The 60,000-nt window shown below is 42.7% G+C and overlaps 2 protein-coding genes across 6 annotated transcripts; one reads left to right on the top strand and one right to left on the bottom strand.

The window, feature by feature from the left end:
• Positions 1-13,984: 13,984 nt before the first annotated feature.
• On the bottom strand, positions 13,985-20,177 carry tacr3l (tachykinin receptor 3-like). The gene is made up of 5 exons (XM_058384398.1): positions 19,661-20,177; positions 18,609-18,797; positions 17,639-17,789; positions 15,506-15,702; positions 13,985-14,864 (listed from the first exon to the last, which is right to left on the bottom strand). Exons 1-5 carry the CDS (start codon positions 20,011-20,013, stop codon positions 14,576-14,578), a joined length of 1,179 nt encoding a protein of 392 aa, XP_058240381.1. The 5' UTR covers positions 20,014-20,177; the 3' UTR covers positions 13,985-14,575.
• A 4,286-nt stretch (positions 20,178-24,463) lies between these two features.
• Positions 24,464-37,367, top strand: LOC131349063 (N-acyl-aromatic-L-amino acid amidohydrolase (carboxylate-forming) A-like). Of its 5 annotated transcripts, none has more exons than XM_058384406.1 (7): positions 24,464-24,672; positions 25,774-26,009; positions 26,100-26,295; positions 26,387-26,480; positions 26,566-26,673; positions 36,268-36,380; positions 36,848-37,367. In XM_058384406.1, exons 2-7 carry the CDS (start codon positions 25,774-25,776, stop codon positions 37,043-37,045), a joined length of 945 nt encoding a protein of 314 aa, XP_058240389.1. In that variant the 5' UTR covers positions 24,464-24,672; the 3' UTR covers positions 37,046-37,367. The 5 variants fall into 5 exon arrangements, with proteins under 5 accessions (XP_058240389.1, XP_058240388.1, XP_058240386.1 ...); XM_058384405.1 differs by having other exon boundaries at positions 24,464-24,657; positions 36,848-37,366; XM_058384403.1 differs by having other exon boundaries at positions 24,465-24,666; positions 36,848-37,366.
• The last annotated feature ends 22,633 nt before the right edge of the window (positions 37,368-60,000 follow it).

Here is a 60,000-nt window from a genome sequence, read left to right as displayed (position 1 = left end):
TGATGTAGATGGTAGATGGTGTACAGTAGTAGATGATGTACAGTAGTAGATGATGTACAGTAGTAGATGATGTAGATGGTAAATGATGTACAGTAGTAGATGGTGTACAGTAGTAGATGATGTAGATGGTAGATGATGTACAGTAGTAGATGATGTAGATGGTAGATGATGTACAGTAGTAGATGATGTAGATGGTAGATGATGTAGATGGTAGATGATGTACAGTAGTAGATGATGTAGATGGTAGATGATGTAGATGGTAGATGATGTACAGTAGTAGATGATGTAGATGGTAGATGATGTACAGTAGTAGATGATGTACAGTAGTAGATGGTGTACAGTAGTAGATGATGTACAGTAGTAGATGATGTAGATGGTAAATGATGTACAGTAGTAGATGATGTACAGTAGTAGATGATGTACAGTAGTAGATGGTGTACAGTAGTAGATGATGTACAGTAGTAGATGATGTAGATGGTAAATGATGTACAGTAGTAGATGATGTACAGTAGTAGATGATGTACAGTAGTAGATGATGTAGATGGTAGATGATGTACAGTAGTAGATGATGTACAGTAGTAGATGTTGTAGATGGTAAATGATGTACAGTAGTAGATGATGTACAGTAGTAGATGATGTACAGTAGTAGATGGTGTACAGTAGTAGATGATGTACAGTAGTAGATGATGTAGATGGTAAATGATGTACAGTAGTAGATGATGTACAGTAGTAGATGATGTACAGTAGTAGATGGTGTACAGTAGTAGATGATGTACAGTAGTAGATGATGTAGATGGTAAATGATGTACAGTAGTAGATGATGTACAGTAGTAGATGATGTACAGTAGTAGATGATGTAGATGGTAAATGATGTACAGTAGTAGATGATGTACAGTAGTAGATGATGTACAGTAGTAGATGATGTACAGTAGTAGATGATGTAGATGGTAAATGATGTACAGTAGTAGATGATGTACAGTAGTAGATGGTGTACAGTAGTAGATGATGTACAGTAGTAGATGATGTAGATGGTAAATGATGTACAGTAGTAGATGATGTACAGTAGTAGATGTTGTAGATGGTAAATGATGTACAGTAGTAGATGATGTACAGTAGTAGATGGTGTACAGTAGTAGATGTTGTAGATGGTAAATGATGTACAGTAGTAGATGATGTACAGTAGTAGATGATGTAGATGGTAGATGATGTACAGTTGTAGATGATGTACAGTAGTAGATGATGTACAGTAGTAGATGGTGTACAGTAGTAGATGTTGTAGATGGTAAATGATGTACAGTAGTAGATGATGTACAGTAGTAGATGGTGTACAGTAGTAGATGATGTACAGTAGTAGATGATGTAGATGGTAGATGATGTACAGTAGTAGATGATGTAGATGGTAGATGATGTACAGTAGTAGATGATGTAGATGGTAGATGATGTACAGTAGTAGATGATGTAGATGGTAGATGATGTACAGTAGTAGATGGTGTACAGTAGTAGATGATGTACAGTAGTAGATGGTGTACAGTAGTAGATGATGTACAGTAGTAGATGATGTACAGTAGTAGATGTTGTAGATGGTAGATGATGTACAGTAGTAGATGGTGTACAGTAGTAGATGTTGTAGATGGTAAATGATGTACAGTAGTAGATGGTGTACAGTAGTAGATGATGTACAGTAGTAGATGATGTACAGTAGTAGATGATGTAGATGGTAGATGATGTACAGTAGTAGATGATGTACAGTAGTAGATGGTGTACAGTAGTAGATGTTGTAGATGGTAAATGATGTACAGTAGTAGATGGTGTACAGTAGTAGATGATGTACAGTAGTAGATGATGTACAGTAGTAGATGGTGTACAGTAGTAGATGATGTAGATGGTAGATGATGTACAGTAGTAGATGATGTACAGTAGTAGATGATGTAGATGGTAGATGATGTACAGTAGTAGATGATGTACAGTAGTAGATGATGTAGATGGTAGATGATGTACAGTAGTAGATGATGTACAGTAGTAGATGGTGTACAGTAGTAGATGGTGTAGATGGTAAATGATGTACAGTAGTAGATGGTGTACAGTAGTAGATGGTGTACAGTAGTAGATGTTGTAGATGGTAAATGATGTACAGTAGTAGATGGTGTACAGTAGTAGATGGTGTACAGTAGTAGATGATGTAGATGGTAGATGATGTACAGTAGTAGATGGTGTACAGTAGTAGATGTTGTAGATGGTAAATGATGTACAGTAGTAGATGGTGTACAGTAGTAGATGGTGTACAGTAGTAGATGATGTAGATGGTAGATGATGTACAGTAGTAGATGATGTACAGTAGTAGATGATGTACAGTAGTAGATGTTGTAGATGGTAAATGATGTACAGTAGTAGATGGTGTACAGTAGTAGATGGTGTACAGTAGTAGATGATGTACAGTAGTAGATGGTGTACAGTAGTAGATGATGTAGATGGTAGATGATGTACAGTAGTAGATGATGTACAGTAGTAGATGATGTAGATGGTAGATGATGTACAGTAGTAGATGATGTACAGTAGTAGATGATGTAGATGGTAGTTGATGTACAGTAGTAGATGATGTACAGTAGTAGATGGTGTACAGTAGTAGATGATGTAGATGGTAGATGGTGTACAGTAGTAGATGGTGTACAGTAGTAGATGATGTACAGTAGTAGATGTTGTAGATGGTAAATGATGTACAGTAGTAGATGGTGTACAGTAGTAGATGGTGTACAGTAGTAGATGATGTACAGTAGTAGATGGTGTACAGTAGTAGATGATGTAGATGGTAGATGATGTACAGTAGTAGATGATGTACAGTAGTAGATGATGTAGATGGTAAATGATGTACAGTAGTAGATGGTGTACAGTAGTAGATGGTGTACAGTAGTAGATGTTGTAGATGGTAAATGATGTACAGTAGTAGATGGTGTACAGTAGTAGATGGTGTACAGTAGTAGATGATGTAGATGGTAGATGATGTACAGTAGTAGATGATGTACAGTAGTAGATGGTGTACAGTAGTAGATGTTGTAGATGGTAAATGATGTACAGTAGTAGATGGTGTACAGTAGTAGATGGTGTACAGTAGTAGATGATGTACAGTAGTAGATGGTGTACAGTAGTAGATGATGTAGATGGTAGATGATGTACAGTAGTAGATGATGTACAGTAGTAGATGATGTAGATGGTAGATGATGTACAGTAGTAGATGATGTACAGTAGTAGATGATGTAGATGGTAGATGATGTAGATGGTAGATGATGTACAGTAGTAGATGATGTACAGTAGTAGATGATGTAGATGGTAGTTGATGTACAGTAGTAGATGATGTACAGTAGTAGATGGTGTACAGTAGTAGATGATGTAGATGGTAGATGGTGTACAGTAGTAGATGGTGTACAGTAGTAGATGATGTACAGTAGTAGATGTAGATGGTAGATGATGTACAGTAGTAGATGGTGTACAGTAGTAGATGGTGTACAGTAGTAGATGTAGATGGTAGATGATGTACAGCAGTAGATGGTGTACAGTAGTAGATGGTGTACAGTAGTAGATGATGTACAGTAGTAGATGTAGATGGTAGATGATGTACAGTAGTAGATGGTGTACAGTAGTAGATGGTGTACAGTAGTAGATGATGTAGATGGTAGATGATGTACATTAGTAGATGGTGTACAGTAGTAGATGGTGTACAGTAGTAGATGGTGTACAGTAGTCTGCTGTTTTACTCTGTATGACATGTGTAGCTCTTTCCCCGGTGTGGTCAGGAGGCAGACTCTCTGCGGGAGAGAATTATAAACACACTGTCCAGAAACCAGGAAAGAGAAGAAACACTAGTCTAAGAGTCTTGAGTCTGAATGTTCAGGGCGGTCATTACAGCAGTGTTCCTGCTGATACAAGATCAACTGGTTTAATTTGTAAAATAGAGGTTTTTTTGTAATGTTTTAAAAATAAAAAAATAAAATTAACTGATGATTGTTTTCTTTATCTTTCTACTAGAAGAAAAGAGAATCATGTAACAGGGGTGACTGGAAACTTCATTCAGACTTATTAAAGCATAGTAACTTTTGTTCACAATGATAAATAGAACAAAGTTAAAATGTAGTTGCTAGCAACGATGATCGGGTCCAAGCAACAGCGCCATCACCACTAATGATGTCAGTGCAGAACTAAGCAGGATCAATGCATGGAAAGCTGCAGGGCCTGACGGTATCCCTGGGCATGTCCTCAGAGCATGTGCTGGGGAGCTGGCAGGGGTCCTTATTCCACCTGTCTCTAGCCCAGGTTATTGTGCCCACCTGCTTTAAGACCACCTCCATTAGGCCTGTACCAAAAAACTCCACTGCATCCTGCCTTAATGACTACCGCCCAGTAGCGCTCACCCCCATCATCACTAAGTGCTTTGAGCGGCTGGTCCTGGCACACCTCAAAACCTGTCTTCCTGCCACCCTTGACCCTCATCAATTTGCTTACCATCAGAACAGGCGCACAGAGGACGCAGTTTCCACAGCACTGCACTCAGTCCTCTCTCACGTTGACAATAAAGACACCTATGTCAGAATGCTTTTCCTGGACTTTAGTTCAGCGTTTAACACGGTCACCCCTTCCAAGTTAGTCACCAAACTTGGAGACCTGGGCATCAACGCATCACTATGCAACTGGCTCATGGACTTTCTGACCAACAGGCCCCAGCATGTTCAGATAGATCGCCAATGCTCTTCCACCCTCATCTTTGGCACCGAAGTACCACAAGGTTGTGTGCTGAGTCCCTTCCTCTACTCTCTCTTCACCCATGACTGCAAGCCTGTACATAGTTCCAACACAATTATCAAGTTTGCAGATGACACCACAGTAATTGGACTCATCAAAGACAATGATGAATCAGCGTATAGAGAGGAGGTGGACCGTCTAGCTGAGTGGTGCGCTGGCAACAACCTGCTGCTCAACACTACGAAGACCAAGGAGCTCATAGTGGACTTCAGGAAGGAGAAAGGTGACACACACACCCATTCATATCAATGGAGAGGTAGTGGACCGTGTCACTAGCTTCAAATTCCTCCGAGGATCTCTCCTGGACTACCAACAGCTCCAGTTTGGTCAAGAAGGCTCACCAGTGCCTCTTCTTCCTGAGGGCTCTGAGAAAGAACCATCTCTCTTCAGACATCCTGGTGAACTTCTACCGTTGCACCATCGAGAGCAACCTGACTGGCTGTATCACTGTCTGGTATGGGAACTGCACTGTGTCAGCCCGGAAAGCACTGCAGAGGGTGGTGAGAACTGCCCAACGCAGTTAGATGCTAACTGTAGAGTTAGACGTTAGATGCTAACTGTATTTCGTTGCCTTGTACCCACATGTGCAGTGACAATAAAATTGAATCTAATCTAATCACCGCCCAGGCGCACCAGACACAGTGGGCACAGTGGGTACATGCATTAAAAGGGGAAATACCAAAAGGACAAGAGTGACAATTTGGGTCTAATGAAAGTGATCACAGCAAAGCCCACTGATGGCAAAAGGACAACTGCCTCTCCCTCTAAACTATATAAGGGCAAAAGGGACAGTTTGGGTGTAATGAAACAGATCATAGCAATTTCCAGTGATGTCCAAAGGGACAATGACTCTCCCTCTAAACTATATTACTATATCAGGTATATAGTAATATAGTAATATATTTATATAGTTATATATATATATATATATATATATATATATATATATATATATATATATATATATATAGAGAGAGAGAGAGAGAGAGAGAGAGAGAGAGAGAGAGAGTCACCCAGAAAAATGTATACACATTTCAGGAAAAGAAAAATTTGTTTATTACTAAATTTATTGCTATACGTTATATATTGATATATATGATAATATTATTAATATTATACTAATATCATATACATCATACTATTTTTCTTTTCCTGAAGTGTATATACATTTTTTGGTTGACTTTGTATATATAAATTGTGAACATGAAGCTATATTTTAAAAAATAAATAAAGGGGAGAGAGCCTCTAGTGGACATAGTCTAGTACTGCAGGAGTCAGTGTGAGTGAGTGTGTGTGTGTGTGTGTGTGTGTGTATGTGTGTGCATGAAAATGCATTATTTTGTGTATTTTTCTGTAGAAATGGTAAACGATCAAATAAACACAACAGCTGGAACATCACAGGTTTACAATATAAACAGTATTAGAGTAAAAATAATAAAATAAAAACATAAAAACTTTTCTGCAGTATAAAATAATCAGAAATACGCTGAAGAGCTGAAACACAATAAACTTCAGTCACACTGCATTTCATTTTCCTCTGGACAGGAATCATTATTCTCCATCCCTGTCCCCGTCTCTGTCTTCATCTCCACATCCTCTGGACAGGAATCATTATACTCCATCCCTGTCCCCGTCTCTGTCTTCATCTCCACATCCTCAGGACATGAATCATTATTCTCCATCCCTGTCCCCGTCTCTGTCTTCATCTCCACATCCTCTGGACAGGAATCATTATACTCCATCCCTGTCCCCGTCTCTGTCTTCATCTCCACATCCTCTGGACAGGAATCATTATACTCCATCCCTGTCCCCGTCTCTGTCTTCATCTCCACATCCTCTGGACAGGAATCATTATACTCCATCCCTGTCCCCGTCTCTGTCTTCATCTCCACATCCTCAGGACATGAATCATAGTTCTCCATCCCTGTCCCCGTCTCTGTCACTGTCTTCATCTCCACATCCTCAGGACAGGAATCATTATACTCCATCCCTGTCCCCGTCTCTGCCACTGTCTTCATCTCCACATCCTCAGGACATGAATCATTATACTCCATCCCTGTCCCCGTCTCTGTCAGTGTCTTCATCTCCACATTCTCAGGACATGAATCATTATACTCCATCCCTGTCCCCGTCTCTGTCACTGTCTTCATCTCCACATCCTCAGGACAGGAATCATTATACTCCATCCCTGTCCCCGTCTCTGTCTTCATCTCCACATCCTCAGGACATGAATCATTATACTCCATCCCTGTCCCCGTCTCTGTCACTGTCTTCATCTCCACATCCTCTGGACATGAATCATTATACTCCATCCCTGTCCCCGTCTCTGTCTTCATCTCCACATCCTCTGGACATGAATCATTATACTCCATCCCTGTCCCCGTCTCTGTCTTCATCTCCACATCCTCTGGACAGGAATCATTATACTCCATCCCTGTCCCCGTCTCTGTCTTCATCTCCACATCCTCTGGACATGAATCATTATACTCCATCCCTGTCCCCGTCTCTGTCTTCATCTCCACATCCTCTGGACATGAATCATTATACTCCATCCCTGTCCCCGTCTCTGTCTTCATCTCCACATCCTCTGGACAGGAATCATTATACTCCATCCCTGTCCCCGTCTCTGTCTTCATCTCCACATCCTCTGGACATGAATCATTATACTCCATCCCTGTCCCCGTCTCTGTCTTCATCTCCACATCCTCTGGACATGAATCATTATACTCCATCCCTGTCCCTGTCTCTGTCACTGTCTTCATCTCCACATCCTCTGGACAGGAATCATTATACTCCATCCCTGTCCCCGTCTCTGTCTTCATCTCCACATCCTCTGGACAGGAATCATTATACTCCATCCCTGTCCCCGTCTCTGTCTTCATCTCCACATCCTCTGGACATGAATCATTATACTCCATCCCTGTCCCCGTCTCTGTCTTCATCTCCACATCCTCTGGACATGAATCATTATACTCCATCCCTGTCCCCATCTCTGTCTTCATCTCCACATCCTCAGGACATGAATCATTATACTCCATCCCTGTCCCCGTCTCTGTCTTCATCTCCACATGCTCAGGACATGAATCATTATACTCCATCCCTGTCCCCGTCTCTGTCACTGTCTTCATCTCCACATCCTCAGGACATGAATCATAGTTCTCCATCCCTGTCCCCGTCTCTGTCACTGTCTTCATCTCCACATCCTCTGGACATGAATCATAGTTCTCCATCCCTGTCCCCGTCTCTGTCTTCATCTCCACATCCTCTGGACATGAATCATTATACTCCATCCCTGTCCCCGTCTCTGTCTTCATCTCAACATCCTCTGGACAGGAATCATTATACTCCATCCCTGTCCCCGTCTCTGTCTTCATCTCCACATCCTCAGGACATGAATCATTATACTCCATCCCTGTCCCCGTCTCTGTCACTGTCTTCATCTCCACATCCTCTGGACATGAATCATTATACTCCATCCCTGTCCCCGTCTCTGTCTTCATCTCCACATCCTCTGGACAGGAATCATTATACTCCATCCCTGTCCCCGTCTCTGTCTTCATCTCCACATCCTCTGGACATGAATCATTATACTCCATCCCTGTCCCCGTCTCTGTCTTCATCTCCACATCCTCTGGACATGAATCATTATACTCCATCCCTGTCCCCGTCTCTGTCTTCATCTCCACATCCTCTGGACATGAATCATTATACTCCATCCCTGTCCCCGTCTCTGTCTTCATCTCCACATCCTCAGGACATGAATCATTATACTCCATCCCTGTCCCCGTCTCTGTCTTCATCTCCACATCCTCTGGACATTAATCATTATACTCCATCCCTGTCCCCGTCTCTGTCACTGTCTTCATCTCCACATCCTCAGGACATGAATCATTATACTCCATCCCTGTCCCCGTCTCTGTCTTCATCTCCACATCCTCAGGACAGGAATCATTATACTCCATCCCTGTCCCCGTCTCTGTCTTCATCTCCACATCCTCAGGACATGAATCATTATACTCCATCCCTGTCCCCGTCTCTGTCTTCATCTCCACATCCTCTGGACATGAATCATTATACTCCATCCCTGTCCCCGTCTCTGTCTTCATCTCCACATCCTCTGGACATGAATCATTATACTCCATCCCTGTCCCCGTCTCTGTCTTCATCTCTACATCCTCTGGACAGGAATCATTATACTCCATCCCTGTCCCCGTCTCTGTCTTCATCTCCACATCCTCAGGACATGAATCATAGTTCTCCATCCCTGTCCCCGTCTCTGTCACTGTCTTCATCTCCACATCCTCAGGACAGGAATCATTATACTCCATCCCTGTCCCCGTCTCTGCCACTGTCTTCATCTCCACATCCTCAGGACATGAATCATTATACTCCATCCCTGTCCCCGTCTCTGTCACTGTCTTCATCTCCACATCCTCAGGACATGAATCATTATACTCCATCCCTGTCCCCGTCTCTGTCACTGTCTTCATCTCCACATCCTCAGGACAGGAATCATTATACTCCATCCCTGTCCCCGTCTCTGTCTTCATCTCCACATCCTCTGGACAGGAATCATTATACTCCATCCCTGTCCCCGTCTCTGTCTTCATCTCCACATCCTCTGGACATGAATCATTATACTCCATCCCTGTCCCCGTCTCTGTCTTCATCTCCACATCCTCTGGACATGAATCATTATACTCCATCCCTGTCCCCGTCTCTGTCTTCATCTCCACATCCTCTGGACATGAATCATTATACTCCATCCCTGTCCCCGTCTCTGTCTTCATCTCCACATCCTCAGGACATGAATCATTATACTCCATCCCTGTCCCCGTCTCTGTCTTCATCTCCACATCCTCAGGACATGAATCATTATACTCCATCCCTGTCCCCGTCTCTGTCTTCATCTCCACATCCTCTGGACAGGAATCATTATACTCCATCCCTGTCCCCGTCTCTGTCACTGTCTTCATCTCCACATCCTCAGGACATGAATCATTATACTCCATCCCTGTCCCCGTCTCTGTCTTCATCTCCACATCCTCAGGACAGGAATCATTATACTCCATCCCTGTCCCCGTCTCTGTCTTCATCTCCACATCCTCAGGACATGAATCATTATACTCCATCCCTGTCCCCGTCTCTGTCTTCATCTCCACATCCTCAGGACAGGAATCATTATACTCCATCCCTGTCCCCATCTCTGTCTTCATCTCCACATCCTCAGGACAGGAATCATTATACTCCATCCCTGTCCCCATCTCTGTCTTCATCACCACATCCTCTGGACAGGAATCATTATACTCCATCCCTGTCCCCGTCTCTGTCTTCATCTCCACATGCTCAGGACATGAATCATTATACTCCATCCCTGTCCCCGTCTCTGTCTTCATCTCCACATCCTCTGGACAGGAATCATTATACTCCATCCCTGTCCCCGTCTCTGTCTTCATCTCCACATCCTCTGGACAGGAATCATTATACTCCATCCCTGTCCCCGTCTCTGTCTTCATCTCCACATCCTCTGGACATGAATCATTATACTCCATCCCTGTCCCCGTCTCTGTCTTCATCTCCACATCCTCTGGACATGAATCATTATACTCCATCCCTGTCCCCGTCTCTGTCTTCATCTCCACATCCTCTGGACAGGAATCATTATACTCCATCCCTGTCCCCGTCTCTGTCTTCATCTCCACATCCTCAGGACATGAATCATAGTTCTCCATCCCTGTCCCCGTCTCTGTCACTGTCTTCATCTCCACATCCTCTGGACAGGAATCATTATACTCCATCCCTGTCCCCGTCTCTGCCACTGTCTTCATCTCCACATCCTCAGGACATGAATCATTATACTCCATCCCTGTCCCCGTCTCTGTCACTGTCTTCATCTCCACATCCTCAGGACAGGAATCATTATACTCCATCCCTGTCCCCGTCTCTGTCTTCATCTCCACATCCTCAGGACATGAATCATTATACTCCATCCCTGTCCCTGTCTCTGTCACTGTCTTCATCTCCACATCCTCTGGACATGAATCATTATACTCCATCCCTGTCCCCGTCTCTGTCTTCATCTCCACATCCTCTGGACAGGAATCATTATACTCCATCCCTGTCCCCGTCTCTGTCTTCATCTCCACATCCTCTGGACATGAATCATTATACTCCATCCCTGTCCCCGTCTCTGTCTTCATCTCCACATCCTCTGGACATGAATCATTATACTCCATCCCTGTCCCCGTCTCTGTCTTCATCTCCACATCCTCTGGACATGAATCATTATACTCCATCCCTGTCCCCGTCTCTGTCTTCATCTCCACATCCTCTGGACATGAATCATTATACTCCATCCCTGTCCCCGTCTCTGTCTTCATCTCCACATGCTCAGGACATGAATCATTATACTCCATCCCTGTCCCCGTCTCTGTCTTCATCTCCACATGCTCAGGACATGAATCATTATACTCCATCCCTGTCCCCGTCTCTGTCACTGTCTTCATCTCCACATCCTCAGGACATGAATCATAGTTCTCCATCCCTGTCCCCGTCTCTGTCACTGTCTTCATCTCCACATCCTCAGGACATGAATCATAGTTCTCCATCCCTGTCCCCGTCTCTGTCTTCATCTCCACATCCTCTGGACATGAATCATTATACTCCATCCCTGTCCCCGTCTCTGTCTTCATCTCCACATCCTCTGGACAGGAATCATTATACTCCATCCCTGTCCCCGTCTCTGTCTTCATCTCCACATCCTCTGGACAGGAATCATTATACTCCATCCCTGTCCCCGTCTCTGTCTTCATCTCCACATCCTCTGGACATGAATCATTATACTCCATCCTTGTCCCCATCTCTGTCTTCATCTCCACATCCTCTGGACATGAATCATTATACTCCATCCCTGTCCCCGTCTCTGTCTTCATCTCCACATCCTCTGGACAGGAATCATTATACTCCATCCCTGTCCCCGTCTCTGTCTTCATCTCCACATCCTCTGGACAGGAATCATTATACTCCATCCCTGTCCCCGTCTCTGTCACTGTCTTCATCTCCACATCCTCAGGACATGAATCATAGTTCTCCATCCCTGTCCCCATCTCTGTCACTGTCTTCATCTCCACATCCTCAGGACATGAATCATAGTTCTCCATCCCTGTCCCCGTCTCTGTCACTGTCTTCATCTCCACATCCTCAGGACATGAATCATTATACTCCATCCCTGTCCCCATCTCTGTCACTGTGTTCATCTCCACATCCTCAGGACAGGAATCATTATACTCCATCCCTGTCCCCGTCTCTGTCTTCATCTCCACATCCTCAGGACATGAACCATGATTCTCCATCCCTGTCCCCGTCTCTGTCTTCATCTCCACATCCTCAGGACATGAACCATGATTCTCCATCCCTGTCCCCGTCTCTGTCTTCATCTCCACATCCTCTGGGACAGGTTCATCCACACACACCTCACTGTCCTCTCTTTCTCCTGGTGGACATTTAATATCACTGTTAATGTTATGTTCAGAATTTCCTACATTTTTTCCTATTTTCTCTTTCATTTTGACCCACATTCCTTACCTTCTTCCTTATAGAGACGCTTTGTGGTCCTTGGACTTTCCGGAGTTTGCTTTCTTTTCCTCTTTGATGAACTCTCTGTAATGGTTTCTCCTCCTTCAGCTTTACCAGAAGAGTTTCCTGTTTTATTTGCTGCATCTTTTCTCCTTCTCCTTTTGGCCTGTAGTATTCTTCTGTCAGTATTGGTGGTAGGATGTGTTTTGCCTGAGCTGAAACTTCCTGCAGATGTTGTGACAGAGGCGGAGTCTGAGGTGGGGGCAGCTGGTGTGGGATCTGGGGTCATGGTAGTGGGTGTGGTATTTGAGGTGGTGGTAGTGGGTGTGGTATTTGTGGTGACGGTAGTGGGTGTGGTATTTGTGGTGACGGTAGTGGGTGTGGTATTTGAGGTGGTGGTAGTGGGTGTGGTATTTGAGGTGACGGTAGTGGGTGTGGTATTTGTGGTGACGGTAGTGGGTGTGGTATTTGAGGTGGTGGTAGTGGGTGTGGTATTTGAGGTGATGGTAGTGGGTGTGGTATTTGTGGTGGTGGTAGTGGGTGTGGCCATCGTTGTTGTGATATGCTAATTAAGACAATTAAGTATCACGTGACTTTCTGCGCTCCTCCTTTCTCATTGGCATACGAAAAAAATGTTGAGTTTTATTTTATTGTACAGTAACAGTTTGTGGAATCTGATGTTATTGAACACGACTGAATAAACAGTGTTTATTTAACATTACTTTACATTGCTTATGCTTATTTCTGCTTTGTTCAGCTCTGTCTTGAGAACTTGTATTACTTTAAATTAGACTTTAAATAAGAATTAAAGGCCAAACTCAGCAGAAGAGCTTGAGTATGAGTTTGAGGAAACACAAACCCAGGTCAGGTCCAGAGCTCTCAGTAACAAAAAGCCTTTTATGTCTGGAGTAATGTGAGCTTTTTCCACTGGCTTCATTTAAATGTACACTTTAATATCATTCCTGTAGTAAACGTAAGTGGATGTTGGAGATATTAACGCTTCAGTGATGATTTCATTTCAACAAATGAGAGAGTTTTAATGTTTCTGCACTAAACTCTTCTGTACATTTAACGTTTGACTTTTTTACACGAGAGAGCTGTACATGGGAGTGATTAGTCATGTAGTCATCATCATCACCATCATCAAATAAAAGCTAAAGATTAGAGATATTGTTCTGTTTATGTTCAGTATATTTTGTAATAAATGTAATAACTCTGTATGAAATATCAGCATGTCCTCAGCTCTGACCTGAAGCCATGGCACTGGACCAAGTAAACACCTTATGTCCAGAAAATGAGGTTAGATTTAGTGACTAATATTAATGATGCTGAGAAACTCTGAGAAACATCTAGCAGTGTTAGGCTAGTGACAGATTAGCATGTTCTCAGGCGGAGGTGAAGGGATGGTAAAGCTGCAGTCTGTAATGTGCTTTATTAATAAGATTGGATATTAATGATTATTACTCTGAGTTTAAAGTAAGAAACTGCTTCGTCTTTCACGTTTTCCTTCAATCTGAATAATTAACGATGCTTACATCACAGCACTGCTGAACTCTCATTGGTCAGAAAGTGTTTCCTGTAAATCAGATGTTAGAACATCAGAGATTAGACTTTAAAGTATGATTTTTCGGAGACACTTTTATTCATCACAAAATAAATGTCTGAATATCAGTCACTGTGTTACAGGCGTGTTTACATGATCGTGACACTAAATCACATGAAATCATCAAACTTCACACGTTTACTACAGAAGTTATGATCGTACACGACATCTAGGATACAGCAGGAAAACATCTGTACAGAGGTTCTCCTAAAATTCCTCACATCATGCAGGTGTGTGTTCTCATACAGTCATTATTTCCGACTCTAATTCTCACATGACGTCGTCTTTAATAATACAGTTAATAATATTATGATATTAAACACTGCACTCACTGCATCATGGGCTAATATTTCCTCTTAAATAATCATCAGATTTTATCTTCAGTCCACTAACAGTCTCCATCCCTTCATGTTTCACCAACACTACTGTTAACTTTAGATTAAATATGAGTAATATTTTTACAGCAACAGACTTCACAATGAATCTAACGTTTCACTTCACCATGACGACGTCTTGAATTCTGACCTGCTTTCACCTGCTTCAGTGTTTTCAGAATGATTAAAATCACACACAGAAATCTGAAGTTAGACTGGAATTGTGTTGGTGTCAGTCGAAGTGTTTGGAGGTGGAGGCTGTGTCGGTGTACAGGCCGTATTTGGTGGGAGGAGGACTCGCTTTAGAGCCATTGATCTCACTGTGGGTCAGAGACTTGGTGCTCTTGCGGTTGCCGTGGCGAGGGTCGTCTCCGAGGACACTGGTGTCGACGCGGGACAGCGTGCACATGCTGCTGCGGTTCCGTGGGTGGAGTCGAGCTGTACGCAGTTCCAACTCGTCATAACTGGATACTCGGACGAAAGGACACCAGCAGAAAGCTCTTTTGAAGCCTGCTCTGAACCTGCAGGACCACAGGAGAGCATCTCTACACTGAGTGGGGGTTAAATGTCAAAAATACAACAGAAAAGTCGGTGTATCAATAAAAATAAGGAGCTTCAGTTCTCATGGCTCAGAGATAACACACTCAGGAACTAAATCTCATCTCTTTGTTTATGGATGTTTGTTGTGTGGATTGTGGTTTTTAATTCAATTTAATAACCTGAAAGTTCAACAGATTCTTCTAATAATCCCTGAAATACTGAATGTGTCTATATATAATATAATCTACAAACAAACCCTAAAGGTTATTATAGAGTTTTATATAAAACCCATCTGAAGCTTCCCCAAGGTTCTGGGGTCAGTTTTGTGTTCCTATAAAAGCTCCTGTGTGTCATTGTTATTTTTAAACCTATCTGGAAGTCAGTGAAATTAAATGTGATCTAATGCCCTCTGCTGCTTGATGGCTGAATTACAAGTGCAGTGACATGTTGGACAAGCTCCTCCCCCTTTAACATTTTAAGTAAGGGGCGGGGATAAGAGGCCACAGGAGTCTGTTAAGGGGCTAAAACCTGACTCTATCCTCAGCATGGCTAGGTGTATCTGAGGTAGGATTATAACCAGTTTTACTACATCTGTGTGTGTGTGTGTGTGTGTGTGTGTTACCTGTTGTTGAGGCAGCAGTAGATGATAGGGTTGTACATGGTGGAGCTCATGGCCAGCCACAGCACTGAGAGGTAAACCTGCTGAATTGACTTCTTCTTGTTTAACTGTTTGTTCAGTCCAGTGACGATGAAGTAGACATGATACGGCAACCAGCAAAGGGCAAAGGTCACCACCACAACAATCATCATCTTCACCACCTGAGGACAGAGAAAGGGTTGGAGTTTCTACACAACCATCAACTTCAACAACAGCACAGTTTATAAAACGCTTTAGCATCAAATCAGAGTGTTTATTCTTTAAATATGTAAATTAAACATAAATAATAGGAATAGAACTGAATTCTTCACACGGATGTAGTGAAACACACAGTGTAGAATTTAATATGCAAATAATATTTACATTTCTCTCAGCCACATGCTGTTTCCTGCCATGAAAATCAAACCTGGTCTCAGTTTTAAATCTATTTCAAATTAATTTCCTTTAAATACTCAGAAAAAAAATAATATTTAAATATATAATTTATATTAAAATGTTTTTAGCATTTTAAACTGGATTCACTTTCATTTTTTAAAAAAAAGAAAAAGAAAAGTCTGTGGGTGGAGTTTATGTCCACAATCAATCAGTTCCTCTGTAAAGGAAGTGGAGTGAAGAGCGCTGGGGTGGGGTAATGAGGACAGAGAGACCCTGAGTCACAAAACACAAAGCAGTTAAAGGTTAGTGATGACGCAGTTATAATGGTAGGGTGCAGGGTGTGTGTGTGTGTGAGTGAGTGTGTGTGTGTGTGTGTGTGTGTGTGAGTGAGTGTGTGTGTGTGTGTGTGTGTGTGTGAGTGAGTGTGTGTGTGTGTGTGTGTTGGGGACGGTGATGAAGAGGCGGCTGTCCTTCAGTGATGATCTAAGAGAAGAGAGGAGGAGAAGCAGACACATCCTGGAGCCATACATCACACACACACACTCACTCAGCTCTGCACATTCCAGCAGCCAACACACCTGAGCCAGGTACCCAAGGGCTAATTACAGGCTCAGGTGTGTTGGCTGCTGGAATGAAATGAAATCAGACAGAACTGTGAGCTGGCTCAGTGCCTCGCCTCGACTTGGACTTATATTAAGCTTATTATTATTATTATTAATCTCACCTTGTTTTAAGTCTTAAGTGTTTTATAATAATCAGAAATTTGTGGACGACACTAACACTCACCTTAAACTCATCAGTTTTTAATAAAACATTTCTGTTACGTTGTTGAGGTGAACGCATGACAATATAGATAATAAGGATTAAAGAAAGCAGGCGTTAAACATGCAGCTCTGTCCTTGAGAGCTAAAATCACTGAACTCTACAGGAACAGAAAGGTTTGGATGAAACACGTCACTGTGTCTCAGCAGTGAAGTGAAATAAAGCCTGATGTTTATGAAAGATTGCGTATGAAGAACAGCACTGAGCCTGAAGCAGAACCCTGTGGGACTCCTGAGCTTCTCCTCACATCCTAATATCCCTGTGGGTTTACTCCAAAACAATCCTGTTAATGACTCTGACTCTGTGAACAGCTTCGGTCAGCAGACGGTGAGTAAAAGGTTAAAAGGTTCTATAACGCATCGTTAAACCTCTGTAATCTCCGCACCTCCACCACCAGCACTGGATTAGAAAAGGATATGACATCACACGCTAAATGATCTGTGTGTGTGTGTGTGTGTGTGTGTGTAAGCTCTCACAGCTGGCCTGTACTCACACATACGACCTTAATCTGTGGGTCTAGACTGTAATAATGTTTCGGTGAGATTCCCACAGCACAGAGGGAATGAGTTCTGATGAAACAGGATGATGATTGTGTTTAGAAATAGATTTTATTTATTTATTTGTTTATTTATTTTTTATCTCATTAAAAGTTTCACCTCATTTTAAACACCAGAAAGATGTTCAGGAGAAATGTCACTTGTCTCAGTGAGTGAAGTTTTAGACTGATGAATGAACTAAAAACAGGAGATGAGCAGAAGGTCAGATGATCCTTCATGCTGTGGTCATGTTTCTGTGGAGCAGAGCTCATCAAACTAACAAAAGAATTGTTTAATATTAATAAAGTTTTAATGAATAAAATTTGTTTATGTTCCGGTTAGTGAGCCGGTTCTCTCTCCGTACCTTCCTCTTGGCGCGGAGCTGGCCGTGATAGTTGTCTGATGAATCTCCTGGAATTTCGCTTCCCCACAGCGTCACTCCAATGATGGTGTACGCAATTCCCATCACCACTAGGGGCAGCATATAGACCAGCACAGACACTATGACGTGGTACCTGAACCATCACAAAGATGTGGTAAGTACCACTACACACTTCATAATAAACAGAAGAACCCTTAGAGGTTCTATAATAATGACCTCATTAACTGTCCATAAAACCCACAAGGACACATTTTTCCTAGAGGAGTGAAGTTGGGAAAGAGGCAGAAGATCTTTGGAGCATCATAAAAGTTATTAGATGAGGAATGATTTAGAATCAGATCGTGGAGTCATTCTTGCAGCATGAATGTGAATTTTCTTCAGACCTTTTTTTTCTGAGGATGGAACCCATGAAGCTCTAGGGATGAGCAGTGAAACATCTACAATCATATTAGCATCTAGTCAACCTGACTTCCTTCACTCTCAGAGGAAAATGTTCCACTACCTGAGCATTCTGAAGAGTTCTTCAACAGTTCTTCAACATGAGAATGTTCTCTTGAACCTTTCTAAAAAGTTTCCCCTTAGGAAGCCAGAACTCTTATTGGAATTGGTTATGGGTTCCAGTTCTCTAAAGGAGGAAAACTATTCATCTAAGGAACCATTAAAGGAACACTTGAGGAACATTTAAATACTTTAATGCTAGATATAACTTCTACACTTTCACAATAAAATGTTTAATATATAACCATTAAGAGTTCTTTCATTACTTTTCTAGTGAAAGGATCAAGGTTCTGTGTAGACCCTATTACAGAAGATTTAAGAATTAAGTAGGAAAACATCCCTTGAGGAATCTTTGGGGAACAGTGAATGTTTAATAAAACACACATCATTAGAACAGTAACCGAGAAACCAGGTTCTCTCTCATGAATGAATGAATGAATCATTTCTATCCTACATTAATGAATCTTCAGCTGGTCTTGGCCAAGCGACGTAGCAGATGGTTCTTCGTGGTAGACTCCTGATGGTGGAGTAGAAGCAGAGAGGGAACGCCAGAACCACGGCGAGAACCCAGATACACACGATGACCACTTTAGTGGCTGTGGCCGATAATCTGGGCTTCAGAGGATGGATGATGGCCATGTACCTGTCACAGAGACATCACCATCAATCACACAGTCAGAGAACCAGTGCTGTGACCACCGTCTGCTGTACCTGAGAGGTGAGAACAACTGATATGGAAGAAAAATTATTCTTTACAGCATATGGGAAAGAGAGAGAGAGAGAGAGAGAGACACACAGAGGAAGAGAGAGGGAGAGAGACAGTGAGGGGGGGCAGAGAGAGGGGGGGAGATAGGGAGGGAGGAAGGGAGGGGAGAGAGAGAGAGAGAGAGAGAGAGAGAGAGACAGAGCAGTAGGAAATTAAATTCCCAAACTTCATAAATTATCCCCTCTGCTCAGTCTGAAGGCTTATCTTTGGTGGAGATTGGATTAAAGAGAGAATATAATAATAATAATAATAATAATAATAATAATAATAATAATAATAATAATAATGGACATTTGTTCAATTAAAAAAAAAAGAATGCTAAATGTAACATATTTACACGTGAACACGTGACTGTAAAAGATCATTAATGGTAGAAGTGATCATTAAGCTCCGTCTATGGAAGCTGAAGAGAAGATACACACTACAGGTTCCACAGCAGTGACGAGGACAGGTTCAGTTCAGTTCCTGATCTTTAATGGGAACCCTGAGGGATGCGATGGAAACCATTAGAGATGACTCTACTGGAGCTTAAACTTCCCAGTATTGTTTCATTGTTTAATAGCCTTCTGTATAATAATACATATAATATAATAATAACATACAATAATAATAATAATAATAATAATAATAATAATAATAATAATAATAATAATAATGTGTACTGATCTGCACACGTGATGGAGTCTGAGGAGTGACCGCGTTTAGAATAATGATGTTTATTATGAAGTGAAGCTCGGTACCGGTCCATGGCGATGGCGGTCATGGAGTAGATGCTGGCGAACACGGCGGCGACCGGGAAGAAGTTGTGGAACTTGCAGTACGCCTCTCCGAAGTACCAGTCCCCGTGCGCGGCGTAAATGAAGTTAATGAGCGTGTTGAAGGCGGCCATGGCGGCGTCGCAGAACGCGGAGTTCAGCAGGAAGTAGTTGGTGACGGTGCGCATCCTGCGGTGAGCCACGATGATCCACACCACCACCAGGTTCCCGAACAGGGCCACGGTCAGAACCGAGCCGTACGCCACCGACCACAGAGCCACGCGCCACGGCGGCTGCGCGAACTGGTTGGTCCAGTTGCGCGTCACGTTCGAGGCCATGTTAAGTGCGGTGACACGGAACCGCGAGAGAAAACAGGAATAAAAGAAGTGTTAGGAGTCCAACATCCGCCTCAGTGCCATCCTGGTTCCGGCAGAGAAGACGCTCGCGAGCTTAACGGGAGACACTGATGCGCGTGCGGTGCGTTACGTGGCGCTTTCGTTAAGGAGATGCTCGTTCGTGTGTGTGTGTGTGTGCGCGTGCGGGTGTTTGTGTGGATGACAAGCACGATAGACTGGAACAGACTGTACAAAGTGAAGGTGTATAACTTTCTTCTCTTCAGTTGTGTTCTCTTGTTGCATTTTATTCTATTATTTACATTATTTTGTTATTTTATTCTACTTCTCTTCTGTTCTGCTGTGTTCTATTCCATTTTATTCAGTTTTATAACCCTACTTTTTATTTTATTATGACCTGTTCTGTTCAGTTTGTGAGTTTTGTTCTGTTCTTTTATTGTATTCAGTTGTGTTCTTTGCTGTACATGCTAATAAATAAATGAAATTAATTGAATAATTGAATAAATAATTGATTATAACCCACAGTAAAGATGTAGCAGTAAGTCAGTGCTCCGGTTCAGTGTCCAGTTTGAGTCAGTGACGTGTGGATTCGAGGTCTAACACTCTCCGAGCTCCATGAAGATTTCAGCTCCTCATACAGATCTGTAGACCTTCTGGTGATAGAAGTACAGAATGTGGATCAGTTCCATCAGGGTAAATAATTCTGCAAGTCACTGTATAGTAGAACATAGCGAGTGTGTGTTCACGTGTGTGTAGTCTGAACACAGAAATGTCACGTTACTCCCCCGGGGCTCTGTGGGGTAAAAGCCTTTCATCCTCAGTCTCTTTTAGATTCTCTTGATGCTTGCGCAGGTGTGAGAACGCCAGGAGGCTCCATGTTTCTCCTCTTAACTCTGCAATTAAACAGGATTAAACACAATTCAAGCTGCCCTTAATGACTCACGTCACTCACACACACACACACACTCTCTCTCTCTCTCTCTCTCTTCTGTTGCATTCGGGTCAGTGGGGTTCTGTTAAAATCACACAGTGATTAAAAGGTTTAATGCAATTCGTTTGTGCACCACACTGCCTCGGAGTTCTGCATTCTGATTGGTCAGAAAGTGTTGATTAAATTTCTATAACAGCAGCTCTGACTGTAGCAGATTATATCTATAATATACACTATATTGCCAAAAGTATTCTCTCACCTGCCTTGACTCGCATATGAACTTAAGTGACATCCCATTCCTAATCCATAGGGTTCAATATGACGTCGGTCCACCCTTTGCAGCTATAACAGCTTCAACTCTTCTGGGAAGGCTGTCCACAAGGTTTAGGAGTGTGTTTATGGGAATTTCTGACCATTCTTCCAGAAGCACATTTGTGAGGTCACACACTGATGTTGGACGAGAAGGTCTGGCTCTCAGTCTCCGCTCTAATTCATCCCAAAGGTGTTCTATCGGGTTGAGGTCAGGACTCTGTGCAGGCCAGTCAAGTTCCTCCACACCAGACTCTGTCATCCATGTCTTTATGGACCTTGCTTTGGTCACTGGTGCACAGTCATGTTGGAAGAGGAAGGGGCCAGCTCCAAACTGTTCCCACAAAGTTGGGAGCATGGAATTGTCCAAAATGTCTTGGTATGCTGAAGCATTCAGAGTTCCTTTCACTGGAACTAAGGGGCCAAGCCCAGCTCCTGAAAAACAACCCCACACCATAATCCCCCCTCCACCAAACTTTACACTTGGCACAATGCAGTCAGACAAGTACCGTTCTCCTGGCAACCACCAAACCCAGACTCGTCCATCAGATTGACAGATGGAGAAGCGCGATTCGTCACTCCAGAGAACGCGTCTCCACTGCTCTAGAGTCCAGTGGCGGCGTGCTTTACACCACTGCATCCGACGCTTTGCATTGCACTTGGTGATGTATGGCTTGGATGCAGCTGCTCGGCCATGGAAACCCATTCCATGAAGCTCTCTGCGCACTGTTCTTGAGCTCATCTGAAGGCCACATGAAGTTTGGAGGTCTGTAGCGATTGACTCTGCAGAAAGTTGGCGACCTCTTCGCACTATGCGCCTCAGCATCCGCTGACCCCGCTCCGTCAGTTTACGTGGCCTACCACTTCGTGGCTGAGTTGCTGTCGTTCCCAAACACTTCCACGTTCTTATAATACAGCTGACAGTTGACTGTGGAATATTTAGGAGTGAGGAAATTTCACGACTGGATTTGTTGCACAGGTGGCATCCTATCACAGTTCCACGCTGGAATTCACTGAGCTCCTGAGAGCGACCCATTCTTTCACAAATGTTTGTAAAAACAGTCTGCATGCCTAGGTGCTTGATTTTATACACCTGTGGCCATGGAAGTGATTGGAACACCTGATTCTGATTATTTGGATGGGTGAGAGAATACTTTTGGCAATATAGTGTATATTATAATATTGTATGTTGTGTCTAATATAATATTGTATGTTGTGTCTAATATAATATAATATAATATAATATAATATAATATAATATAATATAATATAATATAATATAATATAATATAATATAATATAATATAATATAATATAATAATATACCGATCAGTCATAACATTGTGAGCAGAGAGAGGTGATGGAGTGTGTGATGGAGCAGTGAGGAAATTGACTATCTCCTCATCATGGCCCCTGTTAGTGGGTGGGATATATCAGGCAGCAAGTGAACATTTTGTCCTCAAAGTTGATGTTAGAAGCAGGAAAAATGGACAAGTGTGAGGATTTGAGTGAGTTTGACCAAAAGGGACAAATTGTGATGGCTAGACCACTGGATCAGAGCATCTCCAAAACTGCAGCTCTTGTGGGGTGTTCCCGGTCTGCAGTGGTCAGTATCTATCAAAAGTGGTCCAAGGAAGGAACAGTGGTGAACCAGCGACAGGGTCATGGGCGGTCAAGGCTCATTGATGCAGGTGGGGAGAGAAGGCTGGCCCGTGTGATCCGATCCAACAGACGAGCTACTGTTGATCAAACTGCTGAAGAAGTTAATGCTGGTTCTGATAGAAAGGGGTCAGAATACACAGTGCAGGACGGGTCAGCCCAGCACAATATTAGGCAGGTGGTCATAATGTTATGTCAGATTGGTGTATAATATAATATTAAATGTTATAACATGAATCGTCTGGAAGGATTCTCCCGTGTCATAGCTGCTGTTTATAGCTGTTATAAAGTCAACAGGAACTAACCTGGTTCAGTGACGAGCCACAACAATAAAGGTAAATATAAATAGATAAAATGTGTGACGTTCTTTAATACATAAAAGAGTGTCAGATGAAGAACACACACACACACACACACACACACACTGTGTTTAACCCATCACATTAATCTCATAATAAAAACTGCTTTTGTTCCGTGTCACATTTTCGCTTGTCTCCATGCCGTCTTTCCTCTTTATTATTTATCTATTAATGAGTTAACAGAAAAGCTGTTTATTTCAGTCCCTGGTCTTTTCCCCCTCACCATGCAGGCGTCTGTGTCTGTGTTAGATCTCACTGTTTACTCGACTCAACATTCCCACCTGCATTTCCCCTTTCAGCACATCACAGGTGTCTAACTGCCAATAAATCCCAGAAGGATTTCCTCAAATAGAAATGAACTCATGTGTGATTTTCTTGGCTGCTGTAAGGCGTGTTTCTCTGACATGACCATAAAAACCACCCACAAGCTGGTTTCTGCACCTGTTAGAGGCAGAAGGAGAGAAATCTGCCACGGATCTCTCCGGGGAACGTCGCTGCCACCAGAAACGATGATTGAAAGCAGCAATTTAGCTTTTAAACCTGAGAGAATAAAAAACACTTCTGCACTGAAGGGATGAACATCAGAGAGAAAACAGAGTCTTTATGAGAGTGCAGTGACGCATTCTCCAAGTTCAGCTGTGAAAGTTTCTGTGGTTTGTGAGTGGGCTCCATGTACAGGTGAGAGTCACACTCTTAGAAAACTGAAATATTATTGCAGAAAAGTTGCAGGAGAAAGTTTTGGTAAAGAGTTTTTTCTCATCACCTGGATCACTATGGAAACCTGGAATTCCTCTGGTGGACAGGTGAGGTATTACACTGGGTTGCTGTAAAAGCTAGATACAAACACCGTTGTGACAGTTATATGATTAAAACTCTGCTAATGACGGTGCAGATAATTCTTCTGAACTGTAACTGTAAAACTGCCTCCTCGTTAAAACTGCCTCCTCGTTAAAACTGCCTCCTCGTTAAAACTGCCTCCTCATTTACATGGTTCTCTAAAAATATTCACACTTGCAGAGTTTTCAGTTGCAGGAATTCGCTCCTATAATTTCCCAAAACATAAACACAAAATCATAAACTGCTGCTCCTCCTCTTCCCTCTGTATCTCCTCATCTCTCTCTCTCTCTCTCTCTGTCTCTGTCTGCACTGCCCCTCTTCTTCTCCTTTCTCTCCTTCTTCCCTGGGGGTGTGGAGATGATTCAGCACTATGTGAATATTGTGCTGACTGGCGATTTCTTCATTCCCACACTATGAGGAAGGGCAAACTGATCACAGGTCAGCCTGCGGTTTCTGGTGAAATCTGAACTCTGTGAAGACAAAGAAGGAGGAGAAGAAGAGTAGAGAAGACTGGAGAAGGCAACGGAGGAGGAAGTGAGACTGGTTTGTGTGTGTTTTATTTGTTCGGTTTAGAGAGAGAGAATGAGAGAGAGAGAGAGAGAGAGAGAGAGAGAGAGTGTGTGTGTGTGTATGTTTACAAACTGAAGGAGTACACATACCGTACATTTTATGAAGGTAGCAGGTTACAGCTTGCATGTGTGGAGTAGAATAGACATGTATGTGTTCAGTGTGTGTGTGTGTGTGTGTGTGTGTGTGTGTGTGTGTGTGTGCAGCTAGGTTTAGCAAGCTGGTTACAGTCCTGGGTAATTGTGTATGTTGAGTTCAAAGGTCAACACTCTGCATGTTTGAGAAAGAATCAGAGGAGAATCAGGAAGCTCTTAAACGGTAAAAGTTGAGACTTTTTCATTCATTTTATTTACTTTCACTTCCACAGTTTCTTTAGAGCAGGAACTCGGACTCGGACTCGGACTCATATTCTGACTCGGACTGGTGCTGGTGCTGGCTGTAACTCAACACCGCACTCTGTGACTCGGACTCTGATCACCATGTTAGACGCTGAGTTTTGTGTATTTGTGCCTGCTTCTTATCAGAACTAATATATTCAGCAGTTTCTTGCTAACAGTAGAAGCTAGCATTCGCTTGCTACATGAGCTTCTAGACACATGAATGTTTCAGTGAATGAATTAATCACTATTTTAAAAATTATTGACCAAGTGCTCAGTCAATCTGAACCTGCAGTAACGTATAGCTTCAATGTTAATGATTAGCCGACAGGAACAAAGGCCTGTGTCCAGATTGTTCTGGTCAGTTGGATGTTTGGGACTCGGACTGAACAGGTTCTCTAGGAGTTTTAGAGCAGAAGCATCACACAACTGACGTTAGACAATCTACAGTTTTCTAACTGGACTAGCGAGAATAGCGCCGTTTTAACCATCCAGAGGTTTTGTTATCTGATTATCTGACTGGGCTTCAAGCTCACAACCTTCTGTTCAGTAGTCCAACACCTAAACCACTAAGCTACCACATCCCTTACTGGTGTGTTATTGGTGTGTCAGTAGTGTGTTATTGGTGTGTTATTGTGCCTTGTTCTTCTGTACCTCGGTGCATTATCATAGTTATCTTCAGTGTAAAATCTTTTTTTGTCGTTAGATGGAGAGGATCAGGTTGCCAGTGCTGCGCCGTGTGGCGATCTGCGGCGGTACACACGGAAATGAGATGACGGGGGTTTACCTGGTGCCGGAGTTGGAGAGACAGCAGAAAGAGAAAGGTGATGCTGCACGGATCATCCCACTCACCTTTGTGGTGTCCAACCCACGTGCTGTCAAAGAGTGCAAGAGATACATAGAGAAAGACCTTAACCGCTGCTTTACCAGTGCTACCCTCAGGTCAGTACACCGTCAGGACACTGAGGTTTTTTTAAATCAGCAGCAGACTTCTGAGTAACTGGTGGGATAATGTCTGTCTCTCTCTTTCAGCTCTCCCATCACTGATGAAACTCCATATGAGGTACAGAGAGCTCAGGAGTTAAACTCTCTGTTGGGTCCCAAAGGTTCTGAAGATGCTGTGGAAATTATCTGTGACCTCCATAACACCACGGCTAACATGGGCCTCACCATCATCTCCTACTCGCATAAGAACTGGATCTGCCTCCATATCTTCAAACACCTGAAGGTATCAGCGATGCTTTTCACAGTGAATGTGTCAGGTTTCTTTTTCCAGTTCTTGTGCATTCAGACATTGTGTTATTGTGTGTGTGAGACAGGATAAAATCACCAACGTGCCTGTGAGGTTGGTGCTGCTGAATATTCCGCTGTCTGAAGCGTATTCCCTCGAGTCCGTCTCCAAGTACGGCATCTGTAAGTGTCCAACTCTACAATTCTATAAAATATCTTTCTCTCTCGTAGTTATGAGTGACTTTTACCGAGTTTCATGGTTCCTCAGCTTTAGAAGTCGGGCCACAGCCACAAGGCGTTGTCCGAGCAGATATCTTCAACATCATGAAACAGGGTGTGGATGCCATCCTGGACTGGACCGAAACCTTTAACTCAGGTACGTCAGATCTGAGATGAGATTAAATCCTGGAATTAAATCCCATTATTGAATACCACTGATATCTGCTGATTCCCAGCCACAAGACTGTCACATGACAGCATGTGTTCCCTCTGAGAAGACCTCGGGATCTTTTTATAGAAGTGTTGCTCATGCAGTGGAACCTGTTAACTGACCAGTTTACACACAGGAGAGAGAGAGAGAGAGAGAGAGAGGGTGTTTGTGTGTATGAGAGAGAGAGGGGGGGGTGTTTGTGTGTATGAGAGAGAGAGAAAGAGAGAGAGACAGAGAGAGAGAGGGTGTTTGTGTATATGAGAGAGAGAGAGAGAGAGAGAGAGAGAGAGAGAGAGGGTGTTTGTGTGTATGAGAGAGAGAGAAAGAGAGAGAGACAGAGAGAGAGAGGGTGTGTGTGTGTATGAGAGAGAGAGAGAGAGAGAGAGAGAGAGAGAGAGAGACAGAAAGAGAGAGGGTGTGTGTGTGTATGAGAGAGAGAGAGAGAGAGAGAGAGAGAGAGACTTTTTTTTTACTTTTTACACATCTTTATTTTCACAAGTCACATATATAAGTCACAGTGACTTAATAAATAAATAGACAAATAAATAAATAAATAAATAAATAAATAAATAAATAAATAAATACATATTAAAATTAGTTTAAATATGAGTGATTAGTTTAGCTCTGCTGCACAAAACATTCTCCCAACACCACACACATTTAAACACATCCAAGTCATTCATACTTTTATAAAATTAAAATCAATTGAAATTCTAGATTTGATCAGCCTTTTCAGAATTTTTATGGCGTCACAGTCAGTGTTCTGCGCAATCTGGTTTTTCCGGCTCAGGTATATCACCATTTTGGCCTGACCAAATATAAATTTAATCAGTTGGCACCTGAACCGGTGTTTCCTGACAAACTTAAAACCAGAAATAAAACACTGAAAAGTAAAAACAACATTAAAAGACCTTAAAATGCTCCGTAAAAACACAAACAGTGACTGTAACCTGGAGCAGTGAATAAAAGCATGAAAAACTGTTTCTCTCTGTGAACAAAAAGGACAATCATGTGCAATATCAGGATTTAAAACAGAAATAAAAGAGTTCACAGAGATAATACAGTGTAAAATCCTCCACTGGAGGTCGGCAGCTTTTTTAGTTAACGGTGGTTTATACAGTGCGTCCACTCTGGTTTAAAATCATCAGTAAAACCATGTACACTTCTCCATGGGGTGTCCACCCTCCCACTCAGCTTCTTCTTATTTAAAACCTTTACACACGCTCTGTAGAGCAGCTTCCCCGACACTGACCCAAAGTCCATCTCCCCTTCACCCCGGCACTCCAGGAGGGGGCCTGCACACCCGTCGAGGTCAGGGGAGATGTTCAGCTGGGGAAAGGGTTCGTCCTCTGCAGGACCAGTCTCTGTGTGTGGATAGTCCATTAGCTGAACACGCTCCTCTGATGTCAGTGCAGATCTCCAGCGGTGTAGGAGCTGATTGACAACACGCAGGGACCGCAGTCCCATACACACTGCCCGGTCCTCTGCCCTCGACAAGTCCGACCCCGCGATGTTCACAAGCTCCCGGAGCGTTATAATCCCTGAGGAGATGAGAGTTCTGGACAGTGCAGGGACGGTCACACTGGAGATGTCCAGTCACCCGCCATACACCAGAGCTAGCCCCTCCAGCAGCCAGTGTAGTGTTCTACAGCCCTTGTTCTGCTTCTTAAAACAGTTCCAGAAAGTTCACGATAAAAGTCTGGTAAACAACGCTTTGTCCAGCCCCAGTCCTTAAACTGTGCATAATAGTCCACTGGCTGCTGCTCTCCATACTAGCTCTCTGGGTCCAGTGAGGAGTCTCTGGATGAACTGGAGGCAGAAGGCTGCAGCTCTGCTGGACAGCTGGACCAGCCCCTGTCCTCCTTCTTCTTTTGGCAGATGGAGAACAATCTGTGGAATCCAGTGTAGACCGTCCCAGAAGAAGTCCACCAGCAGGGCCTGGATGTTAGCTAACAGGTTCGGCGGCGGATCCACGCATGCCAGCTTGTGCCAGAGGGACGATGCGGCAAGGTTGTTGATGACCAGCGTTCGCCCCCTATAGGACATCTTTGGGACCAGCCGCTTCCTCCTGCTCAGTCTGCCCTTCACGTGCTCTACAGAACCTTCCCAGTTTTTGTTTAAAAACTCATTGTTCCCCAGGTAGACACCCAAGTATTTAAAACCACCTCTTTTCCACGCTAAGCCTCCTGGTAGTGATGGTTGCCTACCTCCCCACTCCCCAACTAAAATGGCTTCACTTTTAGCCCAGTTAACCTTTGCAGAGGATAAAATCTGAAAGTCCCTTAAAATATCAGTTAAAACATTGACATCTTCTTGTGTTCTTGTTATGACAGCCCAGAATGCCTTGTAGAACTCGACAGGGAGACCGTCTATACCTGACACCCGTCCATTCTCCATTCCCTGGAGAGCCTCATGAACCTCCTCCAGCGTCAGCTCCCTGTCCAGCTCTCTGGCCGCTTGCTCAGAGAGCTTTGGCAGGTCCATGAGGAAGCTGTCCTCCACCGCTTGTGCCCCTGACCACTCACTGCTGTACAGCTTCGAGTAGAAGCTTACTGTCTGCTGGTGAATTTCAGTGGGCTCAGATACGAGATCCCCTGATTCTGTTCACACAGCATGTATAAATCTTTTCTGTCCATTCTTTTGCTCTAAACTGAAAAAGAACTTTGAAGGAACATCCATCTCAGCTGCGCTTTAAAGCGTGAGCGGACCAGCGCCCCCTGTGCTGTAATGTCTAACAGGTCGTTCATTTTGGATTTTTTACGTTTGAAGGCTTCAATATGCCCTCGATTTCCAGTGGCCTCCAAACGCTGGAGTTCCACTGTTTCTATCTCCAGAGCTTTCAGAGATCTAACAATGTCTCTTGTGACATTGAGAGTGTACTGCTGACAAAATTCTTTGACTTGTGCTTTTGTCACATCCCACCACAGCTGAAGTGAACTAAAAGCTGCCTTCTCATGTTTAAAACAATTCCATAAAAAAATAAAAGACTCCCTAAAATTAGCATCTTCTAAAAGAGCAGTGTTAAAATGCCAGTAGGCACTCCTAGGTTTAACCTTCTCTTTAGTGATAGTACACTGGACCATACTGTGGTCAGAGATACCTACTGGAACAATAAAACACTTTGTAAAAAACGTCAGCTGGTGTTTATAACCATAAAAACGATCTAGTCTCGCCAGGGAGAGTGTGTTATCTATGGCATGGGCCCACGTGTACTGTCTCTTGTTCTTATGAAAAGTTCTCCATATGTCGCTCAACTCGTGGGCCTCCACCATCTCCCACAGACGCTTACGGGAAGCCATGTGAGGTTCTGTGTGGTTCCGGTCTAAAATATCTGTAGCACAGTTAAAATCACCACCCAGAATTAAAATTTCTGCAGTGTTGCAGTCAGCAATGACATTGTTCAGAGTATCTAAAAACATCATCCTCTCCACTGCACTGGTGGGAGTGTACACACAAATAAAAACTAAAACCTCATTCTCATAAAAAGTTTTCACTCTTAAAAGCCTCCCATTTAAAAATTCTTCAACTGAATAAGAACAAGGAATAAAACTGTGAGTAAAGAGCAAGGCGACTCCACCACTGAGTGTTGTGTTATGGCTTAAAATCACCAACCCATCCCACTCCTTCACCCAATCAGCAGCATTGCTGGTATCGCTGTGGGTTTCTTGCAGCATGGCAACGTCAATGTGCTTCTGCTTTAAAACTTCATACAGTTTAGCTCTCTTATTCTGCTCTCTTGCTCCATTAATATTTAAAATCGTGATATTAATACCCTTCATTAAAATAAATAAAATAATAAAATTAAACAGAGGGTAAAAACCACTCTACCATAAAAAAACACCACATTAGTCATCATCAGAGTTTTCCTTATTCACTCTTGTGATCAGTTTCTTTTTTTCTTTCGAATTTTCTTCGGAAAATTTCAACATCAATAAAAGCTCCTTCTCTTCTGAAGAACTTAACGAATAAACTGCTTACGGTCCGGGAAAAACTCTTCTAATGGTACACTTTTCTTCCATTTGGTGTTCCTTAAAAACTCTTTAATATCATCAGCACTGTACACAACATGAACCTGTTCCTCCTGAGAATCGAACATTAAAACAGAGTCTGACATGCAGTCATCACTGTCTGATTCTCGTTCCCCCATCTTTGTGTGCTTTTTTCCCCGTCCCTTACCTTGCTTTTTCCTTTTATTCGGAACTTTAAAAACGGGCTCATCCACCATGTCCACGTCTCCCCCGTCCCCCTGCACTGGTGTAGTGTCCGGTGTTTCCGGGCGTTCGCTCTGCACCTCCGTGCCTGCCTCTGCCAGTGCAGGCAGCTCCAGCACTGCTCCAGAACCCACTGAGCCCTTCTCAGTGGAGCACGGCTTCTCCCGGTCCGGTTGAGCCGAGCATGGCTCTTCCGCGGCCGGTTCGGCCGTGCATGGCTTTTCCGGGGTTGTTGCAGCTCCAGTGGGCTTCTGGGTTGCAGGCTGGGCTTGGGGCTCTGTCGGGTCTGGTGCAGCAGCAGCTCCGGGGCTCTCAGCAGCCGGCTGAACTGTAGCCACAGGGGGAACGACCCCAGCCGACTGAGCTGCGTCCTGCCCCGGTCGCTCAGAAACACCGGGGTCACTCTGCCTCTCGGGGCAGGCCCGAGCAAGATGACCAGTTTTACCGCATTTAAAACACTTAATATCAGAATCAGAGGAAACAAAAATGTTATAATCAAATCCTTCCACACTGAATTTAAAAACAGCATTAAGCTCCTCCACACCTACGGGCCATTTCTTCTAAAAGAAACCAAGTGTTTAACCAGTGGGGACTTACAGCCAAGGAGGATTCTCTTAATGGGGGAGACAATTCGCCCGTACCGAGACAGTTCTTTACCACTGGCCTCGTCAGAAATAAAAGGAGGGACATTGGACAACATGACCTTCTTAGATGGGGAACTGAGGGGAGAAACCAGTACTGACTCATTATTGACCACACCACCCTTCTGAATCAGATTTCTGACTTTATAAACATTATTCAGAAACACCACAATGGCACTGTTCATTCTGGAGGCGGAGACAATGTTCTCATGCCCCACCACGTTACCGACTGCCAAACAACATTGTTGTTGTGTTGTTGTGTTGTTGTTGTGTTGTTGTTGTGTTGTTGTGTTGTTGTTGTTGTGTTGTGTTGTTGTGTTGTGTTGTGTTGTGTTGTTGTGTTGTGTTGTTGTGTTGTTGTGTTGTGTTGTGTTGTTGTGTTGTGTTGTTGTTGTGTTGTGTTGTTGTTGTGTTGTTTTGTTGTTGTGTTGTGTTGTTGTTGTGTTGTTGTGTTGTGTTGTGTTGTGTTGTTGTGGTGTTGTTGTGGTGTTGTGTTGTGTTGTTGTGTTGTGTTGTTGTTGTGTTGTGGTGTTGTTGTGTTGTTGTGTTGTGTTGTGTTGTTGTGTTGTTTTGTGTTGTTGTTGTGTTGTTGTTGTGTTGTGTTGTGTTGTTGTTGTGTTGGGTTGTTGTGGTGTTGTTGTGTTGTGTTGTTGTGTTGTTGTGGTGGTGTTGTGTTGTTGTGTTGTTGTTGTGTTGTTGTGTTGTGTTGTTGTGGTGTTGTGTTGTTGTTGTGTTGTGTTGTTGTGGTGTTGTGTTGTGTTGTGTTGTTGTGTTGTTTTGTGTTGTGTTGTTGTGTTGTTGTTGTGTTGTTGTGTTGTGTTGGGTTGTTGTTGTGTTGGGTTGTTGTGTTGTTGTTGTGTTGGGTTGTTGTGGTGTTGTTGTGTTGTGTTGTTGTGTTGTTGTGTTGTGTTGTTGTTGTGTTGTGGTGTTGTGGTGTTGTTGTGTTGTGTTGTGGTGTTGTTGTGTTGTGGTGTTGTTGTGTTGTGTTGTTGTTGTGTTGTTGTGTTGTTGTGTTGTGTTGTTGTTGTGTTGTGGTGTTGTTGTGTTGTGTTGTGTTGTTGTTGTGTTGTTGTGTTGTGTTGTTGTGTTGTTGTGGTGTTGTGGTGTTGTTGTGTTGTGGTGTTGTTGTGTTGTGTTGTTGTTGTGTTGTTGTTGTGGTGTTGTGGTGTTGTTGTGTTGTGTTGTTGTTGTGTTGTTGTGTTGTGTTGTTGTTGTGTTGTTGTGTTGTGTTTTGTGGTGTTGTTGTGTTGTGTTGTGGTGTTGTTGTGTTGTGTTGTTGTTGTGTTGTTGTGGTGTTGTGGTGTTGTTGTTGTGTTGTTGTGTTGTTGTGGTGTTGTTGTGGTGTTGTGGTGTTGTTGTGGTGTTGTGTTGTTGTGGTGTTGTTGTGTTGTGTTGTGGTGTTGTTGTGTTGTGTTGTTGTGGTGTTGTTGTGTTGTGTTGTTGTGGTGTTGTGGTGTTGTTGTGTTGTTGTTGTGTTGTGGTGTTGTGGTGTTGTGGTGTTGTGTTGTTGTGTTGTGTTGTTGTTGTGTTGTTGTGTTGTTGTTGTGTTGTTGTGGTGTTGTTGTGGTGTTGTTGTGGTGTTGTGTTGTTGTTGTGGTGTTGTTGTGTTGTGGTGTTGTTGTGTTGTGTTGTTGTGGTGTTGTGGTGTTGTTGTATGTTGTTATGTTGTTGTGTTGTTGTTTTTTAGCTGTGTTGTTGTATGTTGTTGTGTTGTTGTTTTTTAGCTCTGTGTTGTATGTTGTTGTGTTGTTGTTTTTTAGCTGTGTTGTTGTATGTTGTTGTGTTGTTGTGTTGTTGTTTTTTAGCTCTGTGTTGTATGTTGTTGTGTTGTTGTGTTGTTGCTCTGTTGTGTTGTGGTGTTGTTGTGTTGTGTTGTTGTGGTGTTGTTGTGTTGTTGTGGTGTTGTTGTGGTGTTGTGTTGTGTTGTTGTGTTGTGGTGTTGTTGTGTTGTTGTGGTGTTGTTGTGTTGTTGTGTTGTGTTGTTGTTGTTGTGTTGTTGTTGTTGTGTTGTTGTGTTGTTGTTGTGTTGTGTTGTTGTGTTGTGTTGTTGTTGTGTTGTTGTGTTGTGTTGTGTTGTTGTTGTGTTGGGTTGTTGTGGTGTTGTTGTGTTGGGTTGTTGTGTTGTTGTGTTGTGTTGTGTTGTTGTTGTGTTGTGGTGTTGTTATGTTGTTGTGTTGTGTTGTGTTGTTGTGTTGTTTTGTGTTGTTGTTGTGTTGTTGTTGTGTTGTGTTGTGTTGTTGTTGTGTTGGGTTGTTGTGGTGTTGTTGTGTTGTGTTGTTGTGGTGGTGTTGTGTTGTTGTGTTGTGTTGTTGTTGTGTTGTTGTGTTGTGTTGTTGTGGTGTTGTGTTGTTGTGTTGTGTTGTTGTTGTGTTGTTGTGGTGTTGTTGTGTTGTGTTGTGGTGTTGTTGTGTTGTGTTGTTGTGGTGTTGTTGTGTTGTTGTGGTGTTGTTGTGGTGTTGTGTTGTGTTGTTGTGTTGTTTTGTGTTGTGTTGTTGTGTTGTTGTTGTGTTGTTGTGTTGTGTTGGGTTGTTGTTGTTTTGGGTTGTTGTGTTGTTGTTGTGTTGGGTTGTTGTGGTGTTGTGTTGTGTTGTTGTGTTGTGTTGTTGTTGTGTTGTGGTGTTGTGGTGTTGTTGTGTTGTGTTGTTGTTGTGTTGTTGTTGTGTTGTGGTGTTGTTGTGTTGTGTTGTTGTGTTGTGGTGTTGTGGTGTTGTTGTGGTGTTGTTGTGTTGTGGTGTTGTGGTGTTGTTGTGGTGTTGTTGTGTTGTTGTTGTTGTGTTGTTGTGGTGTTGTTGTGTTGTTGTTGTTGTGTTGTTGTTGTTGTGTTGTTGTGTTGTTGTTGTGTTTTTGTTGTGTTTTTGTTGTTGTGTTGTGTTTTTGTTGTTGTGTTTTTGTTGTGTTGTTATTGTGTTTTTGTTGTGTTTTTGTCGTGTTTTTGTTGTTGTGTTGTTGTTGTGTTTTTGTTGTTGTGTTGTTGTGTTTTTGTTGTGTTGTGTTTTTGTTGTTGTGTTGTGTTTTTGTTGTTGTGTTGTTGTGTTTTTGTTGTTGTGTTGTTGTGTTTTTGTTGTTGTGTTGTTGTGTTTTTGTTGTTGTGTTTTTGTTGTTGTGTTGTTGTTGTGTTTTTGTTGTGTTGTGTTTTTGTTGTTGTGTTGTATTTTTGTTGTGTTTTTGTTGTTGTGTTGTGTTTTTGTTGTGTTGTTGTTGTGTTTTTGTTGTTGTGTTTTTGTTGTGTTTTTGTTGTGTTGTGGTGTTGTTGTGTTGTTGTTGTGGTGTTGTTGTGTTGTGTTGTGGTGTTGTTGTGTTGTGTTGTTGTTGTGTTGTTGTTGTTGTGTTGTTGTGTTGTTGTGGTGTTGTTGTGTTGTGTTGTTGTTGTTGTGTTGTTGTGGTGTTGTTGTTGTGTTGTGGTGTTGTTGTGTTGTTGTTGTGGTGTTGTTGTGTTGTTGTTGTGGTGTTGTTGTGTTGTGTTGTGTTGTGGTGTTGTTGTTGTGTTGTTGTGGTGTTGTTGTTGTGTTGTGGTGTTGTGGTGTTGTGGTGTTGTTGTGTTGTTGTTGTGGTGTTGTTGTGTTGTGTTGTTGTTGTGTTGTTGTGGTGTTGTGGTGTTGTTGTGTTGTTGTGGTGTTGTTGTGTTGTGTTGTTGTGTTGTTGTTGTGTTGTTGTTGTGTTGTGTTGTGTTGTGTTGTTGTGTTGTGTTGTTGTTGTGTTGTGTTGTGTTGTTGTTGTGTTGGGTTGTTGTGGTGTTGTTGTGTTGGGTTGTTGTGTTGTTGTTGTGTTGTGTTGTTGTGTTGTGTTGTTGTGTTGTGTTGTGTTGTGGTGTTGTGTTGTGGTGTTGTGTTGTTGTGGTGTTGTTGTGTTGTTGTTGTGATGTTGTGTTGTGTTGTTGTGGTGTTGTTGTGTTGTGTTGTTGTGTTGTTGTGTTGTTGTTGTGATGTTGTGTTGTGTTGTTGTGGTGTTGTTGTGTTGTGTTGTTGTGTTGTTTTGGTGTTGTTGTGTTGTTTTGGTGTTGTTGTGTTGTTGTGGTGTTGTTGTGGTGTTGTTGTGTTGTGTTGTTGTTGTGTTGTGGTGTTGTTGTGTTGTGTTGTTGTGTTGTGTTGTGTTGTGGTGTTGTGTTGTGTTGTTGTGTTGTTGTGGTGTTGTTGTGTTGTTGTTGTGATGTTGTGTTGTGTTGTTGTGGTGTTGTTGTGTTGTGTTGTTGTGTTGTTGTGGTGTTGTTGTGTTGTGTTGTTGTGTTGTTGTGTTGTTGTGTTGTGTTGTGTTGTTGTGGTGTTGTTGTGTTGTGTTGTTGTGTTGTTGTGGTGTTGTTGTGTTGTGTTGTTGTGTTGTTGTGGTGTTGTTGTGTTGTGTTGTTGTGGTGTTGTTGTGTTGTTGTGGTGTTGTTGTGTTGTGTTGTTGTGTTGTTGTGGTGTTGTTGTGTTGTGTTGTTGTGGTGTTGTTGTGTTGTGTTGTTGTGTTGTTGTGGTGTTGTTGTGTTGTGTTGTTGTGTTGTTGTGTTGTTGTGTTGTGTTGTGTTGTTGTGTTGTTGTGTTGTTATGAGGGTTATGAGGGGTTTTGGTTATGAGGTAACAGACTGGGAGGCGGTTCCCCGTGACATCATGAGTTCAGGTGGTTTCTGGTCTAATATTATGGGGTTTCAGGTAAGATGGACCTCCTCTGTGCCTACAAAGCAGATCAGCTTCTCTTTTATCTTCATTTAGGGAAAGTAATAGAGGGAGGAGAGATCGAGGCCTACTTAATTCAGAAGAGTATGGATTACCCCAGAAACCCTAAGACCGGAAAACCCTCAGCTGCTGTTCATCCACAGCTCCAGGTAATAAACACCACATGCCTGATCACAGCGCTCACACATCTAACAGTCATAGTGTTATTACTTTACTTAGTCTGGACTGGAACATTTAAATAAATTACTCCTGTCACAATATGTTATGATAAATTATATTAAAATTTGGCATGCTTCAACATCAGAACTATAGAATCGATAGATCAGGACAGTAAGATCTCTCCAGCTTCATCTGGCAAATTCAACCTAGTGAATAGATTAAAAATCCAGGAATACACTGAGAGTGTGAGCAAGTGCTGCCACCGTGTGGATGAAGGCTGAACTGCAGCGAAAACATGCTGAAAAGCTGAAATCCTGCAACATTTGAACATTTTTGTCCCTGAGAGCTGAAATAAATTGGTGGAGTTGGACTAGGTGTGTAATCAGGGGGTTGGAGGACTAACTGGAGTTTTTAGGATGTTTCTGTGTGATTTCTAAAATGTGAATAAATTCTTCAGGATCAAGACTACTGCCTTCTCCAGCGTGGAGATCCTGTGTTCCTGACGTTCTCTGGAGAGACACTGAGCTATGAAGAAGAAGAACCTCTTCATCCTCTGTTCATTAACGAGGCCGCTTACTACGAGAAGGGAATCGCCTTCCATCTGGCCCACAAGAAGACTCTGAGCATCCCGAGTATACAAGCGGAAACAGACTGAGATCAGAAGAGAGAACAGGAAGCTGCATGCACAAAACCAAAGCCAATGATTTTAATCTTTTTTTAAATATATCTAAATAAATCACAGCCTCAGGGTTTAAAATAATCTCAACAGGATTCCTAACCAAAAAAATATTACACAATCAATTTTTACAAAATATGATGCAATCAAATGATTTACTTGAATTTTAAAACTTGAACTTTAATATTTCATTATAAATTTCATTTGAAGGTAAACTATATGTATATAACACATTTTTACCAGAAATATTTATGGATGCAGGAATGTATTCGATCACTGCTATAAATAAATAAAAAAAAAATCAGTAAATACACGTTCCTCCTGCTGCCACCTGGTGTCCGTGTCTGGTACTGCAACTACTCTGTTCCTCCTGCTGCCACCTGGTGTCCCTGTCTGGTACTGCAACTACTCTGTTCCTCCTGCTGCCACCTGGTGTCCGTGTCTGGTACTGCAACTACTCTGTTCCTCCTGCTGCCACCTGGTGTCCGTGTCTGGTACTGCAACTACTCTGTTCCTCCTGCTGCCACCTGGTGTCCGTGTCTGGTACTGCAACTACTCTGTTCCTCCTGCTGCCACCTGGTGTCCGTGTCTGGTACTGCAACTACTCTGTTCCTCCTGCTGCCACCTGGTGTCCGAGTCTGGTACTGCAACTACTCGGCTACTGCGCCTCACAAACCCCAAATCTTTACACTTTTTAAAATAACTTTCATCTCATAACAATAACCTTATTGCTGATGAGGTTTGTGTTCTTGTGTGATAGTGAACTTCTGTAAACACAAATCATCTCATCTATCATATTATATCTTTTTAATGTTCTAGTTTCCTGACTAAACACAAGACTGAACACAAACTCACTGATAAAAGACAAATGTTTATTTGGTTAGTTTACCACTGAACATATTCAGAGTAGTTCAATACAAACATGAATAAATCCAGTTTAATATAAACATTAATAAATCCATCCAGTCTGTGTTATAAACACTCATTCAGCTGTGTGGAGTTCCATTAAAACCGCCTGCATTTTACATTTTATTTTGAAGGTAAACCATGGATATGAAACATTTCACCAGAAATATTGTTTATGGATGTTGGCATGTGGAGGCCGGTCAGTAAAGTTAAAGTTAGCAACAGAAGACTGCTACTTTAACACATTAATAATAATTTGATATTTTAATAACTAAATAAAATAATTTACTCCTACTATTCCACTGTTAAATATTTTATCATTTATTTAAAATAAAAAACATTGTATTTCGCAAATTTGTGTGTGTGTGGGGGGGGTATAGGTCCGTAAACATTTGAAAAGCATGTGACTTGAGGCTGAGCTCTGATTGGCTTGCTTTAAATCGTTCTTGAACCCGCCCACTTTTGTTGTTAGCGAATCAATTTTGTTGTTCTATTTTTGGCCTCATGTGATTGGACGATTCTCAACGAGTCTCATTACCAATCAGCAGATGGTCAGTTATCGGTCAGGTACTGATTAATGTGGAAGCAAGCCAAATATCTCGAGATGAAAGAAAATTCGGTTCTATCTTTACAAAAATTCCCTTTCACAAGGAGTTCTGATGAAGAAAAGAAAAGAATCAAGGAGCTTGGAGCAGATCTGTAAATTCAGCAGCAGTCATGTGATGGAGGTGGAGCTTCCAGCACTTCTTATTGAATGCATTGGTCATGTGGTCAGTGGAAAAGAGACTGGTCACAGAGATGACTGACTTTAACAAGAAGATCGTTGAGAAACTGGTAAGTGAAAGGAGGCCTGAGATTAGGCAACTATCCTGTGTGTGTGTGTGTGTGTGTGTTTAATGATTACCTTCAATACTTCATTACTGATTATAAACCCGCACTGAACTGAAATTCTGGTGTGTTTGTTTCTTTTTCCTGCTTTTATGAGACATTTTGATGAGTTTTTTCTAAAATATTATTTTTCTAATAATTCAAGAAGCTTTTATTCTCATTTCAACCCCATATAGCTGACGAAATAGACAGTGAACTGAGACAGTGTTTCTCCAGGACCCTGGTGCTACATAAACAACATAACAACAAATAACTACAAAACAACACAACAACACAGAGCCAAGGACTAAAAGTAAGTATAGTCCTCGCTACATAAAGTGCAACGTGTTCAACCTAGTGCAAACAGTGCATGACAAAACAACTTAGACTTAGGTTTCTCCTGACAGATGCCACAAAGGTGACCCAACTTTCCGCAGTAAAAAACATGATTGGAGTTGGCGGAGTCTGGTACTGCACCTCACAAACCCTCGTGCGAGCTGAAGAAAGTGTTTATTCTGAACATTTAGGAGTCTTAAAATCTAAGAACTGATAAAATACTTTCATTCCATCTGTTTTTATGAAGCTGCATCGTCGTTTCTGCATGTGTGTTTCTGAGACCTCCATCTTCATCATAAGATAAGATAAGATAAACCTTTATTCATCCCACAGTGGGGAAATTTCCATGTTACCGCAGCAACAAAAGAAGAAAAATGTGCAAATATGAAGCAGAAAGATAAAGAAATCTATATAAATACAGATTAAAATAGAATAACAATAATAATTTTTTTTGGTCCTAGAGTTTGTTCCGCTCAGTTGCAGGGTCCACTGTGATTTGGTACAGGTTTTATGTTGGATGTCCTTCCTGTCGAAACCCTCTCATTTTTATCCGGGCTTGGGACCAGTTAACTCTCCAGTGGCTGGGGTTGCACCCTGCCTGGGAATCGGATTTTAATTATTGTAATTTCACAGTTTAAGAACATCACATACAACAGTGTGTATTATGATGACAGGTTATATCACAGTTATAACACAGTATACAAATCGGTATAAAAACAAAAATCAGTATGAACAATGTGTATTAGGGTGACTGGTTCACTGAGAGCAGCTCTTATTGTAAAGTCTAATAGCAGTAGGGAGAAAAGACCTTCTGTACCTTCTGTATCGCTGCTCAGAGATGTAACTGTGTTATACAGGGAGTGAGAGTCATTCTCCAGCAAGGATGATAGCTTAGCTACCATCCTCCTTTCTCCCACCTCCTGTATTGTGTCCAGGGGCATCCCCAGAACTGAGCTGGCCTTCCTGATTAGATTGTCCAGTCTCTTCCTTTCTGCCATAGAGATGCTGCTGCACCAGCAGACCACTCCATAGAAGATGGATGAGGCCACCACAGAGTCAAAAAAGGTCATCAGTAGGTGCTCCCTGCACTCCAAAAGACCTTAATCTCCTCAGCAGAAAGAGTCTGCTCTGTCCTTTCTTAAAGATAGCGTCCGTGTTATATGTTCAGTCCAGATTGTTGTTCAGATGAACACCCAGGTATTTATAGGAATTCATTCTCTCAATGTCCTTTCCCTGAATGTTCACTGGTGGTAGTGAAGGGTGTTTGTGCCTGCAGAAATCCACCACCAACTCTTTGGTTTTTCCCGCATTTATCTGGAGGCAGTTCCGTTGGCAGCAGTTCACAAAGTCCTGGATCAGTTCTCTGTGCTCCCTGTCATCATCATCTGAGATCAGGCCGATGATGGCAGAGTCGTCAGAGAACTTCTGTACGTGACAGGATGCTGAGCTGAACATGAAGTCTGCAGTGCAACAGGCCCAGGACCGTTCCCTGCGGGGCTCCAGTGTTATAGAAAGCCATATCAGACACACATTCACGAGCCCTCATGTACTGTGGTCGGTTTGTGAGGTAATCCAGTATCCAGGTAGACAAACGATGGTCCACACCCATGTACTCCAGCTTATCCCTCAGGAGCACAGGTTGGATGGTCATCATCATCACCGGGTTAGTGGTGCAGGATTCATCATGGTGATGTGTGATTCTTTTAGGGATTTGAGTTATCACAGTGATGTAGACTTTTTACAGAAGATTCATTTTTTTACTTTGTCTATTGTTATAAAAAGAAAACACAGCGGCTGTTCTGAGTTTTCTGAGTCATAAACAGTGTTTGTGTGATAATGTCAATATTTAAACAATAGAATAAAATCTTACAACATGGCAATCCTTTCATATAAACAGAATAAAATATTAAACTATAGTTCAGGTTTAATTATGAACTTTAATTTATTTTTTATTTTTGTTCCTTTAGTCATTAATATGATAAAGTGCTGATTTTGTTCCAGTTGAAATTTCTGTTACACACTCATTTTATTTTTTAATAGATTAGAAAAATAAACATTGTACTCTTACGCATTAGAAAACTTTATACACCTTGTTCTATAAAGATAACTAGTTTTGTTTTGTCACTCGACTCTCCTCAGCCCCCAGCTTACTGAATTTGTATGTGAGTTTGTGGAACCAGTTTTTACCTGGGAACTGTTTCATCCACCATCATGTTTAATAAGACTTGTTTATCTGAGTTTAACGTTGTGCTGTTGAAATACAGATTAGATATGATGCTGTTCCGGAATAAATTCAAATGCTCAAATGATTCCTCAGGACAGTCCTGTGGTGTTCTGAGTAAGCCTCTAGAGGGAGCTCTCATATGTGAGTTAAGGATGGGAGAAATATAAGAAAAGAAGTAGACATGATGATATTTGAATAAAAGTTTACACAGAGTTCCAGACACAGAGTGTATTTTCTTTTAATTGAGACACTCAACATTTTGGCGACGAGGATGACTTTGAGTCCAAGTCACCCCGCCCCATTCCCGCAAACCCCGGGTGAACCACCAATCCCCTTCAAAGCGTGGATCAAACTTTTGACAATTTTTTGCTGGCCCTGGGTGAGGAGAAACCTAGTCCTCGGAAGCGAGCTCTTCTGATACACTGCCTCAGAGCCAAGGGTCAAAGATTGTTTTACACCCTGAACGTGAGTGATCAGGGAGACAATAGATACGCTTCTGCTTTGAGTGCAATACAGGATTTTTCTGTTCCTAAAGTTAATGTGGTTGTTGAATGTTACCGCTTCCGCCAACGAGGCCAGCACACGGGAAACACCACAGACCAGCATGTCTCTGCTCTTTATGAACTGGCTGCCACCTGTTAATGATGATACCCGACCAGTTGGTTGAAAAGACTAATTAATCTCACATCAGAGAACGGCTGCTGCTGGAAGTGCCACTCGACCTTAAGAAAGCCGTCACTGTCTCCCAGGCAAATCGAAACTGCTCATGTGGATCTGCAAAGTTTACCCGTGCACGTACTTGCTACTGTTGAGGATCTGAGGAGCACACAGCTAATTTTCCCGGATGCCCTGCTAAGGCTGCGGTGTGCAGGAACTGTAACAAAACGACATTTTGCAAAAACATCATGGAAACAAACTGAAATTACAGTACCTGAAGTGACAGTGTTAAATATTGAATATTTTTCTCGTGATTATGGCAAAATAATGTGTTCAGTACAGATATGTGTATGCACAGGACAACAACAGGACATTCAGTTAATGGTGGACACGGGATCAGCAGTGTCCATATTGCCAATATCCAAAACAGGCTAGGATGTGCAAGAGGATTTGAGCATCGTGTTCATGTTTGGCCTGGTGTTCAGCCTGTGCAGCAGAAACTGAGGTGGTTACCCTTCTCAATCTGCAATGAAGTGTCCAAAGAATTACAGAAGCTCATACAATAGGATGTAATTGAGCAGAGGTGGTCAGTAAAGAAGTACATTTACTTGAGTACTGTACTTAAGTACACTTTTTGAGTATCTGTACTTTACTTGAGTATTATTTTTTCTGGATACTTTTTACTTTAACTTCACTACATTTGAAAGACAAATACTCTACTTTTACTCCACTACATTTCTGTCAGTGTCATTGAGTAGAAAGTAGTTACATTAATCATAGGATGATTTTTTTCACTCTTGTAGCGTCACGTGTTGTAAAGTTCAGTGGTTTTCCATCATTTTTTTAACTCAGTTGCTCAATTGATCAATTTCTGACAAAATGGATGAAGATATGCTTTGTATATTATACACCACCAACACATTGGTAATGATGTTAGTTAACACACAAAAACGTATGCTGTGTCCAAATTCTCATACTATGTGTCCTAAATAGTATTCAAAAATAGAATTAGTATTCCCCAAATCGTAGTATACTGAAAAGAGTATTCCAAAAATTCCTGGATGGTCTACTACTTCCAGTAGAAATTCAAAGTGCAGAACAATGCACACTCTAATGGGTAATATTACCCACAACGCATTGCACACAGGAGGGAGGAGCCTGGACAATGGTGTAAATGTATATTAAAATTGTGTTCTACAGAGGGACCATGGAGAGCGTCCTGAGCAGCTGCATCACTGCCTGGTTTGGGAACTGGACCGTCTCAGATCACAAGACCCTTCAGGGGACACACCTCACACACACCTCACACACCCCACACACCCCACACACACCTCACACACACTCTTACACACCCCACACACCCCTCACACACACTCTTACACACCCCACACACCCCCCACACACACACTTACACACCCCTCACACACATTCTTACACACCCCTCACACACACTCTAACACACTCTTACACACACCCCACACACCCCTCACACACACACTTACACACCCCACACACCCCTCACACACACTCTTACACACCCCACACACCCCTCCCACACCCCACACACCCCTCACACACACTCTTACACACCCCACACACCCCTCACACACACTCTAACACACCCCACACACACACACTTACACACCCCACACACCCTTCACACACACTCTTACACACCCCTCACACACACTCTTACACACCCTCACACACACTCTTACACACCCCACACACCCCTCACACACACTCTTACACACCCCTCACACCCCTCACACACACTCTTACACACCCCTCACACACACTCTAACACACCCCTCACACACACTCTTACACACCCCACACACCCCTCACACACACTCTTACACACCCCACACACCCCTCACACACACTCTTACACACCCCACACACCCCTCACACACACTCTTACACACCCCACACACCCCTCACACACTGTTACACACCCCACACACCCCTTACACACACTCTTACACACCCCTCACACACACTCTTACACACCCCACACACCCCTCACACACACTCTTCACCCTCCTGCCATCTGGAAAGAGGTACCGGAGCATTCGGACCCTCACAACCAGACTGTGTAACAGTTTCTTTCCTCAAGCCATCAGATTCCTCAACACCCGGGACTGAACTGTTCTACACTCTCACACACACTCTCACTCAGGACTGAACTGTTCTACACTCTCACACACACACACACACACACTCTCTCACTCAGGACTGAACTGTTCTACACTCTCACACACACACACACACACTCACTCAGGACTGAACTGTATATTAACTCTCTGTCTCTCTCACACACACACACACACTCTCTCTTGACTGTGTGGACACACACACACACACACTCTCTCTTGACTGTGTGGACACACACACACATAATTTATATTGTTCATTACTTACTGCACTACCTCTACCTGTCATCCGCTGCTATAGTTATATTTATGTTTATTCTATTTGCACTACCTCAACCGCTGCTGTGTATTTTTGCACAATATTTTTGCACAATACTTTTTTTATTTTTTACATCATTTCACTTTATTTATTTTATTTCACTTACATTCCAGTACACGTTCTTTTATTTCTTTTCGGCACTAAGTGTCCTGTGTTCTTTTGTGTTGTCTTTCTTGTATTTCTTGTCTTTTGCACTGTCTTGTCTATGCTCTGTTTGCACCTAGCTGCACACTGTGCACTTTACGTGGCTAAGACAATCTTCTGTCCTAGCTCTGTGGTGGTGTTTGTTGTTTTGTGTTGAACTTTGTTGTTGTATGTTTCTGTAGCACCAGGTCCTGGAGAAACGCTGTTTCATTTCACTATGTACTGCGCCAGATATATGTGGTTGAAATGACAATAAAGCTTCTTGAATCTTGAATCTTGTAAATGAATTGTGTAAATATATATAACTCTTTGTTAAAGCAGTGTTGCTGTTGGGTGGTTGTACAGCTGCTGTTGTGTAGCTGGCTTTTAAAGCAGGTTAGATTTTTTTTTCTGACCAGTCTTCATTTACAGACCATTTGATTGAAATGTTCATGAGTGGATACACATAGATGTGTACAGGTACATCTCAAAATTTAGAATATCATGAAAAAGGTCAATATTTTTTGTTGCTCAGTTCAGAAAGTGAAACCCATATATTATATAGATTCATTACACACAGAGTGAAATATTTCAAGCCTTTATTTCTTGAAATTGTGATGATTATGGCTTACAGATAAGGAAAACCCAAAATTCTGTGTCTCAGAGAATTAGAATATTGTGAAAAGTTAAATATTGGAAAGTCATGGTGTCGCACCCTAATCAGCTAATCACCTCAAAACACCTGCAAAGGTTTCCTGAGCTTTTAAATGGTCTCTCAGTCTGGGTCAGTAGGCTACACAATCATGGGGAAGACTGCTGACTTGACAGTTGTCCAGAAGACAGTCATTGAAACCCTCCACAAGGAGGGGAAGCCACAAAAGGTCATTGCTAAAGAAACTGGTTGTTCACAGAGTGCTGTATCCAAGCATATTCATAGAAAGTTGAGTGGAAGGAAAAAGTGTGATAGGAGAAGGTGCACCAGCAAAAGGGAAAACCGCAGCCTTGAGAGGATTCTCAGGCAAAATCCATTCAAGAATTTGGGGGAGCTTCAGACGAATCCTAGACATGGCCTACAAATGTGGCATTCCTCGTGTCAAGCCACTCCTGAACCAGAGACAACGTCAGAAGCGTCTTACCTGGGCTGTGGAGAAAAAGAACTGGACTGTTGCTCAGTGGTCCAAAGTCCTCTTTTCAGATGAAAGTAAGTTTTGCATTTCATTTGGAAATCAAGGTCCCAGAGTCTGGAGTAAAAGTGGAGAGGCACAGAATCCATGTTGCCTGAAGTCCAGTGTGAAGTTTCCACAGTCAGTGATTTGGGCTGCCATGTTATCTGCTGGTGTTGGTCCACTGTGTTTTCTGAAGACCACAGTCAACGCAGCCATCTACCAGGAAATCTTAGAGCACTTCATGCTTCCTTCTGCTGACAAGCTTTATGGAGATGCTGAGTGCATTTTCCAGCAGGACTTGGCACTTGCCCACACTGCTAAAGGTACCATAAGCTGGTTCACTGACCATGGTTTTTCTGTGCTTGATTGGCCAGCAAACTCACTGACCTGAACCCCATAGAGAGTCTATGGGGTATTGTCAAGAGGAAGGTGAGAGACACCAGACCCAACAATGCAGATGACCTGAAGGCTGCTATCAAAGCAACCTGGGCTTCCATTACACCTGAGCAGTGCCACAGGCTGATTGCCTCCATGCCACGCCGCAATGATGCAAAAGGAGGTCCAACCAAGTATTGAGGGCATAGAAACAAACATACTTTTCAGAAGTCTGACATTTCTCTTTGAAATATCCTTTTTTTATTGATCTTATGTAATATTCTAATTTTCTAAGACACAGAATTTTGAGTTTTCCTTATCTGTAAGCCATAATCACAATTTCAAGAAATAAGGTTGCTAGGTTGCTACAAAAGGTACTGTAAGTATTGCATACAACAATGCAATAATAAATGCGTTGACATTTACTTTTGATACTTAAGTACTTTTAAAAACAAGAACTTCTGTACTTTTACTTAAGTAAAAATCTGTCTTTGCAACTTTTACTTGTAATGGAGTAATGTTTGACCAGTAGTATCTGTACTTTCACTCAAGTAAGGAAGTTGTGTACTTCGTCCACCTCTGTAATTGAGCCTGTGGATGCATCTGAGTGGGTCTCCCCAATAGTGATCACCAGAAAAAAAAGATGGGGGGATGCGGCTCTGCGTCGACTTACATGAGCCTAATGAGGCAGTGGTAGTGGACAGCTTTCCTCTTCTGCATATAGAGGAGATGTTTGTGAACCTGGGTGGAGCAACAGTGTTTTCCACATTATTTCGTCTTGAAAGGGTTTCATATGGACTGGCCTCATCTCCAAGCTGCTTCCAGAGGATGATGTTTGAAATCCTTAAAGGTCAGTCTGGAGCTCATCTCTGCTTGGATGACATCATGGTCCCGGGAGCAACGCTCAAGGAACATGATAAAAATCTGCAAGCTGTGCTTCAGCGAAGTGATGAAGCAAGCCTCAAACTGAACATGGCAAAGTGCCACTTCAGAAAAACAGAACTGTCTGTGAAGGGATTACAGCCTGATGTTTCCCATGTCTCTGCAGTGTCTGATACACTACTTTCTGTTGATGAGGTTAGCCTTTGTTCATTTCTGGGTCTCACGTTATAGTATTCTAAATTCATACCAAATTATGCTACAGTGGTGGAGCCATGGCATGTGTTTTTACGAGGCTCTAATCCATTCATTTGGTCACCCGAGGCTCAGGAGAGCTTTGAGACTGTTAAGGGACTGATTGTGAATAGTGCTGCCCTTGCGCTTTTTAATCCAGAACTACCTACTATAGTGACCACAGATGGCTCAGACTATTGGATAGGAGGTGTTTTTACCCAGATACCTGCAGACAATATGGAGAGAACAGTGGCTTTTGCATCACACATCCTTACCACAGCAGAACGGAAGTACTCCATGGTAGAAAAAGAGGCACTAGCAGGTGTTTGGGCCACAGAGAGATTGAAGACCTACTTGTAGGGACGACACTTCACATTGTGAACAGATCACCGCCCGCTGGCCACACTTCTATCATCAAAGGGTCAAGACAGAGCAGGTACGCGCATTGCAAGGTGGTCAGCTAGGCTGATGGCATCTACCTATGATATTCAGTACTAGCCAGGGCATGAGAACATGACTGTAGACTGTTTATCTCATTTACCACTGCCTAGTACCGAACCCAGTCTGGAACATGATTTGGAAGTCATAGCTCTCACTTCTACACTCACTGTAATAACCAGCTCTGAATTCAAAGCAGCATGTGATTCTTGTCCTATTCAAACTGAACTACACAGACTACTTGCCTCAAAATGGCCAAAGTGTGCAAAGGCACTAGATCAACTTTCACTCCAGGATGATTGCGTACTGCATGGAACCACACGACTCCTGGTTCCAGAATGTCCCCAGGCCAAGTTGAGCTTGCACATGATACACATCAGGGCATTGTAAGGACAAAAAGGAGGCTGAAAGAGCTCTACTGGTGGCCTGACATGGACAAACAAGTAGAAACAACTGACAAAACCTTTGTCACTTGTCAGTTACATGATAAATCTGCTGTCACACATATAACTCCACTCTAGCCTGTACCATACCCTTCTCCCTCCTGGGAGAAAGTGGCCATAGATATCATGGGTCCTTTTGACACAGCACCTGCCAATTGTCATTTTGTCGTCACTCTGGTGGACTATTACAGCAAGTGGCCTGAGATAGCATTTGTCTCACATCCTACCACCCATTCTATGATGCAGTTTCTGTCTACCGTGTTTATCAGAAAGAGCTGATTTCTAATAATGGAGTACAGTTCACTTTGCATGACTTCAAGCTCTTCTTACATACACAGGACATCATCTGTGTATTACCCAAGAGCAAAAGTGGAAGTCGAAAGTTTCAATCGCAGCTTAAAGGATAGTTTACAAACTGCTCCACTGGAAGGAAGAGGGTGGAAGGAGTTCACCAAAGTTTTTCTGCAGGCATACCGTGCAATGCCACATGCCACAACACAGTTTACACCAATGGAACTCTTACATGGTAGAGCCATGTTAACCAAACTTAAAGTCTCGGGTCTTTGCTTGCCACTTGCAGGCAGCATGCTTCACACTTGAAAGAATACAGAAAAAAAGTAAACAGTACAGTGACAGAAAACGCAGTGTGAAGCATGTTTCATTTCAGTGTTGATTGTACATCTGTGCAAAGAAACACGGAATTGTGCCAAAGACCCAGTCTAAATTTGGAAAACCCCTAAAGGTTGTGGGTAAGAAAGGACTGTACACATATAAGTTGTCAGATGGACGTTGCTGGAATGCATCCCACCTGTCACCTGCACTTGCTCCATGTAGAACAGATGAGTTCAGTGAACTGCTATTGTTTGACTCTGGGGATACTCATCCTACAGGGGATGAACAACCAGCAGTAGTTACACGACCTGTTTGGAGTAGACGTGCGTCTGCGTGGACTCAGGGTTATGTGTTGTAGTATAAGGAAAATAATGTTGTTGCTGTTCTGTGAATATTGTGTTTGGGTGATGCTTATACCGTGTTTGGAAATTGCATTACTGTAACAGTATTTGTTCAGTAAGGGTTGTTTGAAAATCATAATGTTGGGATTGGAAGATTGCAAGAGAGAGTTGTTAAAGAAAAATGCATAGTCACTTTCTTAACTGTTAACTAATTGCACTGAGACCATGTCCCTATTAGGGATGTGCACATCGATGCTGGAGTATGGATATATTGATACTCAGAAGCTTCAAACTGGTATCGATATTTTCTAAAAAGTGTCAATATTTTAACTATATTAATAATTTCTGCTTAACTAAATGTTAGCGCTGTGTACAGGACGGTCAGTGACGGTTTGTATAAATGACATTACACAATGTTCGGTCTGCGGTGGAACACAAGTGATCATGTGCCATTCAGCTATGTACTCAACACACACACACTCACACAAACACACACACACACTCACACACACACACACACACAAACACACACACGCACACACACACACACGCACACACACACACACACGCACACACACTCACACACACACACACTCACACAAACACACACACGCACACACACACTCACACACGCGCACACACACACTCACACACACTCACACACACACGCGCACACACACGCGCGCACACACACTCACGCACACACACGCGCACACACACACACACACACACACACACACACACACACAGACACACACACACTCACACACACACACTCACACACACTCACACACACACACACTCACACACACACACTCACACACACACACACGCGCGCACACACACTCACACACACACTTCCACTTCCACATTACAGAATGGCACAAAGGCAGAAGTGTGGTGCTACTTCTTAAAAGTGGGAAAAAAATTGCACAATGCAATATTTGTGATAAAAAAAAAGTCACACACAGCAACAATACAAGGAACCTTTTTAAACACTTACACACACACACACACACACACACACTGAAACTTATAAGAGGCGGAACAAAAACAAGCTGCCCGGTCTCCCTCTGCCCGGTCTCCCTCTGTCTGACAAAGGACATTACAGGAAAGTTTTAAGGGAGGTGAACCCTAACCAGGTACAAAGAGCAGAGTAATTACTTAACTTATTAACTCCCCCCCCCCTCGTTACCATTAGGTGAATAAGAATAAATATAAAAGTGTGTGTGTGTGTGTGTGTGTGAGTGAGTTTGCGTGTATAGGGGATGTGCTAGTATTCCTTACATTACAGAGACCATAAACGTCCACAAAAGTATAATAATACCAATAAATTCTGACCTTCTGGGGATAGAATATACAGTTTGTACAGTATAATAATAATGATGTGTTTGGAATGTCCCCTTAATGTTAGGAATACCAGTATGTGTATATACTGTGTGTGTACTCTCTTGTCCACCCTGAGGAGTCTTAGATTTGTGGAACAGCATGGGAATGGTTTGGTTCCTACCTGGATGGTCGCTCATATCAGGTAACATGGAAGGGATTGACATCTGCCCCATGCAGACTCTCCACTGGTGTCCCACAAGGCTCAGTACTTGGTCCTCTCCTTTTCTCCCTCTACACTCACTCTCTTGGCAAAGTTATATCCTCACACAGCTTTTCATACCACTGCTATTCTGACGACACCCAAGTTATCTTCTCCTTCCCTCCCTCAAATACCACGGCTTCTGTCCGGATCTCAGCGTGTCTGGAGGACATCTCATCTTGGATGACCGCTCATCAGCTGAAACTCAATTCCAGCAAAACTGAACTGCTGGTCATCCCATGTGATTCATCCCCAGCCCAGGATCTTGTGATATCTCTGAACAACTCTATGATCTCCCCTTCAGCCACTGCTCACAACCTCGGGGTAACCATGGTAACGACTGTCCTTTTCCTCCCATGTTGCTAACGTGACACGCTCATGTCGGTTTCTTCTGTACAACAACAGAAGGATTTGACCATTCCTATCCACACAGGCTACTCAAGTGCTTGTTCAGTCTCTGGTCATTTCGAGACTGGACTACTGCAGCTCTCTCCTGGCAGGTCTTCCTCTGAATGCAATTCGTCCACTGTAAATGATCCAAAATGCTGCTGTGTGACTTGTCTTTATCCTGCCTAAGTTCTCCCACACCACCCCACTGCTGCTCCTCCACTGGCTTCAGGTAACTTCATCAGATTCAAAACACTGACCCTTACCTACAAAGCTAAGGATGGTCCAGCATCATCTGACCTCAAAGCTCTTTTTACTCCTCACACTGACCCTCACTTCCTCAGGTCCTCTAGCACTGTTCCACTGGTCCACCATCTCTCAGGGTCAGAAGTAGGTCTACATCTAGACTCTTCTCTGTTCTGGCACCGAGGTGGTGGAATGAACTTCCCCTAGATGTCCGAACAGCCGAGTCACTGACCGTCTTCAAACAACGTCTGAAGACCTACATTTTCCTGAAGCACTTAAACTAGCTCTTACCTTTCCCTTTAAAAAAACGTCGCTCTGGATAAGAGCGTCTGCCAAATACCAGAAATGTAAATGTAAATGTGTATATTTTGTGTAATTTGTTATTAATGGCCAGAATGTGTTTGTTATTTGCCTTTACATGTAATAATCTTTTTTCAAAAATTAACTTTACTTTTGAAAAATCACATTTAAAATAATAAGTGGTTTCGGATTCCTTATTGGTATCGTTAAAATTGTAACAAAAATATCGTTATCGTATCGTATTAAAACATCGTGGTATCGCCCATCCCTAGTCCCTATAGTATATTTGCTCTTAAGAGAGAGGGACATGTGGTGTTCTGAGTAAGCCTCTAGAGGGAGCTCTCATATATGAGTTAATGATGGTAGAAAGATAAGAAAAGAAGTAGACATGATGATGTGAATAAAACATAATATGCATAATATTCTACACATGCTGTATCTGCATCACACAATTGTCACCCAAATGAGGATGGGTTCCCTTCTGAGTCTGGTTCCTCTCAAGGTTTCTTCCTCTTACGATCTAAGGGAGTTTTTCCTTGTCACAGTCGCCTCAGTCACCTCAGGCTTGCTCACTTGGGATAACATCTAGGACTGTCTGTCTGTCTGTCTGTCTGTTTATATGTTTGTTGTTTTATGTTTTTCTCATGTAAAGCTGCTTTGAGACGATGCTCCTTGTTAAAAGCGCTATACAAATAAAATTGAATTGAATTGAATTAAAAGTTTACGAAGAGTTCCACTCAACAAGTCCTATGCTCTCTCTCTCTCTGTCACTTTCTCTCTCTCTCTCTTTCTCTCTCTCTCTCTCTGTCTTTCTCTCTCTCTCTCTCTCTCTCTCTGTCTCTCTCTCTGTCTCTCTCTCTCTGTCTCTTTCTCTCTCTCTCTCTCTCTCTCTGCGCATGCGCGGCGGAGAGGCGAGTGTGGTGTGTGGAGCGCGTGAGAGCGGTTGGTGTTTTGCCAATTTTTTCGGCACTAAAGTGCAATTCTTTTCCGTTTAAAATCTCGGAATATTAATATACTTATTGTGTGAGTGTGAGCGAGTGTGTGCGGACAATAACTGTGTGTGTGTGTGCGCGCGTGTGTGTGCAGGTGTGTGTGAGTAGCGTGTCGGTGAAGCGTGGTTATGGCGGATCCGACTGCGAGGTTGTGTGAGAGTTTGACTCGCCGGCACGGTGTCCGTGTTGTGTGTCCGGCACGGTGTCCGTGTTGTGTGTCCGGCACAGTGTCCGTGTTGTGTGTCCGGCACGGTGTCCGTGTTGTGTGTCCGGCACGGTGTCCGTGTTTTGTGTCCGGCACGGTGTCCGTGTTGTGTGTCCGGTGAGTGTTGAAGAATGTTGTTTAGCAGTCGGTAACGTGGTGGGGCATGAGAACATTGTCTCTGCCTCCAGAATGAACAGTGCCATTGTGGTGTTTCTGAATAATAGTGAGAAAGTAAGAAATCTGATTCAGAAAGGCATCATTGTTAATAATGAGACAATACTGGTTTCTCCCCTCAGTTCCCCAGCTAAGAAAGTCTTGTTGTCCAACGTCCCTCCTTTTATTTCAGATGAAGCTATCTGTAAAGAACTGTCTCGGTACGGGCGAATCGTCTCCCCCATTAAGAGAATCCCTCTTGGCTGTAAGTCCCCACTGGTTAAACACTTGGTTTCTTTTAGAAGAATGGTCTTCATGGTTTTTAAAGAAGGTGTGGAAGAGCTGAATGCCGTTTTTAAATTCAGAGTTGAAGGCTTTGACTACAATCTGTTTGTTTCTTCTGATACAGATATTAAGTGTTTTAAATGTGGAAAAACTGGTCATGTTGCTCGGGCCTGCCCTGAGAGGCAGAGTGACCCCGGTGTTTCTGAGCGACCGGGGCAGGACGTAGCTCAGTCGGCTGCGGTCGTTCCCCCTGCGGCTACAGTTCGGCCGGCTGCTGAGGGTCCCAGAGCTGCTGCTGCACCAGACCCGACAGAGAGTGAGCCCCAAGCCCAGCCTGCAACCCAGAAGCCCACTGGAGCTGCAACAGCCCCAGAAAAGCCATGCACGGCCGAACCGGCCGCGGAAGAGCCATGCTCGGCTCAACCGGACCGGGAGAAGCCGTGCTTCACTGAGAAGAGCTCAGTGGGTTCTGGAGCAGTGCTGGAGCTGCCTGCACTGGCAGAGGCAGGCACGGAGGTGCAGAGCGAACGCCCGGAAACACCGGACACTACACCAGTGCAGGGGGACGGGGGAGACGTGGACATGGTGGATGAGCCCGTCTTTAAAGTGCCGAATAAAAGGAAAAACCAAGGTAAGGGACGGGGAAAAAAGCAGGCAAAAAAGGACACAAAGATGGGGGAACGAGAATCAGACAGTGACGACTGCATGTCAGACTCTGTTTTAATGTTCGATTCTCAGGAGGAACAGGTTAATGTTGTGTACAGAGCTGATGATATTAAAGAGTTTTTAAGGAACACCAAATGGCAGAAAAATGTAGCATTGGAAGAGTTTTTCCCAGACCGTAAGCAGTTTATTCACGACGTTAAGTTCTTCAGAAGAGAAGGTGCATTCATTGATGTTGAAATTTTCCGTCTGAAGAAACTGATCACGAGTGAATAAGGAAAACTCTGATGATGACTGATGTGGTGTTTTTTTATGGTAGAGTGGTTTTTACCCTCTGTTTAATTTTATTTATTTTATTTATTTGTATGAAAGGAGTTAATATCGCGAGTTTAAATATTAATGGGGCAAGAGAGCAAATCAAGAGAGCTAAACTGTATGAAGTTTTAAAGCAGAAGCACATTGACGTTGCCATGCTGCAAGAAACCCACAGCGATACCAGCAATGCTGCTGATTGGGTGAAGGAGTGGGATGGGTTGGTGATTTTAAGCCATAACACAACACTCAGTGGTGGAGTCGCCTTGCTCTTTACTCACAGTTTTATTCCTTGTTCTTATTCAGTTGAAGAATTTTTAAATGGGAGGCTTTTAAAAGTGAAAACTTTTTATGAGAATGAGGTTTTAGTTTTTATTTGTGTGTACACTCCCACCAGTGCAGTGGAGAGGATGATGTTTTTAGATACTCTGAACAATGTCATTGCTGACTGCAACACTGCAGAAATTTTAATTCTGGGTGGTGATTTTAACTGTGCTACAGATATTTTAGATCAGAACCACACAGAACCTCACATGGCTTCCCGTAAGCGTCTGTGGGAGATGGTGGAGGCCCACGAGTTGAGCGACCTATGGAGAACTTTTCATAAGAACAAGAGACAGTACACATGGGCCCATGCCATAGATAACACACTCTCCCTGGTGAGATTAGATCGTTTTTATGGTTTTAAACACCAGCTGACGTTTTTTACAAAGTGTTTTATTGTTCCAGTAGGTATCTCTGACCACAGTATGGTCCAGTGTACTATTACTAAAGAGAAGGTTAAACCTAGGAGTGCCTACTGGCATTTTAACACTGCTCTTTTAGAAGATGCTAATTTTAGGGAGTCTTTTATTTTTTTTATGGAATTGTTTTAAACATGAGAAGGCAGCTTTTAGTTCACTTCAGCTGTGGTGGGATGTGACAAAAGCACAAGTCAAAGAATTCTGTCAACAGTACACTCTCAATGTCACAAGAGACATTGTTAGATCTCTGAAAGCTCTGGAGATAGAAACAGTGGAACTCCAGTGTTTGGAGGTCACTGGAAATCGAGGGCATATTGAAGCCCTCAAATGTAAAAAATCCAAAATGAACGACCTGTTAGACATTACAGCACAGGGGGCGCTGGTCCGCTCACGCTTTAAAAGCGCTGCTGAGATGGATGCTCCTTCAAAGTTCTTTTTCAGTTTAGAGCAGAAGAATGGACAGAAAAGATTTATACATGCTGTGTGAACAGAATCAGGGGATCTCGTATCTGAGCCCACTGAAATTCACCAGCAGACAGTAAGCTTCTACTCGAAGCTGTACAGCAGTGAGTGGTCAGGGGCACAAGTGGTGGAGGACAGCTTCCTCATGGACCTGCCAAAGCTCTCTGAGCAAGCGGCGAGAGAGCTAGACAGGGAGCTGACGCTGGAGGATTTTCATGAGGGAATCCAGGGGATGGAGAATGGACGGGCGTCAGGTATAGACGGTCTCCCTGTCGAGTTCTACAAGGCATTCTGGGCTGTCATAGGGCAGGACGTGCTAGATGTCCTACGGGACAGCGTACGGAGAGGTGAACTCCCGTTGAGCTGCAGGAGGGCCGTCCTGACCCTGCTACTGAAGAAGGGAGACCTGACCCACCTGAAAAACTGGTGCCTGGTCTCACTACTGTGCACTGACTGCAATCTGCTCTCAAAAGCATTAGCCTCGAGACTGACTAAGGTAATGGAGCAGCTCATTCACCAGGACCAGACATACTGTGTGCCTGATAGGTCCATATTCGATAATGTGTATCTAATTTGTGACATTTTGGACGTCTCCAGGCTATTGGGCTTAAAGACTGGTCTGATTTCTCTAGATCAGGAAAAGGCTTTTGATCGGGTTGAACATGAATATTTGTGGAAGGTGCTGGAAGCCTTTGGGTTCAGTCCAGGTTTTATAGCCATGATCAGGGTGTTGTACAGTAACACTGAGAGTGTACTGAAGGTTAACGGTGGTTTATGTGCTCCTTTTAGAGTGTACAGAGGGATCAGGCAGGGCTGTTCCCTCTCTGGAATGTTGTACTCTCTAGCTATTGAACCTCTTTTAAATAAGTTAAGAAGTAATCTCTCTGGTTTTAATATTCCACATGCTAATGCCTCAATATGTTTATCAGCTTATGCAGATGATCTGGTAGTGATGATAAACACACAAAATGATGTGAATGTTTTAACTGATATTTTAAATGACTTTCAAATCTTATCCTCCACCAAGGTTAACTGGTCTAAAAGTGAAGCCATTTTAGTTGGGGAGTGGGAAGGTGGGCAACCGTCACTACCAGGAGGCTTAGCGTGGAATAGAGGTGGTTTTAAATACTTGGGTAACAATGAGTTTTTAAGTAAAAACTGGGAAGGTTCTGTAGAGCACGTGAAGGCAGACTGAGCAGGTGGAAGCGGCTGGTTCCAAAGATGTCCTACAGGGGGAGAACGCTGGTCATCAACAACCTCGCCGCGTCGTCCCTCTGGCACAAGCTGGCATGCGTGGATCCGCCGCCGAACCTGCTGGCAAACATCCAGGCCCTGCTGGTGGACTTCTTCTGGGATGGTCTACACTGGATTCCACAGAGTGTGCTTCATCTGCCGAAGGAGGAAGGAGGACAGGGGCTGGTCCAGCTGTCCAGCAGAGCCGCAGCCTTCCGCCTCCAGTTCATCCAGAGACTCCTCACTGGATCCGGAGACTTAGTATGGAGAGCAGCAGCCAGTGGATTATTATGCACAGTTCAAGGACTGGGGCTGGACAGAGCGTTGTTTTTAATGGACACAAAAATGCTGGACATTTCTGGACTACCAGCCTTTTACCATGGATTTTTTAAAATTTGGAACTCTTTTAAGAAACAAAACATGGGCTGTAGAACACTACACTGGCTGCTGGAGGAACCTCTGGTGTACGGCGGGAGACTGGACATCTCCAGTGTGACCGTCCCTGCACTGTCCAGAACTCTCATCTCCTCAGGGATTATAACGCTCCGGGAGCTTGTGAACATCGCGGGGTCGGACTTGTCGAGGGCAGAGGACCTGGCAGAGTGTATGGGACTGCGGTCCCTGCGTGTTGTCAATCAGCTCCTACACCGCTGGAGATCTGCATTAACATCAGAGGAGCGTGTTCAGCTAATGGACTATTCACACACAGAGACTGGTCCTACAGAGGACGAACCCTTTCCCCAGCTGAACATCGCTCCTGACCTCGACGGGTGTGCAGGCCCCCTCCTGGAGTGCCGGGGTGAAGGGGAGATGGACTTTGGGTCAGTGTCGGGGAAGCTGCTCTACAGAGCGTGTGTAAAGGTTTTAAATAAGAAGAAGCTGAGTGGGAGGGTGGACACCCCATGGAGAAGTGTACATGGTTTTACTGATGATTTTAAACCAGAGTGGACGCACTGTATAAACCACCGTTAACTAAAAAAGCTGCCGACCTCCAGTGGAGGATTTTACACTGTATTATCTCTGTGAACTCTTTTATTTCTGTTTTAAACCCTGATGTTGCACATGATTGTCCTTTTTGTTCACAGAGAGAAACAGTTTTTCATGTTTTTATTCACTGCTCCAGGTTACAGTCACTGTTTGTGTTTTTACGGAGCATTTTAAGGTCTTTTAATGTTGTTTTTACTTTTCAGTGTTTTATTTTTGGTTTTAAGTTTGTCAGGAAACACCGGTTCAGGTGCCAACTGATTAATTTTATATTTGGTCAGGCCAAAATGGCAATATACCTGAGCCGGAAAAACCAAATTGCACAAAACACTGACTGTGACGCCATAAAAATTCTGAAAAGGCTGATCAAATCTAGAATTTTAATTGATTTTAATTTTTATAAAAGTATGAATGACTTGGATGTTTAAATGTGTGGTGTTGTGAGAATGTGTTGTGTTCTGTTGCAGAAAGGAAACTTAACTTTGCAGCAGAACTAAACTAATCACTCATATTTAAAATAATTTATTGACATTTATTTTAATACGTATTTATTTATTTATTTATTTATTTATTTATTTATTTATTTACTTATTTATTTATTAAGTCACTGTGACTTTTATATGTGACTTGTGTAAATAAAGATGCGTAAAAAGTCTCTCTCTCTCTCTCTCTCTCTCTCTCCACACTCTGTCTTTTTACCACAGTTTTTTTCTGTTTATTGGTCAGTGTCTCACACTTTCTGTCCATTTGAAAGTAAAACCCCCATCATTGTGGTTGTGGTTGTGGTCCTCAGAGTTGCATGTGTCTGTGTGTAAACCAGCCTCTCAGTCTCTTCACACTTTGCACCATGTGATGGTCCTGTGGCCTGAGTATTCATGCTGTATTGTGGATGTTTGCTCTCATAACGCATGTGGAAGCATTTACAGCACTGGATCTATAACTTAAAAATAATATGAAAGCACAGCGATGCAAGATCAATGTAATTTGTCTGTATCTATATGGTTTGTGAAGGTTGAAGGTTTCATCATGGTGATGTGTGATTCTTTTATGGATTTGAGTTATCACAGTGATGTAGACTTTTTACAGAAGATTCATTTTTTTACTTTGTCTATTGTTATAAAAAGAAAACACAGCGGCTGTTCTGAGTTTTTGTTTATTTCTCATAAACAGTGTTTGTGTGATAATGTCAATATTTAAACAATAGAATAAAATCTTACAACATGGCAATCCTTTCATATAAACAGAATAAAATATTAAACTATAGTTCAGGTTTAATTATGAACTTTAATTAATTTCTTATTTTTGTTCCTTTAGTCATTAATATGATAAAGTGCTGATGTTGTTCCAAATTTCTGTTCCACACTCGTTTTATATCTTTTAAGATTGTTTAGAAAAATAAACTTGTAGTGAGTTAAAGTGCTGAAAGATTCTGAGAGAGAAGTGTGATGATCTGTGTGTCTGTGTGTGTTTCTACAGGAAGTTTATTCTGACCGCAGTAAGTGAATCAGATGACCAGAAGTTGGATGATTGAGTGTTGAAGTTTCTCTCGGAGATGCATTTGGTCTACACCAGTCACATTAGTGCTGACAAAATGAAGTCAAGACAATCCAGCAAGATGAGGACATGTTTTCATCACAGCCTGAGTCTACTTCTCCTTTTCCTGTCAGGTAAACCTTTTAATCATGGCTTTTATTTCTTCTTCTAGAACTAAAGGAAAGAGGGAAATCTTCCTGTTGGATGAAGTGAAGGATCAAATCGTTTAAAAGTTAGCCAGAGAAGACTGCTACTTTAACACGTTAATAATAATTATATATTTTAATAACGAATTAAAATAATTTAGTCCTACTATTCCACTGTTAGTCATATTATTATTTATTTCAAATAAAAAATCAAAACTGTATTTCGCATGTGACTGTATTAAAGCATGTGACTTGAGGCTGAGCTCTGATTGGCTTGTTTTAAATTGTCTTTGAACCCTCCCACTTTTGTTGTTAGCGAATCAATATTGTTTTTCTATATGTGGCCTCATGTGATTGGACCATTCTCAACAAGTCACAATTAGCAGATGGTCACTTAGTGGTCAGGTACTGATTAATGTGGAAAAAAGCCAAATATCTCGAGATGAAAGAAAATTTGTGTGTGCGTGTGTTTGTGTGTTTGTGTGTGTTTGTGTTTGTGTGTGTGTGTGTGTTTGTGTGTGTGTGTGTTTGTGTGTGTGTGTGTTTGTGTGTGTTTGTGTGTGTGTGTGTGTGTTTGTGTGTGTGTGTGTTTGTGTGTTTGTGTGTGTGTGTGTGTGTGTGTTTGT

The sequence above is a fragment of the Hemibagrus wyckioides genome, linkage group LG29 (assembly GCF_019097595.1).
Source record: "Hemibagrus wyckioides isolate EC202008001 linkage group LG29, SWU_Hwy_1.0, whole genome shotgun sequence".
In the NCBI taxonomy this organism is placed as follows: domain Eukaryota; kingdom Metazoa; phylum Chordata; class Actinopteri; order Siluriformes; family Bagridae; genus Hemibagrus; species Hemibagrus wyckioides.
Note: the sequence above shows the minus strand (reverse complement) of the source record. Positions and strands in the feature narration are given on the sequence as shown.

Coding starts and splice junctions, on each gene's coding strand:
- tacr3l (XM_058384398.1), bottom strand. CDS start 20,013: ATGGCCTCGAACGTGACGCGCAACTGGACCAACCAGTTCGCGCAGCCG. Junction 17,790..18,608: donor CCAGCTGAAGATTCATTAAT/GTAGGATAGAAA, acceptor GTGATGGTTCAG/GTACCACGTCATAGTGTCTG. Junction 15,703..17,638: donor AGCTCCGCGCCAAGAGGAAG/GTACGGAGAGAG, acceptor CTCTGTCCTCAG/GTGGTGAAGATGATGATTGT.
- LOC131349063 (XM_058384406.1), top strand. CDS start 25,774: ATGGAGAGGATCAGGTTGCCAGTGCTGCGCCGTGTGGCGATCTGCGGC. Junction 26,674..36,267: donor GACCGAAACCTTTAACTCAG/GTACGTCAGATC, acceptor ATCTTCATTTAG/GGAAAGTAATAGAGGGAGGA. Junction 36,381..36,847: donor CTGTTCATCCACAGCTCCAG/GTAATAAACACC, acceptor TAAATTCTTCAG/GATCAAGACTACTGCCTTCT.